Consider the following 72,089-nt stretch of genomic DNA (forward strand, 5'->3'; position numbering starts at 1 on the left):
ATGTTAAATTAATATATTATTTAATTAGTGTTACTAATAAAATATTTAAATAATATATAAATAAATTAGTATTTTATGATAAAGTTTTATTTATGATATTTAATTAATGTAATTCTAAAATATATATTAAATATATTTTTTTAATAAATATATTTATATTATAAATATACTATTAAATAAAATATAATTATTATAAAATTTAATATATATATATATATATATATGTTAATTTATATTATATATATTGACGTATATATAAAAGTATAATATATAATTTAATTTATAGTTTTTATTTTATTTATTATTTTAATAAACTAATTTAAATTTTTAAATGTTTTACAATTTTTTTAATTCAATGAATGAACGGCAATGGACTTAAAAATATTTTGAAATATTTTAATTAAAATTATTTTTTATGAATAATTAAATTAAAAGTATAATTTTTTATAAATGATTAAATTAAAAACAGTTTTTGAAAACGTATAATAATAATTCTTTAACAATGTTAAGTTAATATAATTAAAAAGTTATAATATAATACTTGAAACTTCAAGGAATTAAAGTATAATTTAATTTATATTTTAACATATATAAGATAGATAGTGTAATATTTATATCTCTTGGGAAAGGGAAATGAAATTTACATCAATTTAAGTTAAATAAACTAAATTAAATATTTTAACATATGAGAAGAAGAGTTTAATATTTTTATCACTCAAGGAAGGATAATATGATTTATTCAAAATATTTTGGAGAAGAAAAAAATATAATAAAAAAATATTATTAATGCAGGATGTATATGTACCATGAGTATCAGGAAGACACTTTTTTAGCCCAATAACAAAACAACAACAGTCCAAGTAAAGTTCACACGTTTTTTTTTTTTTTAATATTATTAAGAAAAAGGAGTTACCCTGTGTTATCTGTTGGCTAAACAATGTGTCAGTAGCTTCTCTGGCTTGTGGCTTGGTTTTTTAATTAAATAACTGATGAGATTGAAGATGAGGTTTGTTGTTTGTTCTTGTCGGAATCCGCAGCTTACGTACGTTAGAGAAAATTATGCATGTAGTTTCATGGTAGTTTTTGAGTGATTTTTTTTTGGTTTTTATTCGTAATGATTAAAATGATAAACATGTCACTTATGTTTCCTCTCATTGTTGTGAATGACTTTTTTTTTTCCTTATAAAAAAGAGTGAATTTTTGTTGAAACTCTTTCATGATCTTCAGATAGATTGAGTGTCTAGGGTGAATATCCCAGGATAGTGTTAAATTTTGTGTGTTTCATGCTTTTTAATTTAACTAAGATAAGAGACACCACCAGTGCATAAATTCATTCACTTCACTATCTATAATAATATATAAAGGATATACATCCTTTTTGTGTCTAACTTTTTTAAGATGTCTATACTCGAGTTTTTTTTTTTAATATACTGTTTTTTTTTTATTTATTTAAATGACCCAAAGTGAAACATATTTACGTAAATATACCATTTGATTTTTTAGGTGAGAAATCGGTTACTGGGTAACCGATTTCTCAAAGGGATTTTTCCAAAATTTTGAAAAATCCCTTTGAGAAATCGGTTACTCAGTAACCGATTTCTCAAAGGCCCTTTTTTTTTTTTTTTTTTTTCGTTTTCTATTTTTTTTTCTGATTTTTAAGTTTTTTTTTCTTCAGATTTATAATTTTTTTTTTAGTTTATCAGTTTAAAATATATAGAATTTTAAAAAAAATATATAATGAAATTTAAAATAATTAATTTAGTTATTATTTTGAATTTAGATTATAAGAATGTATTTAAAATTAAATTTAAAGAATAAAATTAAATTTAATTAGAAAATTTAAAAAAGAAAATATTATGATAAATGACAACTTTAGATAAAAACAACATTAATTGAGATGAAGAAGTTGAAATAAAACCAAAATACAACAATAATATAGGAGTTCTAATAAAAAAGAACAACAACAGAATAACAATGCAACAAATTAGAATCCAACTTTAATGATGTTTATGGCCACCCGTTCCACACCTCGGAGGTTGCCGATTCCTTGTTGGGTTTCGACGACCAATGCGTGGTTGTTGTGGTTCAACCTGGTCCTCGTCATGTTGTATATTAACAGTATCAGTGGCTGGATTTGACGAACCACTTCCATGGACCTCAGAGTGATAAGACGAAAATGAAGGGAAATTCATGCTTTGCATGTAATTATATGCACTTTGTGGCGTGTGTATGTCGACGCCAAAAAGATTGCTCATGAAGTCCCCTGTTGGAGTTGTTGTTGATGGTGGTGTGTACATGAATTGTTCATGGTGTGTATGAAATGATGGATAAGATTGAGGATGTTGTTCCACAGTATAAGGTGGGTGATTATCTCCAGCCATTGCGAATGTTGTTGTAGTTGTTGTTGGGAGTTGCGTACTAGAAGTGGATGCATGAGATGAAGAATACTGGCTACAAAGAAATAATTTAGAATTAGCATGAAACCATTGTAAATACTCTGGAGTGTGTAGGAGAGGCCCTTGAAGTGGTTCCCCAAAAATAACATGTTTGCGTCTGTCTTTCCAAATGGAAATCCAGTCAGCATGTTGTTGAGCCCAGTTGGTGTCGCTATGTCCTCTCATGTCTATGTCGTGCAATTTATCAAGATTATGAGCTTCGTTGGGAATTGGTTGGCATAAGCCAAATTGCAATTGGACTCTATCAGTTTGATGCCAGACTACAACTGCAAATGAAGTTAAAGCAGTACAAGCAGTCCATATTCTAGAATCTTGATAAGCACGTGGTGGCAATGAGGACTGAAATTCCCTATATGGCAACCATAGAAACTGTAAAAGAAAAAGGTTAATTATTGTACTTGTTTGATGTAAAAGAGAGTATGTTTGAGAGAAGTTTACATTGTATTACCTCGTTATGGTTCATGTTGTCATATCTTAATCTGTAGCCTAGTAAGTCTCCATGGGGCGTCCCGGTAAATCTTAGCCCTCTTCCTGACCACCTAAAACATTTGTACAATTATAAAATTTTAGATTAAATATTTTACTTGTTTGATGTATTAAAGTGGTATAAAAATTAATCCATACCTCGATGCTAGCGGAAATGTAATATCCCGTTGGACTGTTGGTTGGATGGAGGGCATTCTATACCAAGCCCAAGACTGTAGAAGTAAAGAACATCCACCCATTTTCTTTGAGGATGGATAGATTGCCCTACACAATTCTCTATACAAATGTGCCAAACAAGCAGAACCCCAACTATATCGTCCTGCACGTTCCAAGTCAGCCAATAATGGTAAATACATTAAGTGAATTCTATTACCTGACTTGTCTGGCATAATGACACCACCGATCAACCCTAAGATATATGCTCGACAATGTTGAAGCAATTGTTGTTGAGTGGGTTCATCTGGTAGTGCAATTGCATGGTCTCTTATCCATTTGAGTTTTATGGTTGAGCCAACTAGAGCTTCCCCTTTTGGAGGTACGAAGCCTAATAACTCGTAACATAATTCATCCCAGTCAAACAAAGTTGGTCCTGTTACTGGTTTGCCGTCAATCCTTAAACCCAATTGTAGTGCCACATCTTCCAAAGTCACCGTGCACTCACCAACCGGGAAGTGAAAAGTATGTGTCTCAGGTCTCCACCTCTCCACCAAAGACGTTATCAAACAATCATCGATTTTAAAATGTCTTATTTTTGCAACCTCGGCAAAGCCAGCAACCTCCAACAAATTCTCAATTCTTGGGTCAGGTGCAGGCATGGAATGATAGTAAGATTGAATGATTTGATCACTTGTTGTCTGCGAAAATGGTAGAATTAAAATGTTTGTAAAAGATAATATTAGTTGTCAACATTATGCAATGTATAATAACTTACCATAAGATGAGTATCATTTGACCTATGAAGGTGTTGTTTCCACAACATAGTTGAAGATGAAGAAGACATTATTGAAGAACAATAGCAACGAAATTGAATACTGCAATAGCTGAAGAGAAATGATCTTTGGTTGTGTGTTTAGTGTTGGATTGTATGTAGTGTATATATAGTGGAAAAAATTAATGGTTGATGCAGAGTAATGAATGCTTGGTAACAGAGCGTCAGAAAAGTTATTGCTATGTGCAGGGTGTCATTGATGCAGGGTGTCATTGATGCAAGGTGTCAGTGATGCAGGGTGTCATTGATGCAGTGTCCCAGAGCGTCAGAAAAGTTATTGCTTTGTGCAGAGTAATCAATGCTGTGTCCCAGAGCGTCAGAAAAGTTATTGCTTTGTGCAGGGTGTCATTGATGCAGTGTGTCATTGATGCAGGGTGTCATTGATGCAGTGTCCCAGAGCGTCAGAAAAGTTATTGCTTTGTGCAGGGTGTCATTGATGCAGTGTGTCATTGATGCAGGGTGTCATTGATGCAGTGTCCCAGAGCGTCAGAAAAGTTATTGCTTTGTGCAGGGTGTCATTGATGCAGTGTGTCATTGATGCAGGGTGTCATTGATGCAGTGTGTCATTGATGCAGGGTGTCATTGATGCAGGGTGTCAGTGATGCAGTGTCCCAGAGCGTCAAAAAAGTTATTGCTTTGTGCAGGGTGTCATTGATGCAGTGTGTCATTGATGCAGGGTGTCAGTGATGCAGGGTGTCATTGATGCAGTGTCCCAGAGCGTCAGAAAAGTTATTGCTTTGTGCAGAGTAATGAATGTTTGGTCCCAGAGCGTCAGAAAAGTTATTACGGTTGTTGAATGTAATTGATTGACTCCTAACTCCACCTTCTATTTAAATGATACGAATGTTGGGTTCAAATGCAAAGTCCAATTGAGCTAAGCTTTGTTGTTTCTGTGTGTTAGTCCTTGTCTACAACAATGTCTTCCTCTTCTTTGAATGTGTTAGTCTTTTTCAATGGTGAAATCACTCAAACAACTCAAGGAGATACTTTTGTATCCTCTAACACAATATTTTTATCAATTAGATCACGTATCACACTTGATGCGTTGAAAGCTAAGATCCAAAGAAGAATTTCGTTACCACAACCACATTCAGTTGATCAACTTTACTTTCGGTATCCACAAGTGGTAGGCGAAGGAATGCTTCATTTCCGGGCTGTCAAGCTTACCGACGATGAAGATGTTCATGGTATGATTCAAATGATTCGTTCCCTTAAACATCTAACTTCTGCTGAACTATATGTAGATCTCACACCAATTATTTCTGAAGAACAAAACCAACCTTCTACCTATGAAAACCAGCCTTCTACCTATGAAAACCAGCCTTCTTCCTATCAAAACCAACCTTCTTCCTATCACAACCAACCTTCTTCGTATGAAAACCAACCTTGTTTTTATGAAACCCAACCTTCTTCATATCACAACCAACCTTTTTATCATCAAAACCAACCATCATTAGACGATTTTCATACACATGGATCATTTACCAACCTCCTTACATCTGGAGTCCAACAAGAAGAACAACAGCAAGGAGTCCCTGAAGTTGGAGTTCCTGAAGAAGAAGTTGGTCCTTTCAGTGAGGGGGAAGATGATGCAAGACTCCAACAAGACGATGAACAAGATGAGGAAGATCGTGTTGTACAACAATCTCAGCACGTAAGCACATTCAGTTTTCCTTCACACATGCATAATGTTGATTTGCAAACAGATTTCACCGACCCAGAGTATAGACATGCACTTGACCATGTTGATGTCGAGTACTCTCTTGACAGCCTATTTCAAGGCATGACTTTCAACACAAAGGAGGAAGTCCAACATGTTCTAAATGCATACCATATAAAGAAAGGTTTGTATTACAGGGTGGAGAAATCGTCACCAACGTTAATTGTTGCACGCTGTGTTAACAGTACATGTGATTGGAGGTGCAGAGCGGCTTTTATTACTAAAAGCCAAAAATGGGAGCTTCGTAAGGTATCAGGTGAACATTCTTGTTCATCACCTATTATTACACAAGATCATGTTAACCTTGGCTATGTATATATTAGCAAAAGTATTCTTCCTTTGGTGGAGAGTGATCCATCCATTTCTATTCCAACAATAATAGCACACATCAAAAGTGCTGAAGGGTACACGATCTCATACCGCAAAGCTTGGATGGCAAAGCAAAAGGCAATTGAAGACTTACATGGTAACTGGGAACAATCTTACCATGATTTACCCAAGTTGCTTAGTGCCATGAGTGGATTTCTTAATGGATTTGTTGTTGAGAAGCAAACAAGGCCACTATACAACCAACAAGGTGAGATGGTTCATCATTATGTTCAATTCCATAGAGTATTTTGGACATTTAAACCTTGTATCGATGGGTTCAAATACTGCAAACCCATTGTTCAAGTTGATGGCACATTCTTGTATGGCAAATACAAAGGAACTCTCCTTGTGGCCGTGGCTCAAGACGGTAACAACAAAATCTTTCCAATTGCCTTTGCAATTGTTGAGGGTGAAACAGCAGAGGCATGGTTTTTCTTTCTACATTATCTCAAAAGACATGTTTGCCCTCAAGATGGCCTTTGCTTAATTTCGGACAGGCACGAATCTATCAAAAATGCCTACGCTAGACAAGGCAGTGGTTGGACACCCGAGAATTCAGTGCATGTATTTTGTATTCGCCATATAGTTCAAAACTTCATGAGGCATTTCAAGAATACGGAACGAAAAAAATTAATCATCAACATGGGTAGGTACTTAGCATCATTAATTACTTCAATTTGTTTCACCATATTTCAACATTACTAAATTATTCATTTTTTCCTGATCTGATTTCACAGCTTATGGGATGACTGAGCCAAGATTCAATTACTACTACAATACGCTAAGGAGCGAACCAGAAACCGAAGGTGTAATTGAATGGCTCAACACCATACCAAAAGAACAATGGACTCTTGCATGGGATGGTGGCCGACGATGGGGACACATGACTACCAACTTGGCTGAGGCAATTAACTCCATTCTTAAAAAAACAAGAAATTTGCCAATTTCTGCAATCATCATGTCGACTTATAAGAGATGTAATGCCTTATTCATCCAAAAGGGGAAGGAAGTCGATGCTAAACTTAGGGCTGGCCAAGTTTATACGGATATAATGAATAGGGCCATGAGAGATGCAGAATCAAAGGCTAATAGTCATCATGTCCTCGAATTTGATCGTCACAGTACACGTTTTTTGGTGCAAGAGACCATTAACCCAAGAGAAACACGACCTACTGGAACTTTCACGGTTAGACTACATGACAACTGGTGTGACTGTGGAAAACTCCAAAAGCTACACATGCCATGCTCCCATGTTGTTGCTGCATGTAAGCATGTTCACCATGATTATAAATCTTACATACATCCGGTATACACATTACAATATGTTTCAAATGTGTATAACGAATTATTTGGTGAACTGCCTAATGAATCTTATTGGCCGGATTGTGAAGAACCGCAAATCATACCAAATCCGGAACACATTAGAAATAAAAAAGGTCGTCCAAAGTCATCCAGAATACGCACTGAAATGGATATGGTTGAACCAGGCCAACCAAGAAGGTGTTCTCTCTACAGGAATGTCGGTCACTCAAAGAAGAAATGTCCTTATCGTCAAGGGAGTTCAAGTCACCAAGCTTAAATTGAATTCTTCAACAACCCACCAAATTGGTCATAAACATCATTAAAGTTGGATTCTAATTTGCTGTATTATAATTCTGTTATTGCTCTTTTTTATTAGAACTCCTATATTATTGTTGTATTTTGGTTTTATTTCAACTTCTTCATCTCAATTAATGTTGTTTTTATCTAAAGTTGTCATTTATCATAATATTTTCTTTTTTTAAAATTTTCTAATTAAATTTAATTTGATTCAATTTTATTCTTTAAATTTAATTTTAAATACATTCTTATAATCTGAATTCAAAATAATAACTAAATTAATTATTTTAAATTTCATTATAATTTTTTTTAAATTCTATATATTTTAAACTGAAAAACTAAAAAAGAATTTATAAATCTAGAATAAAAAATTTAAATTAAAAAAAACAAAAAAGAAAACAAAAAAAACGAAAAAAAAAAGGGCCTTTGATTTCTCAAAGGGATTTTTCCAAAATTTTGAAAAATCCCTTTGAGAAATCGGTTACCCAGTAACCGATTTCTCACCTACAAAACTAGGTGGTATATTTAGGTAAATATATTTCACTCTGGGTTATTTAAATAATAATAAAAAAAAAACAGTATATTAAAAAAAAAAACTCTCTATACTCCTCCATTATATTCAATAATTAATTTATTCACTTTTTTTCTTTAACTGAAACATAAAGTGTCTTTAATTGAGAAAAATGTGCATTAAGTACACAAATGCCTATAAGTAGAAAGAAAAACTGCATTTACCATGAAAAAGGGAAGAAGCTATAACATTAAGTCTTGTAATCTAGCTTTTTACTACTACTTTTTTTTGTTATGATACATTAGAGGGTACACATTGATGACTTTGCCAACCCTGTGTTACTGTACAAATAACATGCAGTAACCAGTACAAACAACAAAGAATATTATTATATATATGGCTAATGTGAAATCAGAAGTTGAGGTTCATCCTGAGCTTGTACCACACTCTCTTGCAAGCACCCACAAACATCCATCCTCTCTTAACTAGGAATCTGGTCATTCCAAATCTAATTTCATGTTGCTCCCTCTGTTGAATTGTTGTCCTTGAATCAAGTAAATGATTTTTTGTCATTGAATCTAGCCAATGAAATTAACTAGCAAAGAATTGGGTGAAATCAAATGACTAGAAGGTTCAAACTTCAAAGTCTTAATTAGATGATGATTTCTAGATTATATGAATTAATCTTGCTCTTCGATTTTCTATAGTACCCGTGTGGTTTGCTTATATATGCATATTAACTTTGAGGTTGTTTTGAACTACCATCAAGGTAACAAGATCTTGATCCTTGTCCATTGGTATAGAGAATACTTTGCTTCAACCGTGGGTATTGGCAAGTTAATTATGGATGTTCTAGTCGGTTTGTTGCAACATTACGTACTGTATTTAGTGTGTTATTGTTATAGTCTTCAATTTGTTAATTTTATTGAGTAGTTGAAGTTCTTTAAATTTGGTCAAGATAAGTAAATGACGTGTTCATTTGGTTTGCTATATGTTTATCTAATTCTTAGCTTCCGGATCCCTCCAACAACTAGACTAAAAAGAAGAGAGGATAAATCGGAAAGTTTGTATTTCGAATAAATTTGTAATTTTGTTTCTCGTAAATTTTTTTCTCTATTTTTCACATTTCTAAAATCTATAATTTTTAGTCTCTATAAAATTAAAAAATTTTGATTTTAGTTTCTATAAAATTATTTTTAATTTTTATCTCCTTAAAATTTAAAATTATTATTTTTAATCCCTAATAATCATTTTTAATGTAATATATATTTAGAGAGAGAGACAATTTGTTTATTTTAGAAATAAATTTATTTAGACTTATTATGTTATTAGTAATTCATGTTCTACATCAAATTTTATTATCTAATCGTTGAATTTAAAGTTTTTAATATTTATATCAAGTCTGCAAATTTTTTAAAAAATTAAAAATTATTTGATATTTCATTTTATTAATTTAATTCAATTCAATGTATAAAATACTTTTATGATTATTCATCAATTGAAATTAATGTACAATATATTTTTGTGAATAATCGTTAATTTGAGTTAATGTAAGAAAGTATCAAATAAATTAATATAAAAATTTGTAAAATTGATCTATTAATTAAAAAAAATTAATCCAATAACTGAATCGTTAAAATATAATGTAAAACATGATTTATTAAATGAAATAAGTTAACAGTAAGTAAATTCTTTTTCTTATATATATGTAATATTTATTATAATTTATAATAAAAAAAATTTGTTTCATAAGGAAGCATTAATGCAACTACTCTCTTCAAGCTGAGAATTGATCTTGCCCTTTTCTGGAGCAATTATTGAAGAGTAATCACACTCACTTACACACCACTGCAGTTTGAATCGTAGAAAATGCACATTTGTTTTTTATGGTAAAAACATATTGAATGTTGATAAATGGATTCATTGCCTAAAACTCTTGGACCAAACCCTTTCTATGATCAGAACCTTGAAGAGAAGGTTGTTGCGGATGGGTGAAGTATTGTTGGGATTTTAATTACTTTGTTGTTATACATAACCATAATATTATTTTAAATTTAAATTTAAATTATTAATATAAACACTAACTAATTAAAGTAAATTTCCCTTAAATACCTTTACACTTGATTGATAATTAAAAAGCCCCTCTAGGCTCCAGTCTAATGAATCACCACACGTGTATTTATTTGTTTTGAGAAGATAATAATTGATTAGAATTTTTTACGTATTTGAATTTAAGAAATGATTGGTTTTGGCCTTTTGAGTTTGATAGTTGGTGGTTGCGGAGTGAGAGGGCGAAAAGCAAGGATGTTGGGTTTTAGTTAGGTGTGTAAGTTTTAGGTATAATGTAGAAGCATGAGAATTAAGTAAAGTCAAAGCTTGAATTGGATAAAGTTTTTGTCTGGCACGCACCAAGTGCCATTTCCTTCTCTAACTACCATTCCCACACCAACAAGACGACCCGCAGTTGAAGATCGCACACTTCACTTCACTTCAACATGAGTCTTCTTCATTCACTCCGCACTCTCCTTCTCGCTCTCGCGCTTCCTCTCTCTCTCTCTTTCTCTCTCTACAATGCCGGAGCACCGCTCCACCGCCGCCGCGCCCTCCGCCGCCGCCGATGGAGGAGCCACCTGGAACTTGCGCCATGGCTCCGCCGCCGCTGTTAGGGACGACACCTGCTCCTGCTTCGCCGTCGTCTTCAGCTTTTGGTTATTCGGTGAGGGAATCTTCGATTTGGACTCTCTCATTGATTAGGTTAAGGTTACTTTTGCTTTGTCACTTTGTGTTGTTCAGATTCGTGGTTTTTTTTTTTCTTCTGGAAATTAACTTCCTCTCGTTCGTTAATTCGCCTTTTTATGTTGACTAATTGAAGAATTTGAATCGTTGATGATGAATTGCAGTTAGTTTTAAGTGTTGCGTTTTCGAAACCCAAATTACCGATTGAAAATCGTGCTTAAGAAATTTGACATTGAGGAAGGAATTAACTATTATTATGATCGTTATTAACGCTCTGTTGTCATGATTTTTGGAGTCTTGATGAAAGTCCGGTTCATTGGAAATGTAGAATGAGAAAATAATAAGTGTAATCTATATGATGAAAATGAATGAGAGAGATAAAAAGTAATAAATGAAATGAAAATAAAAAGAGGAAGTTGTCAGACAATTATCATTTTTTTAAATAATTTTTTTAATGCTTTATTGTTGTTGTAGTTTTAACTTTTTATTTATTAAAGACAAAACCTAAAGAGTGATTTTTAAATACTTTTTATGGTATTATTATTATCCTATCATAATTCGAGTTTTATTTTATAATATATGCTGCTTTTTTAATATAAACTTTTATTACTTGAATTAATGAAGTAAAACTTCAATTTTATTAAGGGACAATAAGATGAAAAAAAGAGTTAAATGTAAATATTTTCCATCTATTAATTGGTGTACACTCACAATTTTTCTTTTTAACTTGAAACTACTGTTGCATGGAGGGGACCGTGGTTTGAATGTGTTTCTTTTTTAATTTTTTTTATTAATATTCTGATTTCTGAAATTCATATTGCAAGCTACAGTATCTATGACAATGATGTTGGGGGTTTATGGGTCCATGACCATCGTGCTTGGTCCAAAATCTTCGATTGTTTACCAACCTAACCCTTTTTTCGTGCAATCTGTGAAGGTCAGTTATCATTGCTATTTTATATTTTTATTTATCTGTTTTGGATTTGTAGTTAGTATCTTCGTAAAATGGTTTTTTTTGCATTAGGTAGAAAACTTAGAAGAAAAACCAGGCCCAGGACCCATTCTTTATGGTACATATAAGTATCCGCCACTTGATGTTGTTTCCACTTGGGGAGAAACAAATAATGTGTCTCTTCCCTCTGGCTCACACAAGGCAAGCATACGTACTTTCCATTTCTTTTCCCTTTTAAGTTTTAACCCTCACAGGTTTCTGAATTCACATATTGCAAAAGAAACTGAATCTCATTATTTGTTGCTGAAGTGAAGCCTCACATTCCTGAGGGTGAACTAACAATCTTTTGTCGTGTCTTCCTCAGGAATGGAAATATTATCTTAATAAAGGGTCTGCAATAAATATTTCGTATCACGTGAGCTCTAGGAGCTCTTCTGTTTTCGTTATAATTGCACAAGGTATTCTTTCTTCCCGAGATTTCTGTGGTTTCTCCTTTCATTTTTTTGAATTTAACTACCTGTTAGATATTTAATAGTATAAAACCCTTTTTAACCAAGTAGGAAAAGTAAAAACAAGAAACTCCTTTGGTTTCACCCTCTAATTTCACCAAGTGTGATCCACTCAAATTTATTTTGGTTCTTCTTCCTTAACATTTATTAAGTTTATTTTCGGCTAAGCAAATTATTTCTTTAGAAGTTAGAAATTTCTATGAAGTGTATTTTATTTTGTCCTAATTATAAAAACATAGACTTATTTTCAAATGCATTAATTGTTAAATTTTCTTTATATCATTTATTTATTGTGAAATTCATTTTCATGTAAGCATATGCATTTATCACTCCATTAACAATAAACTTCATCCGTTTTTTTATTGTTTTGACTTTTTTTTTCATTATCACTTTTTTAAAATTAATGACTTATTAATTTTTTTATTATTTTTATTCTTGATAATTAATGTGTGTTTATTCATTTTTCAATGTACTTATTTCTTTTCTAACCATTTAAAGAGTATAATAGAAAAATAAATAATAAATACTTTGAAAAATTAAAATATTAATTATTTTTTTAATTCTTGTGCATAACTTTAAACGTCAAACAAAAAAAAATGGAGGAAGTATAGTATTTCCTTTGCTCTCTATTATAAGAAAAATAAATATACATTTTTTTAAATATAAACAAATTTAACTATTTTTATATTATTTAATAATATTTTTCTTAAAATATTATTCCCTTAATATGTTGTACTACTTCTTTTGACATTTATAACAAGAATAATTTAAGAAGAATCTTATGAAAATAAAAAAATTTAATGTAAATAACCAACTTTTTTTAATATGTGTAAAATCAGTTATTTTTACTTATAATAGAGAATAGAGAGAATAAGTTACTATTGTAGGAAAAATTATTCCTTGAATCACAAGTAGTGTCATTAAACATGTAGTAGGAGATGTGGTCTACCACGATAATCTCTCATCCACTGAGTTGAGAAAATGTGGTAGAATAAAAAATGACTACTACTTCTCACAAAAACAAAAAATATGTCTGTGACTTAAATCATTTAATTCTATAATTATGTCTATAAAAAAATTTAATTTATAATATTATTAATTGAAATTAATTTTTCTTTTAATTAATCTTGATGAATTAATTATTTGTTTAAGGATGAAATATCTTCTTTGGAGTGGAATATGTCCTTTTCTCTTCTTTTTGTTATAGTCTGTTAATCTTATAGTAGGTTCCCTGTTTTAGTATTTCTTGACCTGTTGCTTGCTAAAGAATTACTTACACCAAAAAGAGAAAAAAAAATCATTAGAATTTTTTTATTTGTGTTTTTTTTTCACTTCTTTTTGTTTGGCTTTACTGGAAAATTAATGATAATATTTACTGAGAGATTATTTTTTTGAACTTTGTTGGCAGAAATTTTTCTATATATAGCCGTGTTTGACTTCTTGCTATAACATCCTTCTTTTACAATCCTGTTGTGCCTCTTTTGGGAAATTCTCTAACTAAACAAAATAAAAACAGACAGTTTAATTGGCAGGACTTGTTTCGTTCTTCATATCTTCTTAACATGTAAGCTGTGACTGCCTATTAGCATTCAAAATAGCAGCTCATGAATTACTAGTACAAAGTAGCTATCCTACATTCTACTATATATCTCTTACATGGGAATTTATCCTGTCTCGCAAATTTTACATCACAAGGTCATGTGCATGTTTTGTGTCTCTCTCTACATTAACATTAAAGGAGAAAATATATTTTTAGTTCCTATACATTCGGTCAAATGTGGTCAAGGTCACTTTCATATGTATGAATTTGGTCCTCAAACTAAATGTGGATTTAGTCCCTCCTCTAACAATCCTTCATGTTTTAAAGTTAACAAGACTAAACCCGCATGACCTTTTTTTTTTTTTTTTTTTTTTTTTTTTTTTTTTTTTTAACTTTGATGACCAAATTCATCAATATGAAAGTATAGGGACTTAACCACGCTTAAGTGAAAGTATAGAGACTAAAAGTACATTTTTCCAATATTAAATAAGTGAGACCAACAAGTTGTTGATCTGAGTTTAACTGGATTGGGTCTCTTTAAGTAAGATCTTGTAATTAAGTTTTGTGAATAAAAAAAATATAATTAAAAGTAAAAATTTCATTAAAAGTGATCAAGTTCTTTGACGAAAATTAATTATAAATATAACTTGTGGATATTTTGCACCAATAACTTAATTATCAAAAAAAAATAAAATAAAAATTGAGGTCCTATAAAATTAATAAGAAAAGGAAATAGACACAGAACTTGCGCATAACTTTAAATCCCTAGTTTTAGTTATCATGAATTGAAACTCAAGCATATACATATAGTTATTGTTTTATATCGTACAAAAATTTTCATGCCTATAATAATATATTTAGTGAACTTGTTATTCTGATGCCCTTACTTTCAGGGACCGATAGCCTCACTCGGTGGCTGGAGGACCCAACAGAACCTAATACAACTCTCTCATGGAACGTGGTCCATGGTAAGACACACAAAAAACATTATTTGTATTTTTGTCTATCCTTACTGATGTTGCTTTGTTTCTTTGTAGGAACTGGCATGATTACGCAGGAAATATCCTGGTCGTCGAGCTATTATGTGGCATTGGGTAATTTGGATGAGGATGTGGAGGTATTTCTGTAGTCCTATACCAATACCATACTTGCTCCGGTGGGCATAATAACTATAGGTTCTCTAGAATGACTGAACGGAGGGCATGATGCGTTATTTTTCCTATCAGGATCTTCAAACAAAGTTTATTTTAAAATATTGATAAAACTAGTATTAATTGACAAAATCTCTTGTTAAACAAACTAACAAAACACAATAAGAGCTTATAATATATGAACTGAAACTTAAGTTGTGATGACAGTTTTCTTGGTTACTGTGACTTAGTGGATTTCATCGTCATTTCAACATAGACACGGACTAATTACATGCTTGAAAACCTTTAATATTCGGTTAAACTTGAACATTTCTAACATGGTGCGGAGTTGTCCTTCATACTTCATCTTGCATTTTTCAACATTTGTGTCTCTACGTGTGTTAATTCATTCACTCATAAAAAGCTGGAGCATATGAACTTAATTTTTAAGTATACATATTTCATAAGCAAAATCCAAAAAGGACGATGGCACCTTGACATAGGCATTTCAAACATGAACCTATATATTTTTTTACTTAAATCTATTTTTAGTTCCTATAATTTTGCAAATGGGTAATCGAAGCGTACTATGTATATTCTCCGCATACCGGGTACTCTGAGGTCACGTACCCGTATCCGTTCCACGTACCAAAGCATACTAGGAATTATGTGACTATAGGTCATGAACTGCAAAGCAGACAAATGTGAACTTGAATCTGACAGTATCTTAAACCTGACCTAATCATTAACAGAAATCCCCTTACCCCTCAGACCAGATCCCATTTCCTCCGCTATGGATTCTTCTTGATCTTACCACCACCATCCCTTCCTTAGCCGCAAATGCTACAAGATTCTAATATCATGTCTTAGAGCCCTAAGTTCTTTGCTTGATCGACCAGAAAATAATCACAGATCTCACAAAACTTCAAACAGAGAAGCCAAACTTGAACAGATTAGGTTAGTGTTCTACCCATCATAACATAATGATATCAATTATTCAAAGTTTACTTTCTCTTTCATTCACATATTTTTCCCCCCATAATTTGAACACATTAATTTCAGTTCAATTGAATTAATCGTCAGACCTTTAATTAGTATTGTATTTTTACGTTGTTATTGTTTCAGAAAAAGCCTTGCATTCTATTAAAATGGTGTTTTAGTAATGAAAATTCTGGACCAGAGTGTTCTGAGTGTGGGAAAGGTGGGGTTTGATACAAGTAATCTTATCAGATTTTGCTAGTTAATATTTCTCTCATACATCAGTCAGTTTTTTGTTTTTCTCCTTATTATGATTTCAATGGGCTTATATGTTATTAAGCACTGTAATTATTTATTCAGTAATCAATTTTTGTTACTTTCCTTGGTCTCATGTTCAATAGGTGGCATTAAACCTCAGTGTAAGGGCCTTAATGCATAATACAACAAATGCTTACTACAAATGTGCTCTTACCAATAATCAGTGCAGTTTGAATATTTTCTTTCCCGAGGGAAGCGCAGCTGTCTTGGTTACTCCTGGTCCTCAACAGGCAAGATTACTATCATGTACTTGCTTCAAAGGTCATCCTTACAAAATTTAAATTATAATGGAACATAAAATTATTAATGCTGCAACTTAGCATTTGCATTTTGGTTTATCACTGAAGTCGGAAGCTTGAAAATCCTGTGCCTTTTCCCTCTTGCAAGAAAAATCCAGCTCCCTAATCCCTTGTGAAATTCATATGCTTTATATTCTCAACTGAGGATATGAATATATTTCAGTTCCTTTGCTTTTACTACTATTTATGCTTACTTTTCTTTGGTTCAGAATGCATCCAATGAGTGGCATGTCAAACTGTCCTATGGACCAAGATGGGTGACCTATGTTTTTGGCATTGGTAAAACTCCTTACATAGTCATCCTTTTACTAACTGTGTCAATCTTAACTTGTTTTATATGTTACTATTTATTCTACATCTTCCTGCAGGTGGATTGACCTTGCTTGTGTTTTGGGCCTTCAACATTTTGAACAAGCTTCAGTGTGCCCATGAAGGTAGAGAAGGATTTAGATCCGAGGGTACAGAACCTCAGAGAGCCCCTTTGCTTTCTCAAAAAGATGATGATCTTTCAAGTTGGGGTTCATCATATGATTCCTTGTCACAAGATGAGGAGGATCTTGACTTTCTTCCAGGAGGTCCCATTGATGGGAAGTTTTTGGGTGATGGTGAAACCAGTAATAATACAAAGCGTCTTTGTGCCATTTGCTTTGATGCTCCAAGGGACTGCTTCTTCCTTCCATGTGGGCACTGTGTGGCTTGTTTTGCATGTGGATCTAGGTAATTCATTATAACAACAAAAACTACCGAATTCCTAGAGTAATTTTGTTTACAAATAGGTTCACTACGTATACCTCTTGGGCTTGAGAAGTGAGTTGGGGACTCTAGTTTTCCCCCCCTGATTTTTCCTACAGTATTTCACAACTATAAAGCAGCTAACACATGTCCAAGAATTCCCATTTCGGAAGAAAGATTGAACGAGTATAATTTCTCAAGAAATTGGTTCCCATTTATTTGAGATAATTTTGGACATGCAAAATTTAAACGTGTTGATCCACATTGCAAGTCTATATATCAACCATCTTTATTCTATAGATGACATCTTCAGTGGCATGCATTAGTTAATGTTTATTCTTGTGTGGTGATGTATTTCCAACCTTATCAATGCAGGATAGCCGAGGCAGCTGGTACTTGCCCTGTTTGTCGTAGGAACATGAAGAAGGTTAGGAAGATTTTCACTGTTTGATCAGTGCACTGCCTAGTGTAGAGTCTAAATGAATAGCCACCAGAATTATAGATTACTTTTTATGTACTCAACTACGTACACATTATTTTCTTGCCAATCATTAACGATGGTAAAGCAAATGGTGCCTGCTGGTGAGGGTCGTATTGGCCATTGCAGCACTGCCTAGTGTAGGGGCTAAATGAATAGCCATCAGAATCATAGATTACTTTTTGTGTATTCAACTGCACATTATTGTCTTGCCAATCATTAACAATGATCAAGCTAATGGTGCCCGGCTGGTGAGGGTCGTATTGGCCATTGCAGCAAAAGTTGATAAGGTATGTGGGCATACTTCAAAATTCAAATGCTTTTGCTATCCGTTATTCTTAGGGTGTTTCAACAGAAGGAAGAAGATGGTAGGGAAAGTGATTGCCTTGTTCTGTATGGTTCAAGAAGATGTCGCATTGACCACCCACAAAAACTTTCTTTTGGAGCATTCAACCTGGCTGTTTCACCACTGCACCAACCACAAGTTCCTGATTGACTATTGGGATGTTCATGTTTCTCTCTTCTTCTCTTTCTCACCCTGCCTTGTTGACCTTCTAGATCTAGTTTCTGCGACGTTGGTGACTTAAGGGTTGTTGTTGAAGGGTGCGTTGTGGAAATCGGTAAAAAAAGGGCGCAAAAATTGTTCCTTTTTGTTGAATTGTGATGGTTATTAAGATATTTGTTTGATGTTTCTATTGCTGGATCTGTATTTTGTTTGTTTTTTTTTGCGGTGGTGATAATGTGCGGCGAAAGATATGGACAGAGGTCATGGTGCGTGGCGGAGAAGGAAAAAAGTCGGTGTGTGGAGCGGAGGAAAAGGGTAGAGGAAATAAATTTGACTTGTTTTAAAATGAGAGGGTCAACAACTATTTATAAAACAATTTTATTTCAGATTTTAATTGATTACGTGAAGTTTTTTTTTTTTTTTTTTTTTTTAAGATAAGGGGATAAAACCCTCACAAAGATCAATTAAAAACCACGATGATACACAATTTCAGCAACGTCAGCTCTAATAATAAAAGCAAAAAAAATTTAACAACATCAAAAACATAGAGATTATCCTCAGAATAATCTAATAATAAAAGCAAAAAAAATTTAACAACATCAAAAACATAGAGATTATCCTCAGAATAATCCAAAGCTAATTTATCTGCTACTTGATTACGTGAAGCTTGTAATCCATTAATTCGAGTTTTTAAAACTTCCAAACATGCATTTTTAACTCTTTTAATCCATTAAAATAGGAAGAATTGTTTTTCGAAAATACTGCATAATATTACGCAATTAAAACAGACAAACCATTTTTATAAAAATAAAAATAAAAATCGAGAAAGTGAAGTGTATCAACTTCTTATAATTGATTTAAACACCTTATTTTTAACAGAAAAAGTTTTTTTTTATGATAAGAAAAAGTTTTTTTTTATGATAAGAAAAAGTTTTTTTTAATTGATTATAAATCACTCCTAATCGATTAAAACATGGTGTTTGTATTTTTTTTTTAAAACAAAATTTTTGTGATCGATTACAAACTTTATGTAATCAATTAAAATAGGAATCATCATGTTCTCTAGAAAATCAATTTTAATGTTGTAATTGATTACAACTATCTTTTAATCGATCATTCTATTTGAAAAACTGTACTTTTGTTATATATATATATATATATATATATATATATATATATATATATATATATATATATATATATATATATATATATATATATATTATTTTTAATCTAACTATGTGTTTGGTTCATTTGGACTATTATGCATCATTTTATCACTTGATTACTTACCTTTTATAAAGATAGATACACACTATGCTTAAGGAATCAACCACCCTCAAACTAACATAAAGTAACTTAACTTTTGAAACATGTAAATGATACATGACAAAAGGAAAACAATAATTCTAGAAGGGTCTTGATGTTCTTATCCATGCTTCATCAATACTAACATGACTAATTTCACATACAATGCAAAATTTCTTTTAACCCAAACTTGTTTCCAATTATCTTTGTCGTCTAATTTAAAACTTTATAATTACCACACCAAAATTTGACCTCAATCAATTTACATTATTATTTATTGTTAGGTTTCTTCTTTATTTGTGATAGACTTATATCTCTATATTATTTTTTTTAATATTTTTAATTTTTTTATAATGCACATCATAATCACAATAACTCTGTTCTTTCAAATGTATTTTTGCTTTTTTTTTTTTAAAATATCTTATGCCAATTTGATTATTAGAAAGTTAAATTTATAAATAAATAGTATTTTGGTTTAAATAAAATTAAATTCTAATTAGAATGATTCATTCCTAAAATATTACAATTTTATTATAAAGTTAATTATACAAACAAAATAATAAATTAAAATAAAAAATATATTACACAACGCCACAACATATAAGAGAATATAAGAGAACGATTTTCTTATACAACACAACATATCTCAACTTAATATTGCATATATACATATATATACATCATCATCTTGAATATAAGAGAATCAACAATATATAACATCCTCATAAGTCAACACATTTCATAATGTACATCAACTCAACATCATACGTATCTTTTACCTTAAAATACACCAAACAACTCAAGAGAAACAACATGACACAAACCTCCAAAAATAGGGGTCTTGCTAGGCACTCAAACCTCTTTAGAGCCCCTTGTCTAGTGAAGAAAACATCGTTGAGTGTCCTAAGACCTCTAAATATGCCTCCTCAATGAGTGAACTCAAGCTCGTTGAATGACCTTTGTAACAGCCCAAGCAACCCGCATGTGGATATTGTCCGCTTTGGCCCACGGCCTCACGGTTTTGCTTCTGGCAATGGCACGCATGCCACCCCAAAAGGCCTCCACACAAGGAAGGTATCCACACCCATATATATGGCATGCTTCGTTCTCCTTCCTAATCGATGTGGGACTTCACAACCTTAACCGTTTGTGGTCTTCTTGTTGGGCGACTATATCTCGTTGAGTGACCTTGAACATTTGCCGGTCCTTTCACTAAGCAAGCATAACTCTCTATGGGTCCTCTCGTTAGGTAATCATAGATCATTTAACGTGAAAAACCCTCCAAGTCCTCTTGTTAAGTGAGCTCTAGCTCACTAGGTGAACTCTTCTAACAATCATCCACATATTCATTTTCTCATTGACCGAAACTCTCTCATTAAGCGAGAATACAAATCTAAGTAGATGTTCTTCATATATGCATGCACTCATGTGACACATGGCACATGAGGGTGGATAACATGTGGCATAAATGGATGAGTAATACATAGAGTGGTTGTGTTAGTTGTCAATTTTACTAAATATCATGCATATTTTTGTTTTAAATTGGTTTAACTTAATTCCTTTTTTTCTTAAAAAATTTCCCAAGATAAATCATTTTGTTAATACATTTATACTTATCTAATTTTAATCCAATCCGTTGTAATTATACCACTTTTTTATTACTTGTGATGGGAGTTGTTTTGTAGGAAAAATAGAGAGAAAATGGATAAAGAGAAGTGAAAAAAATTGGAGACTTGAAGCAAATTTGGGGGAAAAAAAAGATAAAAATGGAATTGTGAATTTTCTTGATTGCTTGAGTTTAAATAGCCTTCTAAACATTTATAAATACTTCTAAAACACTATAACAAAATTATTAGCACACACATGTGAACTTTTCTGTACTAAAATTTGAAACTAAAAATTTGTCATTATTAAAACTTATATTTTAGACAAGATTCAACACATTTATGCTTTGGTCATTAGTAAATTGATTTTAGATTTGAAATTCAATTGGAAAATGCTTTCTAAATCAAGGCTTGAAATGAACTGCCTAGCAATCCAAGTTGCTAGGCTTGAAATTCTTTTTTAATTTAAAAGAAGTTTTTCGTAATACAAGTTTCTTTCTTGAATATGCAAGGAATTGGTATTTGAAGGGGAAATATAAGAATCTCTTTATCAAGAAATTGGTATTGGGTGAATTTAATCCTAATCAAAATAATGAAAGAATAATTAACATATATAGTTTCAAGGTCAAGAAGAAGTATAAAATGTGAAATCTAGTCTCAAACATATCATATTAAATTTCTCTAAAAATTACCTGCTTACTTGTAGGGGTGGCAAAGTAGGCCAACCCATCTAAAGTTGGGTGAAACTAGTTGACTCACCAAAGAAATGAGGCATGACAGGTTGGCTCACCAAAGAAAACAGGTTAAAAAATGTAAGTCACCTCATATAGTTGTGGGTTTGCAGGTTGGTTCACTTTAGTAAGTTAGTGGATTAACAAGTCGACTCACCTTCAAACCACCTAAATTTTAATAATAAAAAATCTCAATTGAAATATTTCAATATGCATTAATAGTTCAACCTATAATTCTATTATCACTATTTGTAAAATTTATTAAAGGGAATATATTTTTTCATGCAAAGGGCTAAAGTAACTTGTATTTCTATTAAAAAAGACACTATACACAAAAATGTACTAGTAAAAAACATGTAATTAAAATAATATACTTTTATTTCATATAAAATGAGAATAATTACTTAGAAAGATAAGTTTAGCTATAAAATAAAAATATTACTCCAACATTCACTAGTGCAAAAATTGGATTTAAAATCGGAGTTTTAAGATCGGTTACAAGGTAACCAATCTTAAAAGTGAAGCGGTGACAATTTTGTAAATAATATGAACACTTTTAAGATCGGTTAAAATTTAACCGATCTTAAAAGTACTTTTAAGATCGATTATTTTATGACCGATATTAAAAGGTATGTCTGACACAACTTTTAAGATTGGTTATTTTATGACCGATCTTAAAAGTTGTATCAGACATAACTTTTAAGATCGGTTAAATTTTAATTGATCGTAAAAGTGTTGCTTTTAAAATCGGTTATTTCATAACCGATTTTGTATGTAGTATACAAAATCGGTTCTTAAATAACCGATTTTAAAAGTATCGTCAGAAACCTTTTATGTTTCCCTCCATTCTCATTCTCTTTAATCTTTCCCTCCATTCCTTTTTTTACTCTCTCACGCTCTCATTTTCTAAAGTCTCCAATAAGGTAAATTTCGTTGTCATTTTCATTTTCGTTTTCGTCTTCTCATACTCTTCTTGTGTCTCTTTTCATTTTCTCATGCTCTTCTGTTATCTCTATTTTCGTTGTAGGTTCAATTTGGGGAAATTTCGAATCTAGAACGGGCCGTTCTGTAAGGAGAATGGGCCATTATGCAAGGAGCACGACCCGTTCTTCAAGGAGCACGACCCGTTCTCCTTTCAGAACGGCCCGTTCTCCTTGTAGAACGGGACGTGCTGCAGGGAGAACGACCAGTTCTCCTTGCAGAACGGCCCGTACTGCAAGGAGAACGGGCCGTTCTGGTGTCTGTTCTTCAAGTAGCCTTTTTATGCACCTGCTAAACCCTAAACGGCCCGTTCCAGTTTTGGAATGGCCGTTCCAGTTTAATTTTTTTTTTCCGGATCCAACACTTTTAAGATCGGTTATAAAACCGATCTTAAAAGTAGACTTTTAAAATCAGTTTAACTTTTAAAAATGGCTTTTTTAAAATCGGTTATGAAACCGATTTTAAAAGTTGAAAATAACTGATTTTAAAAGCTTTTTTCCACTAGTGATTAATTCACTACGAATTTATCTTTTAAGAGCATAAAACAAAAAAATGGGTTGGCGGATTGATCCACTAAATTGATGAGTTGAAAGATGGGTAGGTGGATTTATTTATCCAACTCAACTCACAAAAAATAGATGGGTTGATAGATTGGCTCACCAAGTTTAATCCACATTGTTACCCCTATTTGCTTTAAGTTTCATTAATCTAACCTTTCACTACTATTTCTATTATTCAAGCTATGCGAATTTATGAATATTTCATATATGCATTTTTTACTTTTCTAAACTAATTGAAAAACAATCAACTAAATGACCTAGTCCATAAGGGGGTGACACGTGGCATGCATGGATGAATGACAAGTGGCAATCTAGTAAGCTAGACTAGAATGAAAGTTAACTTCTTTACTCTGTTAGGATTTGTGGTGTCAGCACATATGTCATGTTTAATTAAATCTCTAAACTTGAGCATTTATTACCATTTTGGTCTATGAAAGTACATTCAAATTGTCAATAAAGTCTCACTTTACATGAAAATTATTAGCATAGGCATCATCACATTTTCCTTCACTTTCATTCCTTATCCTTTATTTTCTTCACCTTTATGTTGCATACTTTGTAGTTTTTCTTCCCCTTCACCTCCATTGCTTGGATAATAAGGGTTTGTTTCCATAAACTTCCTCGTAAGAAATTCTAGGAGAAGAAAAAATAAGAAAGAAAAATAAAATAAGTTATTATATAAACTAAAATTAGATTATACATAAGTTAATTTATTGAAGCTCTTTCATATTAGCTTCTCCAAAAAATTATTTTTAATTATACATAAGTTACTTTTAGTTAATAGAGAAACTTGTGTAAATTTTACTTCTTGTTTTCTTCTCTTATAAGTACTTATAAAGAAATTTATCGATATAAATCCTAATCTACCACTTAAAATTTTAAAAACATGTAGAGTCAAATGCAAGCCATAAAATGTGCTTTGATTTTCATAAGAGCATAAAACTAGACTTCAAACTTCCTACATATATATTAGTTGTTTGGCCTTATAAGCACAACAAATAATACAATCTCATAAGATTGTTTCAAGTCTATTATGAACATTGTACATGAACAAAACTAGAGACGTTTTTATGCACATAAATTATAAAAATCATTCATAATAGTCATCCTTAAATCTATGATTGCAACCATTAATAATCCCCTTCACATAGTTGATCATATCAACCTTGTGTTTAAAGAGCTTTGACACAATATTTGAAACATTAGGTGACAACATCAAGTAGTTCCTAAGAGTTGATTTGCATGCAATTGGGTTTAGCTTTCATTGATATTGTTATTAGATTAGTTGGGTCAAGGTCACAACAATTTTTTAAAATATAACCAATTTAAGAATTTTCTAGATAGTCATATATCATTCATAGACATGTGTTACATCTCACTCGTTTATGTGTGTCATATGTCATCCATGTATACACTATCAATTACTTCATTGATATATAATGTTTCATATAGATACAAGTATTAACTTTAATGAAACTTTACTAAATATGAAAATAACGTAAGATATTATTTACACTTCCATAAAATATTAAGTTACACATTTGAAGACTAAAATAATATTTTATCCTTAGTAGTAGAGATACATAAGATAAATATATATGGTACAAAATATAATATTAATACTATTTATAAAAAATATCAATTTAATTTTCAAAATTATTAAATAACAATTATTTTAGCCTTTAATATCTTTAAACGATTACCATTCTAATTTTTCAAATCATAAAAGTAAAAAACCAAAATAATTACAGTCATTTAATTTCAAAGACTAAATCAATATTTTTATAATTAAAAAATTAAATGAATCAACCGTCCCAATTTCCTAGACCAAAGTTACCCTTTTATTCAACTGTTAGCTAAGTTAGAAAACTTTAATATAAATATACATTTGGGGTCTAGCACGAGCATCAACATCTATTCCTTCTGGTACCTGAATTGTATTAGAAGGAAAGAACGTGATATCATGATGCTGTTTTTTCTTATAATATAGGGAGAGAAATTGAGTGAAGAACATGAGATAATCCATTTATAATCGATTATCTAGTTTCTGAGAAGTGAAGAAAGAGCAGAGAGAAGGCATGGGCGTGGACTACTACAAGCTCCTTCAGGTTGATAGAAACGCAAAAGATGAGGATCTCAAGAAAGCATATCGTAGGCTAGCCATGAAGTGGCATCCTGATAAGAACCCTAACAACAAGAAAGAGGCTGAAGCTAAATTCAAGCAAATCTCTGAAGCATATGATGTATGTCAAATCAACACACCCTTTTGAAAAAATTGTGATTTTTGAAGTAATTTGAGTCTGTTTTTGGTTTTTTTCCCTTGAAAGTTGTAATTTTTATTAAGGGTTTTGATTTTTTTTTTTGGTGGGGGAAGAGGGTTATTTTACCCTAATTTGAATCCTAAGGAGGTGAGTGTTTATGGACACAATTAGAATTTGATGCTGTTGTCTTGTATCGTACAAAGTTGCAATTTTTGTGAAGGGTTTTCAATTTTGAGTTAGTGGGGTTTTCTAATTTAAAATATAAAAGGTTGAGGTAGATTTTTGGTTTACCACAGATGGTTATTTGATATTCAAAAGCTTATACATTTTCAATTTTTCTAAGTTGTTTTTCCCCCTAATTTGAATTGTGAAACAGGTTTTGAGTGATCCACAGAAGCGAGCAGTGTATGATCAGTATGGTGAGGAGGGGTTGAATGGGGTGCCACCTGGCGCCGGTGGTTTTTCTGGTGGCAGCGACGGTGGGCCAACGACATTCCGGTTCAACCCTAGAAGTGCAGATGATATATTTTCGGAGTTTTTCGGGTTTTCGAGTCCCTTTGGTGGGGGAATGGGGGACATGGGTGGCCGTGCTGGTGGCTCAGGATTTTCCAGGGGTGGCCCATTTGGTGAAGATATTTTTGCTCAATTTAGGAGTGGAGCTGGAGAGGGCTCTGGCCATATGCCAAGGAAAGGTGCAGCAATTGAGAAAACATTGCATTGTAGTTTGGAGGATTTGTATAAAGGGACTACAAAAAAGATGAAGATTTCAAGGGATGTTAGTGACGCCACTGGGTGAGCTGCCTTCTCTTACTTGCATTGCATGCATGCCCATCTTTCTTGTTTCATCAAGGAGACCTGAGTTTGTTTATGTTTTTGTGTTATTGCATGGAGTCAGATTTTGAAATTTTAAGTGATGATCGTTGTTTTGTCTTAATCTGATCAGTTGGGTCAATCACTTTCATAGCTTTATACTGTTAAAGTGGTCGATTCTGATGTTGGATGAGGTGTTTGATGTATCACATTTCTGCTGTCTTGGTACTCCGTGAAAGGCTCTGTAAATTACATGCTTTATGCTGTTTACTTGAACAATTTTCTCATTTTTCTAATGCTAAGATATTGAATGTGGTATTCTGGTGGTGGTTGTAGACCTTTGTTATTCATTGTGCTGATAATTTTGTTCACGAGATTAATTATAAAAGAATTTATTGTTTAAAATTTTTCCTCACTGATTTAATTTACTTGTGGCTTGTGTTGCAATGCTATATCCAATGAGTATGCTATTAAAATTAGATAATACGATTTAACTCTGGGCCTTATTTATTTATTTATTTTCAATGGTTCTTTCACTCTCACAGATGCAGATATTTTTTGTTTGGTATTTTCTGTTCAATGAGCATTAAAGCAGGAAATGTTAGTATGTAACTGAGTATTTCCTTCTTTTTATTGCTTGGTGACCCATGTGTATGGTGTAGGTGTACCCAGTTTGTTAACCTCATTTTCCATCCTTGATAGCACAAAACTTTTGGCACATTTCTCAGCACTAGTTATAGCCATTTGTATTCCATAAGGGCCAAACTTTCAAGAAAAATGGCTGCCCTTAGATGTGAGGCCTATATCTGTGCTTTTATGAAATGACTAATAGGCAGCCAGACAAAGGAGTTTAGAAGAAGGCATTACTGGCTATTACTTTATCTAGCCTCTTCATGTTTTGTGAATATTTTTATGCAGCAGTTGAATCTAAGATTTAAGTATGAATTGGTTGGTTTACCCTGATATTATTTATCTTGACATTCCTATATAAATGACCTTGTTCATCACACTATGCATTTAGTTTTTAAACTGGCTGGCTACACTTGATGACAACTGGACTGTTGATGTCGGGACACATTATGTATTCTATGGAACTGATATTGGACAAGCAAACTACATATTGAGTGACATGAATCTATACCTTTCAACTCTACTGTGCCAATGTATTAGAAGGGATACTACGACCTAGGAGTTACTCATTGGTTTAGTTAAGTGGTGAATCTTTTTGAAGACATCTTAAGACAAGCTTACACTGGAAATATGCCAGAAATATTGTTGTAGAAGGTAGGATGGGTGTGGTTTGCCCAGATGCAAGAGAGTGCTGCTTGGTGGGAAATGTAGGGAAAATAGGGTTTTCCTATTCAACCCCACCTACTCGAAAGAAAAAAAAAAAAACCAAATCATGTTGTTACAGGGGTAAAAATGGGTTTATGAAACTCATTACAGTTGCACTGCTATAGCATGCAAAATGCTGTGATTTTTTTGACGGTCATGAAGGCTGCTATTCAAAACTGCTCTGCTATTTTAATTCAATAGTGGCCTATGGCCACTCCACTTGACTCCACAATGCCGCTATAGCTTGCTATCAACTTCAATGATCAAAACAATAGTTATTGTACAATTGGAAACTTTATGATTTAATAAAGCATCGGAGACATTAGAATCTTAGAAAATGGTTCAATTCTTTATTATTCTTGTCAATATAATTTGCCTTTGTTTTTCAATGTATATGAATGTCAGTATACTGAGTGCAAAACACTCAAGCAACTGGCAAATATCTTGAAATTTATTCTCACTTTCTCAGGTAGTCACTCAACACATGTTGGTTGGTAGTCCATTGTTTAAACATTTCTTTTGGGGATATTGAAAGTTATAGCAACAATTGTTCCTTTACGTGTGTTTGAGTTAGTTTACAGCTTTTGAAAAAAATGAAAGTGGTTATTTTCTGGAGAAAAAAAAAATTCATTCCCAAGCATGTGTATTGGTCGGACTGTAGGATCTTATGTACATTGGAGGACCTTTCATGGTAAAAGGCTTTTCATAGTCAGTTGAGTAGTAATAATGCTGATCTTGTGGTATGATTTTTGAAAACATTCATTTTTGTTATCTTTTTGTATGAGACAGATCAAAGGAAATATTCATACGATTTTTCCTTTAACATGGAAGAATCATCTTGGAGGAGTTTCCTGTGAAATAAGGTTACATAAGATAGATTACGAAGATGTGTTTGACATCTTTTTTGTAATCATTGTTACTTAATCTACTATGTTTTCTTCTTTGTAGAAGACCCACCACAGTAGAGGAAATCCTTACAATTGAGATCAAGCCAGGTTGGAAGAAAGGAACAAAAATAACTTTTCCAGAAAAGGGAAATGAACAGAGAGGAGTTATCCCTGCAGACCTTGTCTTTATTATTGACGAGAAGCCTCATAGCATCTTTAAGAGGGACGGCAATGATCTTGTTGTAACCCAGAAGGTATCCCTCGTAGAGGCCTTGACGGGTTACACAGTGCAGCTGACAACCCTTGATGGGCGTAATCTTACAATCCCCGTCAACTCCATTATTAGTCCGACATATGAAGAAGTTGTCAAAGGAGAGGGTATGCCTATTCCTAAAGAACCTTCCAAAAGGGGGAACTTGAGAATCAAGTTCAACATCAAGTTTCCCTCCAGGCTCACATCAGAACAGAAAAGCGGCCTTAAGCGGTTATTGACATCTCCGTGAGCAATGTTGGTAGCTCTTCCTACCCATTTAGCTAACAGTGTAAGATGTCAGTTGTTTTGTTATTGGTTTCTTTATTTTCAAATGGAAATTCCTGACACTGAACTGGATTTCAATTAGAACAGTTTATTAGAGTATGATATTTGTTGATTGTTTCTTCTTGTCTTTAGCTTTTGGTAGTAAGAAATTTCTTAACCACTTATCTACTTGTTTATGTGAAAAGTGCCTGCCAGAATTGAATTTCTTTGTACTTGCACAATAGCATGTTTCTTACTGTTGTGTTGCTTTTCTTCAACGATTTTCACCTCGAGAGAAGTATTCTTCATTGTATTGCTGATGTGTCAATCATTTCAGAAATCCATGTGCACTTAAGAAAATTATAGTAAGCTTGCAATGAAAATAAATATCCGAAGACTAGGGAAACAAGCTTGCAATGCAAGCTTTACATGAGCAAAATTGAACCAATGTATTCCACACAAACCCTCATGTTATTTTTGGTTTTACAGTGAATCTTGGGAGCTAATAGTTTCAATGGAAATGGCTCTGCAGTTAAGACAATATATATTGACGTCCCCTTAATAATTGACTTGCTCTTTTATAAGTGTTAACATATAAGTCAACAAAGTTGAGATAATGCTGCGCGAAGCAAAGTTTATTTTGGTGATTTTTTTTGTCTAGAAAGGAATTAATATCTGGATGTTCACTAAGGAACCTGAATGCACACCAAAAGTCTGAATTATATTGCTTGCTAGTGGATTGTGCTAAGTATGTTATCTTGAAATGGAACTTATTTTATGTATGCCGAGTTATGGATTCTGTGGTTGCCAGACTCCAAAAACTGTTCCTATTTGCAATCTTATTTACCCTTGTTTGTTTAAGATTATTATTAATTTAATTTAAATGATTAACTACTAATAAGAGGAAAAGGGCAAAGAACTAAAGGTAGAAGTTCAAGCGTACATAGTTATTTAAGGCATCACCTTCATATAAAGCTGTAAGAATTAAATGCTTGGCTAATTGTAGTTTATCTCAAATTGATTTCACACAGCTAGTGCATTTGCTCTAAAGTCAAAAGTTGAGTCAGTTTAATTAATTGGCTGTTATATATTTTACTCTTAATTTTTTTCTTCATTATTTTTTTGATACAATTTTTTTTTAGTTACGTTGCATGAGCTATTCTTAATTTTTTTAGTTACCTTGCGTGAGCTATTCTTATGGCGACATTCATTTCAACCATTGAGTTAAGATGATTGTTTCAATTTTGAAAGTTTTTGCTAGTTCAACTGATTTGATTTTCACATTGATACAAAAATTTAGTATATATCAATATGATATACAGTTCTTTAGAGTTTACGTGCCAATGTTGAGTTTATATGATAATTTCTTAGTGATGTGTTTGGAGGAGGTGAGATAATGGAAAAGAATGGGAGACATTATCAAGGAATTAAAAAACATTATGTGTTTTGGAGATGATTTAAGTGAATTTGTGAGAAAATTATAATGGGACTCATGTGAATTTAATTTTACTCTTTTATGGATGAATTTATGTGAATTTTTTTTTTCTAAAAAAAAATGTTTGGATATAATCTTATACTATTGTCTAAATAGTTAATAAAAGATAAAAATGTAATTGTTTAAATAATATATATTACATAAAAATTTCACTATATAAAATACAATTTTAAAATATCAATTTTTTTAATTTCTAATCTAATTTTATTTTATCAAACAATTATAAAATTTACATTATTATTTTTTACATATTTTTTATTAAATTAATTTTCACCCATTGTTTTTCATTTCCTTTCATTCTTCCCCATCTCAAACAAAGCATAACGATAAGGTTCTCATTAATATAATTTATGAACTATAATTAAGATGTGATGAGTTAATTTGATTGTGAATTGACGATTTCCCAACTCAAATCAATATTTTATCACTTGGAGCAAGTAGGACCCGCTAATCTACGTTTTAAAAATATTATTAAATATTTTTTTAATGTCAAATTCTCTAAAAAGAAAGTTCTAACATTTTGAAATCGGTGACAATTTTGCGACTAACTATCAGTTAAATCATTTATAAGTATTTTTTTCTTCTTGTTTTCTAATATCCGATGCACTAAATGCATTAAAGAAACATTTTTCTTCAATATCTTCAACAAACACCGTATGCACCATGTTCAAGCCAATGATGATTGTGTTTTATGTTTGAATTTTATTGTCGTTGATGAAATTAAGTAACATGCAGAAATTTTTAAGTTTGAATCTTATTATTATTATATTTTATCAATAAAAAAATTTCAACAAATTTTTTTATTTGACTATAGTGAATTTAAAAAAGAATAATATATTTCGCAAGATTTATACACATAATTAAAACTAAGAACAAATAACGAGAAATTTTTTTTATTTTTTATTTTTGTAACTTCTTATCTAAAATCTTTAAATATATATTACCAAATTTTTAGATAAACATAGAAAAATCTCAAACATTGATTTATTTTAAATCCTAGTCTTTTGTTTTCAGAAATATTTTTTTTGTATACATTATCAAAACATATAAAATTTATAATTAAAATAATCAAATAAAGACTTTCTTGATTGTTTTAATTATTTTATTTTTCTAAATTCATATGTTTGTTATATTTTGATATATTGATAATTGAATTGCAATAAAAGAAAAGATTAATGAAAAATTGATGTTTACAAATAACTTAATTTTATTTTGGTATAAAGAACTATTTGTGAAAAGGATAAATTTAAAAAATCAATTAGAATGATTGGTGTGAGGTATGTTATTTAGCCCGACATTTGGAATCAATTAAAATCTAATAGGTGGCAAAACTTATATTTTCTTTGTAAGTGTTATATTGAGACTTGGAAAAGACTTATATTTCCTTTAAGTTTCTCTGTATTAAAAATATTTGTTTATGTTTAATTTTAGTTTATAAGTTAAAGGGCTTTTGACGTGTCTATTTTATTTCGTTACGTTCTTTTAAAATTGAGAGTTTTATTTGAGAAGCATTTTTTATATGTGCACCTTCTATTTGAGGAAGTTCTAGTTTAAATTTATTAGATTTCTTTATTAAAAATTAACTAAAAAAAACATTTTGAAATAAAGGGTATTATGTGACATCCTCTACCCCAACATTAATACACAATAAATGTAAACAATAATTTTTTTTTCTTTTTGAGTAAATAAAACCTTTCATAGTTTGATAACATCTTTCATGGATAAAACAATTGTCTCATAAGGTAGAAGATTCACATTCGTAACTCATAAATCATAAAAAGTTAACATGTAAGTATCAAAACTCAAGAGATCATATAAAGGAAAATATAAATTAATCCAGCAAAGGTGACAGTGTCTCTTAGTTAGGAATTAATTTATAACTTCCAAATCATGTAATAAAAATATGACAAAGATGCACATTTTGGTCTTTTATCAAGAACATTCAAAATTACAAAAGAAAAGAAAACTAAGGCTTTTAAAACAATAACATCCTAAATTAAGCCTAGCTATGCCTGATGTCACATCCTATCAGAGCATGCCCAACTGAAGTCTTAAGCCTCATCACCAACATCCTCATGATGATGATCACCTGCAACATAATTTAAACATATACAAGAACAACAAGGGAGTGAGAAACATTTCACTCAGTTTCAGGTGCAGAAATAAAGGTTAGATAGCACACACAACAACAAATATAAGTCACATGTAAACAATACACATACATAATCAATATCACATATATACTCATTTATCATGCAATGATGTCATGGACCCAACTCATAAATGCATGCATGTGGCGCTATACGAAAGTTTCACATTTCTCATAGCTTGTTACATCACTGGTGACCCTAAGGTACACCTTGTTAGCATGTTACGTCGTGGGTGACCGTACGGTACACCTTGTTAGCATGTTATGTCATGGGTGACCCTAAGGTATATCTTGTTAGCATGTTACATCGTGGGTGACCCTTACACCTAAAATATCTCATTACATCACTGGTATGCATCATAAGCGGCACATATGAAGTTATATGTGCATATGATGCATGTCATACATTCATTATTTCATTGACTCAACATTTGACTTATTACAGAATTTCATTTAGTACATCATGTCATCATTTTTCATATTCTCATAATCAAAGCTTGTCTCAATAGTCCATTCTTATGTCTCATGTCATTTGTGCATATTTCACATAGTCATGTCATAATTGTTCCTCATAAGGTCCGCACAGGAATCCACAGAGAGCATTCTTGTTCATATTAAAACTTATTTATTTTTTTAACATTAATTACATATCCATTTATTACTTCCAACAAGGAACAAAGTAGAGCAAACAAAAAATAAAATAGAACACATTAATACTTTGCATGTTCATAGAAGCATGCAACAGGCAAGGGATTGGGGGCCAATCCGACAATCAGACTATCTAACAATTATTCCCACACCCTAAACGAGATTTCTCACTCCCCCCTTACCTGGATAAGCAGGAGCTGAAACTTGAGTAGGACCTTGCTAATCTCCTTTTCTGGATTCCCTCTTTCTTTCTCTTTCTCTTTCTCTCTCTCTCTCTCTCTCTCTCTCTCTAAGATCTTACCCTTTTCAGGTATAATTTTTTTTACCCCATGCCTCCTATTTAAAGGCATTCAAGGGTACCTGGAATGGCCTGTACTGAATCTGGAACGGCTCGTTCTGGACCCTTCGATTATATGTAAAATTTTCAACCAGAACGGCCCATTCTAAAATAAGAACGACCCGTTTTCAAAAATCAGAACGACCTGTTCTAAAATTAGAACGACCCGTTCTAGGGTTCCTTTTAACACAAATTAACCATAAGTGGAACGACCCGTTTCCAACTAAACTTTTTAGACATTTTTAGAATTTTGGAACGGCCCGTTTCACTTTGGGAACGACTTGTTCTGGAATAACCAAAATTGGCTTATTTACTAATTTGGAACGGCCCGTTCCACTTTTGGAACGACCCATTCTGCTACTTCAAAAATAGTTTTCTTTCATAGTTTGGAACGGCCTGTTCTACTCTTTGGAACAGTCCGTTCTGGCCTAAAAAAATAGAATTTTATATAAAAATTTTCATAAATAATTTAAATTATTACAAACCTTTACAATATTTTATAAAATCCCTTTAATTAACAAAAATAATTATAAGAAAATAATCTTCATAAATATAAAAATAAACAATAATTAATATTGTATTAGTAAAAAATTCGGGATGTTACATATTATGTGATAGGGTAAATTAAGTAGAGTGTAAAAATGACATGTAATATAGAGGACGATGTAACAATATATTTATGTAACTCAGACGATGTGACAATGATGATTGTGTAGCTCATGATTTTTTTAATTAATAGATTATCATTTTTATTTCTAAATATAATTCAATATTATTACTACGTTATTTTATTTTTGAATTTTGGATTGGATTTTTTATATAATATATTTTGATAACAAATTTGAAATTTAGAAACTATAATCAACTTTTACTAATAAATTTTATGTTTAAATACATTTTTGTCTCTTTTAAGTATCGAAATTATATGATTTTAGTCTTTAATTGAATAATTTTAATTTTTTAAGTATTATAGTTATGTAATTTTGATCTTTCAAATTTTAATTAAACAATTTTAATTGTTCAAATATCGTAATTATGTGATTTTAATCGTTCAAGTATTACAATTATAAATTTTTTGACCTACTTAAATTATATAAATTATTAATTTTAATAAAATATATATATATATATATATCATCTAATACATGAGTAAAAATTATAATATATGTAACTTAAATATGTTAAAAATTATATAATTAAGATATTTAAAAAAACTAAAATTATATCATTGAAATATATGAAAGACTTAAATTACTCGATTAAAATTTGGAGAACAAAATCACATAATTTGATACTTGAGACTAAAATTATTCTATTAGAATAATAAAGATCAATATCTCACAATTTTAATATTTGAGGATAAAATTACATCTAAATTCACTACAATAAAATAAACTTTTAGTGACATTTAATGTGACTTTTAGTGGCAATAAAAATTGCTGCAAAATCTTTTATCGGCATTTCACACATTAGCCATTGTATGCAGTGTCGCTAAAACATTTACCGACAATTATTCTATATATATGCTGGTAAAGATCCTCATAATGGTCGGGAAAAGTGTATAACTTTTTGTGTTATTTGTTACTGGCATTTAAAATTGCCGCTAAAAGTTTAAGAAAAGATTTATAATACTATTTAATTATCTTATTTTTAGTCGATGTATGACTTGTAAAATGAGTACAAATACTCTTTAGTTACCTTATTTCTAATTGATGTGGGACTTAGAAGATGAAGGTTATCTTCTAATTATATATTTTTTAATTTTTTTAATTATCTTATCTCCTAAATACCAACTTAGAATAGTAAGTTATAGACCTAACTCAACCTTATAAAACATACTTGTAAGGTGAGAGTTATTATTTACTTATATACTCTTTAAATTATTTTATTTCTAGTTGATATGGAACTTAAATTTTTCTAACAAATAATTGTCGCTAATAATAAATTTGGATGTGATTTAAATACATTTTTAGTGGCCATTATATAATAGTCATTAATATTTTTTTATTAAATAATAAAATAGAGATAATTAATTTATTATCATTAAATAATTGTCGGTAATACTAAATTTTGTTGTAGTGATTTTATATATAAAAAAAAAACTAACATAACGTAACCATACATGTTTGGATTAGAGTCTTTAACTTTTAAGTTTGAATGAAGTTCATTATCCAAGTTGGGTTTGGATAAAAACTTCCTCATTCAAATTAATTTGAAGATAAAAATTAAGGAAAAGAAAAAAAACTCAATTTACATAGTCATTGAACTAAACATATTCATTTCACACCCCTGACACGCACCCTTTCAGTTGAAACCAGGTATGATGCTTTTCGGTTTGTTAGTTCTCATTAGTTAGCTTTTCTGTATTTTCTAGTTTATCTCTCTCTATATATACTGGTAATTTTGTATTTTCTGCATGCGAGTTCTCTTTCTATTTTTCACACTGCAAGTTTCTTTTCTGTATCAGCTTCTCAAAATCCTTTCGCTTACTACATTGGGTCGTGGACATGGCACCCAAAAGTCCCAAACCCCGCACAGTTGAAGAGATCTTCAAAGACTACAGGGCCAGAAGAACCGCTCTTATTCACGCTCTTACTCGTGGTACGTACTAATCTTCTCTTTCCAATGCCTCTCTCTTTTCGATTCTCCAAGTTCTTGACTTTCTTGCCTTTTTCTTTTCTCAGACGCTGATCAAGTTTACGACCTCTGTGATCCAGATAAACGGTAATATGTGATCTTTCTTTTTGCTTTTTGTTACTAGTAAAGGAATTGGGTGTATGTCAGTTGATGTGCATGCATGCATGTCGAAGAAAGCAAGTAAAAAGGTGTATAGTTTTCGTAGCAAAGAATTTGAGGAAACGAAATGGCTGTACATTAGAGAGAGTTCTTGCATGGTTTTTGTTTGTATTCGTTTTGATAATACATTGTTCCATTAAATTTGAAGTGTTTGTTTTCTTTAAGAAAGGGAATGCTTTTGCCTCTATGGACTTTCGGATAAGACTTGGGAAGTAACTGCGCCAGAAGAGCTAGTTCCGACGGAGTTACCTGAGCCAGTTCTTGGAATCAATTTTGGTAAGGAGGGCATGGACCGCACGAAGTGGCTTTATCTTGTTGCCATTCATAGTGATTCGTGGTTGCTTGCTGTGGCCTTTTACAATGGATTTAGTCTTGACTGCGATCAAAGGTACAAGAGGAAATTGATAATTCGACTTCACTGTGGTTTTCTATCGATTAAGTCTTGTAAATTTGCCTTTGGATTTTGTCTTGGATTTCTTTATGGCAGGAAACATTTATTTAATTTGATGAATGATCTTCCCACCGTTGCTGAAGTTGTGGCTGATCACTGGAAACTAGATGATGAGGACAAGTCCACCGAGGATAGTAGAACCAACACTCGAGAAATAACTGATGTTAGTGTTCAAAAGTTTGCTGGTTTTGCATTTCAGAGGTTTCATTTGGTAGAACTTGTGCATATCGAAAGTCGCATAAAAAATAATGACGGAAGTCAACAATCAATGTCATGACATTATATATAAAATATGCTGGTTTTATTTTGTTTGACAGAAAAATCACAGTAAGTCCTAACATGCTTTTTGGGTATATGAATTAATTGATATCTTTATTTTATTTGTCACCTGTTACAATTAATAGGTTATATAAAATTGAAGGGATATTTTTTGGGTTTGTTTATGGGTTATATTTGTCAAGGGGGAAGCATATATATGAATTATTTTGGAGTATCTTTACAACAGTAATATATTGTCTATTTTAGATCTATGCCTTCATAATTTATCTTTTAATTATCACTTAAAAGGTCTCTAATTAATAGAATATGTGCATAGTTTATATAAACTTTTGTTTCTCTTTTTATTCTAAGGATGTAAAACTTAATTTTTATTCCATCAAAACTAAGTATGTTACAATAGGTTATATAAACTAAGTATGTTACAATAGCTTCCAAATTAATTTGATGTCATTGTTGAATTGAGTTTAGACACTTTCACCCTCATTTACCTTTCTTAAGCAATCGGATAGGATAAAGAAAATTGAAAACAAAGAGTAATATACTATAAGCTGTTTTTGCACAATATAGTTAAGGCTTTTTTGGTTTTGGTGCATGCAAAACCATGCTATGGCCACATTGAATATTCCATATATGATGCATTCCTGTACAAGTACATTTATTTGCAGATTGAAGATGAAGAGGATGAAGATGAGGAGGATGAAGATGAAGGGGATGAAAATGAGGGGGACGGAGAGGAGGAGGTTGAAGATGAGGTTTCTTGTGTTGTGCAAGTTGAAAACAACCCAAAGTTTGCAGATGAAGATGATCAGAATGCAACATATCCATTAAGGAAATTGTCCATCATGCAGCCTGAGGATGAAGATAAGCACAATGAAAATGAAATACTTTGTGAAGGCTGGGGTGCAAATTATGATGGGGGACTGTGAGGGTGAGTGTTGTTTAGTGGCTGAAAAGATCACAAGATACTGTAATATTGTTACTACGGAGTCATAGACTGAACTTCACGTGATGGGCATAGTATCAATGTGTAAAGGCAAATTTCTCCCAGATTAAGTTTGTTTTGGTAGTGTATATTACACATTTATAGTACACAATAGAACGTATCACATTTCAATTTGTCGATGTTTGCTTGAATTCACACTTTGTAATGTTAGTGTGGTACTCCATGGAATCTGATTTTCAAATTAATTTCAGGCGAATTAGTTTGATGTTTTCTTATAGTCTGATCAGTTGGGTCAATCACGTTGATAGCTTTGAAGTTGGAGTGTATGTTTGCAGCCTTGTATGCTCTGAGCAATAATCAACTCTATTAAAGTGGTGGATTTTGATGTTGGATGAGATTTTTGAAGTATCACATTAATGCTGTTTTGATACTCCATAAATAACATGCTTTATGCTGTTTCCACAAACATCAATCTTAATTTTCTAATGTGATATTTTGCAGGTAGTTGTAGCCCTCTGATCTTCATTGTGCCAATAATTTTATAGACGAGATTAAAAAAGATTTTATTGTTTATAGTTTACCTCACATGCAATTTACCTTTTACTTGTGTTGGTCTCTGTTACATTATTCTTGGCACCGACGAGTGACACGGGAGTCTTTCGATCTAAGGCGAGTAAATTATATTGAGGAAGGATGCATATTAACATGGTGCGTAAAGATTAATCTATTTATCACTAACACTGATGCACGATCGACTATATGAAAAAAGTTAAGCATAATGCGTGAGAATGTTTTTAAATATATATTTTTTTTTTCTATGCTAGAATTTTTAGTATTTTTTTTTGATTTTTTATTATATTGATTTATAAATTAAATTTTAATATTTTCAAAATAAATTATTAATAACTAAAAATATTCGCATGTCAAAATATAAATTATTTATTAAAAATTCAAAATATAACTTATAAGTTTAAAAAAATTTACTAGTACTAATTTTTTATTTATATATAATTTATAATTAATTATATAAAATAAATATAAATTATATTTAAAATTTGAATAAATTAATATTTTGAAACATATAAATTATATTTAAGTTTGATGATAAACTAGTGAATAAAAAAACCTCATGTCTCTATATATTTTGTATATAAAAGTGATGTCTCTTTATAGAATATTAAGAAAAGTGGTGACTTGTAATTATGAATGATAAAATGGAAAAAAACTAAAAGTCAATTAATTTTTTTTATAGTTAGTGAAAATTTGAAATTAAAAGGATAACATATACTTTATCAAAAAGAGACAAAATAGTCCATATAAAAATATAAATTAAAATAATTATCAAAAGTAATATCTTTTTATATAATGATTAGAGAGATTGAAACACTTTGTGTGTTTCTAATAATTATAAAGACAGTTATAATATATATATATATATATATATATATATATATATATATATATATAATAATGATTTAGATAATTTATATTGAAGCGTGATTTTTTATTTATCAATAATTTATTTTAAAATATTAAAATTTAACTCAAATAATTATAATAAATAAATATTAAAGTAGATAAAAAATCAAAAAATGTCTTTAAAAGCTCTTTTCTCAAAGGACAAAATATCATAAAATCGCTTTCATACAAAAAAAAATAAGGCAAACATATTTAATATATAAAAAATAAAGAATTGATTATTTAAATAAATATTATATTTGAATGTATAAATTATATTTAAAATTCACGTGGATAATGTTTGAACAGTATATTTCTGGCTTACTTTATTTAAAAACACACCTGATCAATATGATTAATTTGATTGAAGATAATTTAGTTTTAAAGAAAGTTGTTATATTAATTTCAATTTTTCAAGATACTGTTTAGATACAAATAACGATATTATTTTTGTTATTTAAGTTTAAATCTTAACGATTTTATTTTAAGATAATATAATGTTTGATACAACATGCTCATAAGATAAAAAGATCTCTTTACAAAATATAAGATACGAAAAACTAACCACCCTACCTTCTCTATATATATAGCATAACATACTAGTCTTTTGCTACCATGCATGCGAATTCTCTCTCTCTTTTTCACACTGCAAGTTTCTTTTCTGTATCAGTAACAGTATCAGCTTCCACAAACCCTTTGGCTTACTAAATTCGGTGGTGGACATGGCTCCCAAACCCCGCACTGTTAAAGAGATCTTCAAAGACTATAGGGGCAGAAGAACTGCTCTTATTAACGCTCTTACTCGCGGTACTACTCTTCTTTTTTCAATGCCTATCTCTCTTTCTTCACTTCTCTGAGTATTCATTTTCCTCTCTTTTTCTTCTCTCAGATGCCGATCAAGTTTACGATCTCTGTGATCCAGGTAAAGGATAATATGTCTTTTTTTCTTGTTTGGATCTTGTTAATCGAAAAAGATTAGGACTTATTTATCTGTAATGTTTTATTTTTCGGATAAAATTAAAATTATTATTTTGCATGGTTTTGTAATACCCTAAAGGGTAACACAAATCAAATAATTTCTCTTATACTTTATTCTTTTCATGCAGATTTATGTTAAAAAGAAAAAAGAAAAATAATTTGTAATACCATTGAAAGTTCTTAAAGAATTGTGTGGAGTCATGAAATATCCATTTAAATATTTCTTTATCCAAAAAGATATGGTTTTGTAATTATTGAATAGTATCATGTTTTGTCCTTCTCCTTTCACTAAAATTTGAGGTTTTGGGTGTGTTTGTTTTCTTCAAGAAAAGGAAAACTTGTGCCTATATGGACATTCGGATGAATCATGGGAAGTATGTTTGCCAGAGGAGCAAGTTCCGACGGATATCCCTGAGCCTGCTCTTGGAATCAATTTTGGTAGGGAAGGCATTAACCGTAGTGATTGGTTTCGTATGGTTGCCATGCATAGTGATTCGTGGTTGGTTTGCGTAGCCTATTACTTTGGATTTAGCCTTAACAGCAATGAAAGGTACAATCTACCTTTCTTGTTAATTAACATATAATTTATGTTCGTTGTGGTTCTCTATCCATTAAGTCTTTTAAATTTTACCTTTCCATGATGATATATATAAATCTTTTATTGATGGCAGGGCCCAATTATTTAATTTGATGAATAATCTTCCCAACATTTCTGAAGTTGTGGCTAACTGGAAACCAGATGGGGACAAGTCTACCAAGAATAGTGGTAACAACTCTCGGGGAAATACCCAGGTTAGTGTTTTCCTTTAGTTTCATAAAAAAAATATGTTGAAAGACAATATGTTCTAATTTTTAAAACAAATTTAATTATGTGTAATTTATTTCTTTGTTAATTTTTAATTAATGTTCTATTTCTATTATTTTATAGTTTTTATTGTAAAGGTAGTGGCGTTTTATTCACATAAATATTTTATTTTTCTTTTCAAATATTCATTGCGGAGATAATTGTATTAACTACTTTCATTTAAATAAATTATATATTGTGAGTAATAATTCATTTTAATTAAGAAATATTTAGAATATAGTTCTGTTTAATGATTAATGTAAATACAAAATTTTATTATAAATTCATAAAAAAAATATTTCAAATGGATATAAAATTGATAATTGACGACATTTAATTTTGTAGTTGGCCTCCTTGTCTTTTAATTATGGCTCTGTCTCTCTGACCTTAGTATTTTTGTCTCTTAAATTTGATTTCATTGTTGAACTAATTAAGTTCCGACCCTTTTAATGTCACATTTACTTTCCTTAAGCAATTGAAAAAAAAAATAAAGAAAATTGAAAACAGAGTAATATACTATAAGTGTTTTAATCTGCATAGCTAGTTCAGGCTTTTGGTGTATGCAGAATCATGGCCACATTACATAATACATATATATACATTCCTCTACATTTATTTGCAGATCTCTAATGTTGTGGAAGATGAAAGGCGTCCCAAAGTTTGCAGACGAGGGTTGTGAGAAGAGGATGAAGATGGGAGGATGAGTTTTTGACAAAGTTCAATACTGTAACATTGTTTTACTACATTACTTATAGTTCATGCAATGGGCATATATAGTATTAATGTCTAACGGCAAAATTAATACTAGCAATTTTTATTTTTTATTTTTACTTCGGAAACCCTTTTGTGACCCGCATGAATTCATTTTGTATTTTTTGAATTATTTTAAAATTTAAATATTATATTATTTAATTTTTTTTATATGATCAAATTTTATTAATTAACAAAATCCAAAAAAAAATTGGACTTGATAGCTTGTTTGATTGGATTAGTTTTTTTTAATTGGATTAGTTATTTAACCGATTTATCCGCTTGTATTCTTTATATATATATATATATATATATATATATATATATATATATATATAAATTTTATAGAGTAAATTAAATTTTTCTTCCTTGAAAGATATTACACTATCATTTTCTCTTATATTAAAAATTACAATTTTTAACAAGTTCTAATATATGACACTTTATCTATTTATTAAAAAATTTTGTTAAAATTTTGTTAACTTACATTTAAAAAAAAAGTTATTATCAAAACACCTTTTTCACTAACATATAATATATGTAAATATTATAACATCCTTCATTCTTATGTTAAAATAAATATTTTTTCCTTTAACAAATTCAAATTTGTAACACTTCATCAAATTATCTTTTAATTTACATATTTAATAATTATTTTAAAAAATATTATAAATTTTTATAAAATTAATTATATATTTTAAAAAATATTTTTAAAGTTACACATAAAAATAATATATATATATATATATATATATATAGTAATTGTGGGATTTTGACATTTGATGTCTCTTTATGTGTTGTTTAGAAATCATAAAAAAATAAAAATCTATAAGTTATACTACATATAAACTCATTATCTCTATTGTAACAACTTTTGTGTAATATATATATATATATATATATATATATATATATATATATTTAATTATACATTATCTTATTATATCTACATGTTGTAATTTTTATTATTTTTACTTTTATTTTATATTATTTTAAACAAAATACAAAATAATATGAAAAGTCTCGGTCTCACTAATAATATATAAAAGAGGTATAGAGTCTTAGTTTTTACTTTCAAATAGCTAAATTTCCCCGGTAATACCATAGTTTTCTATTTTGATTATTCTATTTATTTTACTCTAAAAATGACATTAACTTAAAATTTTAATTTCTACATTCTATTTTTTATTTATTATTTTTGATCATTTCTCATTTATATTTTACTTCAATTATTTTATATCCTATATTTTTGTTTAAATAAAACAAATAGAGGCACAATCCTATACTAGTAAAAATAATAAAGGTTTGCAGAATATAAATCAAGCAAGATAATATATAATTAAAAAGTTTAAAATAATCTTAATTAATATTGGAGATCAAAGGTAGTTATAAAAAAATTATAAAAGGTAGTTATTACTACAAGAAAATTGTCATACAGTGATATACATTCTATAGTGACATTATACATGTTACTAAAAATTACTTTTATCCACATAATAAATATAATATATGTTAATATATTGCTAAAAAAGTGTGAATAAATGCTATAGTGACACACAAAATATATTGTTAAACTTATTCAAAATCAATACTAAAATTGTATTTAATTATATATCAAATAGATATATACCTACATATATTATATCTATAGTGACACTTTTTATATGTCATTATATATAATATTTCTTATAGTGTACGTATTTATACTATATAATATATAAAGGGGATATCTCTCTTTAATTTTTATATTTTTTTAGACATTTATATCCCTTTATTATATTTTTTTCCACATCATATATCTTAAGAATAAAATAGAAGAAAAAACATGTATAAACAATTAATTATGCACTCTTTCAATAAAAATTATCCTCTTATTTTATAACAAACTTTAATCTTCAATTTTACTTAAAATTATTTTACTATTTCGTAATTATATATTGTCTCATGTGACTTACATTCCACAACCTCTATTATTTTTATTTATTATTTTTTATTATCTTTAAACAAAATACATAGAGACATGATTTGTCTTGACTCCACTAGTTATTGATAAAGTGAATAATTAAATTGTAACAGCCCAATTTTCACAAATTGTTTGAGGGTCCAAAGGCCCAATAGGGGTGATTAGTAGCCCAGAACAGGCTGTTCTCAAATTGGAACGGGCCGTTCCAAACTACTAAAATGAGAGTGATTTTGTATCCCAGAACGGGCCGTTCCAAATCACCAAAAATGTCTAAAACCCTAATTGAGAACGGGCCGTTCCATATATGACCGTTGTGGGTTAAGTGCAACCCTAGAACGGGCCGTTCTGGTTTGAGAACAGGTCGTTCTGGATGTGAATTTTACACATGCCGTCAGAGTCCAGAACGGGCCGTTCCAGATTTGAAACGGGTCGTTCCGGCGACGCCCGATGCTTATAAATAGAGCACTTTGGCACTCCCAAAATCGCACTTTTCAGTCTTGACTTCTTTCAATTCTGACTTCTTTCTTCTACATTCTCTTCTTTTCCTTCTACATTCTTTGAAGATCGAGGGGCACTTAGAGGAGGAGACCAAGGAGATCTCTATTTTAGTTTCAACTACTTTTATCCAGGTACGGGGGAAAATGGATTATTTGTATGTAGAGTTACATGAGGAAATTGGGTAGAGGAAGAGTACCTTAAGATTATGAGTAATTTTATAATTATTTCTGTTTGAGAAATTGATAGTCCCATTAAATTATGTATGTGTTGAGAATTAGAAATATATATTTAATTCGTATGAATGATGATCTGGGAGAGAGAACAAAATTGTAGAAAAAGTTCCTGTAAGTTAAGTTTTGGAAAATTGAATTATTTCTGTTTGAGGAATTGATGATCCCATTAGATTTTGTATGCATTGAGGATTAGAAATATGCTAATAATTTGTAAGAATGATGATCTGGGAGAGAGAACGAAATTGTAGAAAAGTACCTGTGAGTTAGGTTTTGGAATAATTGGGGGTTTTACCATTATGTTAAGATTATATTAAATTGGTAATTTCATTGATTATTGTAACACCCCGAATTTTATACTAATACAATGTTGATTTTCATATAGTTATTTTAGTTAATTAAAGGGTTTTTTTATAAAATATTGTACAGGTTTTTAATAATTTAAATTGTTTGTGAAAATTTTTATAACATTCTATTTTTTTTACGCCGGAACGGGCTGTTCCAAACAAAGAAAATATACTATTTTTGAAGTAGTAGAACAAGCCGTTCCAAAGTAGAAAAGAGGCTAAATTTGATTTCTCCAGAACGGGCCGTTCTAAAAGGGGAACAAGTCGTTCCAGATTTCTAAAAATGCCTAAAAGGTTTAGTTAGAAACTGGGCGTTCCAATAATAGTCAATGTGTGTTAACATGGACTCTAGAACGGGCCGTTCTGATTTTAGAACGGGTCGTTCTGCTTTTTGAAAATGGATCGTTCCGATTTTAGAACGGGCCGTTCCAGTTGTACATTTTGTGTATATTCGAAGGCTCCGGAACGGGTCATTCCGAATTCAGTACGGGCCGTTCCGGGTACACCAGGATGCCTATAAATAGGGGCAGGGGGTGAAAAAAAAAATTATAACTGAGTAAGAAGTGAAAATTTTAGAGAGAGAAGAAAGAAAGAAAGAGAGAGAGAGAGAAAGAAAGAGAGGGAAAGAGAAAGAAAGAGAGGGAAAGAAAGAGGGAATCCAGAGGAGGAGGTCCTGCCCAAGTTCTAGCTCCTGCTTATCCAGGTAAGGGGGGAGTGAGAAACCTCGCTCGGGGGTGCGGGGATAATTGTTGGATAGTTTGATTGTCGGATTGGCCCCCAATCCCTTGCTTGTTGTTTTGTTTTACTTTCTGTTTACTCTATTTTGTTCCTTGTTGGAAATAATAAATGAATACGTAATTAATGTTCCTTGTGTATGCTTGCTTAGTATGTCAGAGAGCTAAGGTAGAACACCAAAAACCTTCAGGTCTGATGCAACCTTTAGATGTGCCTGTATGGAAATGGGATAACATCTCTATGGATTTTGTAGTTGGGTTACCTAGAACTGTGAAGAACTTAGATGCTATATGGGTCATTGTGGATAGATTGACTAAGTCTGCCCATTTTATTCCCATTAATATTAGGTATCCTTTGAAGAGGTTAACCAAGTTGTACATTAGTGAGATCGTGAGGTTGCATGGAGTTCCTACTAGTATAGTGTCTGATAGAGATCCTAGGTTCACCTCTAGATTTTGGGAGAGTTTGCATAAGGCTTTATGCATTAAGCTTAGATTGAGTTCAGCCTACCATCCCCAAACAGATGGCCAAACTGAGAGAACCATACAATCTTTGGAAGACTTGTTGAGAGCTTGCATCTTAGAACATGGGGGTAGTTGGGATAGTTTCCTACCTTTGATAGAGTTTACCTACAATAATAGCTACCATTCTAGTATTGGGATGGCACCCTATGAGGCTCTGTATGGTAGGAGATGTAGAACACTTTTATGTTGGGTAGAACCTGGAGAGAATGCCATTTTAGGACCTGAGATAGTTCAACAAACTACTGAACAGGTTAAGATGATCCAAGAGAGGATGAGAGCAACCCAGAGTAGGCAAAAGAGTTATAATGATAAGAGGAGAAAAGACCTTGAGTTTAAAGAAGGTGATCATGTATTCCTTAAAGTCACTCCTTGGACAGGAGTAGGCAGAGCACTGAAATCCCGTAAGCTTACTCCACGTTTCATTGGTCCTTATCAAGTTCTTAAAAGGATCGGTGAAGTAGCCTATCAAATTGCCTTACCTCCATCTCTTTCAAATATCCATAGTGTCTTTCATGTTTCCCAACTCAGAAAGTATGCCCATGATCCTTTCCATATCATTGAGCCTGACAACATTCAGTTGAAGGATAATCTCACCTATGAAAAGGTTCCTTTAAGGATTGATGACACAAGGGTGAAACAACTGAGAGGAAAGGAAATCCCTCTGGTTAAGGTCGTTTGGGGAGGAAATTCTGAAGAAAGTGCTACATGGGAATTAGAAAGCAAGATGCGAGAAGCTTATCCATTTCTGTTTTCAGGTAAATTTCGGGGACGAAATTTCTAAAAGGAGGGGAGAATTGAACACCCCGAATTTTATACTAATACAATGTTGATTTTCATATAGTTATTTTAGTTAATTAAAGGGGTTTTTATAAAATATTGTACAGGTTTTTAATAATTTAATTTTTTTGTGAAATTTTTTATAACATTCTATTTTTTTTTACACCGGAACGGGCTGTTCCAAAAGTGAAACGGGCCGTTCCAAATAAAGAAAATATACTGTTTTTGAAGCAGCAGAACGGGTCGTTCCAAAAGTGGAACGGGCCGTTCCAAAGTAGAAAAGAGGCTAAATTTGATTTCCCCAGAACGGGCCGTTCTAAAAGGGAAACAGGCCGTTCCGAATTTCTAAAAACGCTTAAAAAGTTTAGTTAGAAACTGGGCGTTCCAATAATAGCCAATTTATGTTAACATGGACTCCAGAACGAGCCGTTCTGATTTTAGAATGGGCCGTTCTGCTTTTTGAAAACGGGTCGTGCCAATTTTTGAACGGGCCGTTGTTAGTTGTCATTTTTACTTGAATTTCATGAATATTATTGTGTAAAAATTGGCATGCTTTCATTTTTCCCCTTTTAAATTGCCCAAGGATGTGAATATTATATATAAATATGTAAATTATGTTATAGAAATCCAATCCAATCAAATTATAATAATTTTTTGGTTAATTATGATGGTTTTGCTTTGTAGGTTAAGAGAAGAGAAATCAAGACAGAGAGAAGAAATGAAGTTCACAAAGACTCATGGAAGAAAATATGTTTATCTCTATCAGCTCAACAAGGCTTAAGCTATATCAGTAGGGCTTAAGCCATTCTAGAGACATTAAGATTACAATCTGCCAAAAAAAGGCTTAAGCCATTCCAGAAAGGCTTAAGCTATCTCAATTCCTTCATGGTTAAGTATTTAAAAAAGGGCTTGAGCCGATCAGAAATAGCTTAAGCCAATTTGTGGCAGTAAATGACCCCTTGTTATAAATCATAACATAAAAAATGGGAAGAGAAGAGAAGACGAAGAGAGCTTAGGAAGAAACGACACACCTGAACCATCTCTTTCTCTCTAGCCTCAAAGATCATCCAAGTTGAAGATTTTGGTGGTGATTCCGACGTTTCGGGAACGGAACGATGACAATTTCTACTAGATTCTTCTTCTTCTTCTTTTGTTGGTTGGCTCTCATGTAAATGAGTAGCTAATCTTTTCCTTTTGGGATTGGATGTAACCTCTTGCACCTTAATATAACTCTTGAATTTCACATATATGATTATGATCTCTTCTACTTATTAGTGATTCATTTTCGTTCTTAATGCCTTTACGTTTTGATCACTCGTATTTGGAGCTTTGATTTAGAACTCAATTGGAAAATGTTTTCTAGATCATGATTTAAAATGAATCACCTAATGGTTTAAGTTGCTAGGAGTAGAGCTAAAATCATTAGTCTTTAAAGGATTTTCTTAATGCAGGTTTTCCCTTATTTAAATATGCAAGGAATTGATATTTAAAGGGGAAAACTTAGAATCTCTTTACTAAGGAATTAGTATTGAGTGATTGTAATCCTAGATAATATTGTAGGAGAGGGATTAACATATGTATGCTTATTAAGATTACAAAGAGGTGTAGTAGGTGAAATCCAGTCCCAAGCATCTCATATATGAATTTCTCTAATACTTATTTGAATTTGCATATTTGTCACTTGTTTTAAGTTCTACTACTTTTAACTTTGAGTTTAATGAATCAGTTGTTGAACATGTGTGAATATGTAATATGTATTTATTGTGTTCTTTTCTAAATTAATTGAGAATCAATCAATCTACCTAGTCCCTGAGGAGACGACCTTACTCATCACTGTTACAAGTTGACTCTGGTACACTTGCCACGGGATCAACAAGTTTCTGGCACCGTTGTCGGGGACTAGCATCCCAGATTGATTGTTTTTTAATTTCTTTAGTTAAGTCAATTTGTATATATTTTATTTAGTATAGTAGTTTTTATATCCTTTGCTAACTATTTGTTCTAGTTCTGTTCTTTGTTTATGCGAGGTAAAACTCCAGCTGAGCAGTTACTCTTTGATCCTGAAATAGAGAAAATAGCTAGGAGAAACAATAGCAATACAAGAAGAAAGAAAGAACTGGAAAAGCAAAGAAAGCAACAAGAAGATTGTATTGACTCAGCTTCTTCCGTCGTTCACAGGAGGAAATCATGGGAATCCAGGAAATCATGCCAATAATGGAAACCCAAGAAGAACTTTAGGGGACTATGCTCAACAACAAGGTCCTAGACATTAGTAGCTCCAACTACTTCAAGAGCAATGGAAATGAAGCCTACCTTCCTTAGCTTAGTTAGTGCACATCAATTTGCAAGGATGGACCATGAGGATCCATATGCATATCTATCAAACTTTTATGATCTGTGTGGTACCATGGGAATTCCTGAAGGTGATGAGGAAGCAATTTATCTACGTTTGTTTCCTTTCTCTTTAACAGGTAAGGCCAAGACTTGGTTGCAATCTCATCCTAATCAAAGTCTTATCAGTTGGAGTGATGTGGAGAACAAGTTTGTGAACAGATTTTATCCATCCTCAAAATATATTAGTGCTAAATCAGAAATTGCTACCTTTCGCCAAGGGATGGATGAACCTTTCTGTGAAGCTTGGGAGCGTTTCATATCTCTTCTAAGGAAATGTCCTAACCATGGTTTTGAGGATATTGCTCAACTAAACTTCTTTTGCAATGGAATCAAGCCAAAGGTTAAAATGCTCTTAGATGCAGCTGCAGGAGGTACAATGATGTCAGTTGACCCTGATGAAGCAACAAAAATCATAGAATCTTTGGCTTCTTCTGATCATCAAGCACAACATAGCAGGCATAGTCATCCCAAGAGAGGTGTTCTTGATCTTAATACAAATGATGCAATTTTAGCACAAAACAAATTGCTTTCTCAACAAATTGAAGCTCTCACTAAACAAATGGCAAAACTTCCTCAGCAGCTCCAATCTATTAGTTCAACTCCTCCACCTCATCAAGTTTTGAGTTGTGATTTCTGTGGTGGTGATCATGCTAATGGTTTTTGCACAGGACCTAGTACTAGTCAAGAAGAGGAAGTAAATTACATGGGTCAACAACAACCAAGAGGAGGTAATTTCAATAATTTTTCTAACAATTATATGCAGGGATGGAGGAACAACAACAAAAACAATCAGAAATATGGTTGGAAACAAGATGTAAGACCCTCCAATAGACAACCACCTCAACAACAACACCAAGGCTACTTTTCTTCAATGCAGGAAAAGACAACCAAGTTGGAAGATACCTTGAACCAATTCATGCAAGCTTCCCTTGCTAATCAAAAGAATACAGATGCTTCCATCAAGAATTTGGAGATTCAGGTTGGTCAGATAGCAAAGCAACTTGTTGATCAGCAAGGAGGATCATTTTCAGCCAACACCAAACCTAACCCAAAAGAGCACTGTAAGTCTATCACAACAAGGAGTGGAAAGGAGATTGGGAAGGGGATTAGAGATAATTTGAATGATATTGAGGGTGTTGAGGAGAAAAAATTGAGTGAAAGAGAAAGTGATGAAGAGATCAAGGAGGAAGTTGAGAAAAATAAAGGTGAGGATGTAAATAGAGAAAATGTGAGAAGTAAAGAAAAATTTGAAAAAAAAGATAAAAATGAAAGAAGTGATCAATCAATCAAGAAAGAGAAAGGTGTAGCTATAATCCCATCAGTCAAAGATTTGCCATACCCACATGCACCTTCTAAGAAAGATAGGGAGAGACAATTTGCCCGCTTTCTAGACATTTTTAAAAGGCTGCAGATCAACATTCCATTTTCTGAAGCACTGGAACAGATGCCCACTTATGCAAAATTCATGAAGGAGCTTCTGACTAAGAAGAGAAGATTAACTAATTATGGAATAGTGGAGTTAGAGGCAGGATGCAGTGCAATCATTCAGAAATCCATACCTCAAAAATCTAGAAATCCTGGTAGCTTTACCATTCCAGTCACCATTGGAAGATTACTTGTGGGAAAAGCATTGTTAGATTTAGGGGCAAGCATTAACTTAATGCCCTTATCTATGATGAGAAGGATTAGTGATCTAGAAGCTAGGCCTACTAGGATGACTCTTCAATTGGCAGACAGGTCAGTGAAATATCCTCATGGGATAGTGGAAGATGTGCTGGTGAAAGTAGATAAATTTTTCTTTCCAGTGAATTTTGTGGTGATGGATATGGAAGAAGATAGAGAAGTGCCATTGATTTTGGGTAGACCGTTCATGAAGACTGCAAAAGTAATAATTGATGTAGATGATGGTAATTTGAAGGTGCGAGTGCAAGATGATGAAGTAAATTTTAATGTTTTTGAGGCTATGAAGTATCCATGTGAGCAAGATGAGTGTATGAGAGTGGATGTGATTGATGATTTAATTCATTCCACTAGGAAGCAGTTGCATAGTTCTAGTCCTTTGGAGAAAGCACTCATGGATGCCTTGGAAGATTTGAATGAGAAGGAGGAAAAAGAAATTGAAGAGTGTTTGAGGGATCTTGATTTTGCAAAAGAGATTCTTCCAAAAAAGTGAAGATTGAAGAATTAGAGAAAAATGCAAACATGGAAGTGCTAAAACCAGAATTGAAGATGTTGCCACCACAACTTAAATATGTATTTTTGGAAGATGGTGGAAATAAACCAGTTATCATTAGCAATTCTTTGACTCCCTCTGAAGAAGAACAATTAGTTAATGTGTTGAAGAAAAATCAAGAAGCTATAGGTTGGACTTTAGCAGACTTAAAGGGTATTAGTCCTTCCTACTGCATGCACAAAATTCATATGGAGCAGAACTATAAACATGTGGCTCAACCTCAAAGGCGTTTAAATCCAACAATGAAGGAAGTGGTGAAAAAAGAGGTTTTAAAGCTTTTAGAAGCAAGAATAATCTATCCTATTTCAGATAGTACTTGGGTAAGTCCTGTTCAGGTTGTACCAAAGAAAGGAAGGATGACAGTGATTCAGAATGAGAAGAATGAATTGATTCTGACAAGGACTGTCACTGGTTGGAGAATGTGTATAGATTATAGAAAACTCAATCAAGCAACCCGAAAAGATCACTTTCCACTACCGTTCATGGATCAGATGCTTGAGAGGTTAGCTGGACAAGCATACTATTGTTTCTTGGATGGATACTCTGGTTACAATCAGATTGCAGTGGACCCAGAAGATCAAGAGAAGACAACTTTCACATGTCCATTTGGTGTCTTTGCTTATAGAAAAATGCCTTTTGGTCTATGCAATGCACCAACTACATTCTAGAGATGCATGTTTGCCATCTTTTCTGACTTAGTTGAGAAATGTATAGAAGTCTTCATGGATGACTTTTCTGTATTTGGTTCTTCTTTTCTAATTGTTTGGAGAATCTTGACATCGTACTGAAGCGGTGTATTCAGACTAATCTTGTGCTTAATTGGGAGAAATGTCACTTTATGGTAACAGAGGGAATTGTGTTGGGCCATAAAATTTCTTCTAGAGGTATTGAAGTTGATAAGGCCAAAGTAGAGATCATTGAAAAGCTTCCTCCACCAACAAATGTCAAAGGAATCTGGAGTTTCCTTGGTCATGCTGGATTTTATAGACGGTTCATCCAGGACTTTTCAAAGATTGCAAAGCCATTAAGCAACTTACTCAATAAGGACACTCAATTTAATTTTGATGCATCTTGTTTGAATGCTTTTGAATTATTAAAACAAAAATTGATTTCAGCTCCTATCATTGTTGCCCCTGATTGGAATTTAAATTTTGAACTAATGTGTGATGCTAGTGACTATGCAATTGGGGCAGTCCTAGGTCAAAGAAAATCAAAGATTTTCCATGCTATACATTATGCTAGTAAAGTTTTAAATGAAACTCAAGTTAATTATGCAACTACTGAAAAAGAATTACTAGCTATTGTATATGTATTGGAAAAGTTTAGATCATACTTGATTAGTTCAAAAGTGATAGTTTTTACAGATCATGCTGCAATAAAATATCTTCTGACTAAGTCTGATTCTAAACCTAGATTGATTAGATGGATTTTGTTATTACAGGAGTTTGACTTAGAGATCAAAGATAAAAAAGGAAGTGAAAATCATGTAGCTGATCATTTGTCTAGATTGGTTAATAGTGAGGTGACTGCACTGGAACCAGAAGTGGTAGAGGAATTTCCTGATGAGAAGCTTCTAGCAATTCAAGCAAGGCCATGGTTTGCTGACATGGCTAACTTCAAGGCTGCTGGAGTTATTCCTAAGGATTTAAATTGGCATCAAAGAAAGAAGTTTTTCAGGGATGCTAAGTACTATGTGTGGGATGATCCTCATCTGTTTATGATTGGAGCTGATAATCTTTTAAGGAGATGTGTGACCAAGGAAGAAGCTGGTAACATTCTTTGGCACTGCCATAACTCACCATATGGAGGTCATTTCAATGGAGAGAGAACTGCTATAAAGGTTCTCCAATCTGGATTCTTTTGGCCAACTCTATTTAGAGATGCTCATAAACATGTACAAAGATGTGATAATTGTGAAAGGACAGGAAGTATCTCTAAAAGACATGAAAGGCCCCTGCAAAACATTCAAGAAGTTGAGGTATTTGACTGTTGGGGAAATGACTTCATTGGCCCACTGCCTTTATCCTTTTCCAATGAGTACATTTTGCTAGCTGTTGAGTATGTATCTAGATGGGTGGAAGCAATCCCGACTCAAAAGGCAGATGCTAAAACTGTAGTGAAATTTCTCAAGAAGAACATTTTTACCTGGTTTGGCACTCCTAGAGTGTTGATAAGTGATGGAGGTTCTCATTTTTGTAATCTCCAACTTCAAAAAGTTTTGGAACACTATGGTGTAAGGCACAAGGTAGCAATAGCTTACCATCCTCAAACAAATGGTCAGGCAGAGGTATCTAATAGAGAGATTACGAAAATTCTTGAGAAGACTGTTACTTCTTCAAGAAAGGATTGGTCAATCAAATTAGAAGATGCCTTGTGGGCTTACAGAACAGCTTTTAAAACTCCTATAGGTCTATCACCATTTCAGTTGATATATGGGAAAGCTTGTCACCTTCCTGTTGAGCTTGAACATAAGGCATTTTGGGCCTTAAAATTTTTGAATTTGGATGCTAAAGCAGCTGGAGAACACAGGAAGTTACAACTTCTTGAACTTGAAGAAATGAGGTTGAATGCTTATGAGTTTTCTAAGCAATACAAGGAGAGAATCAAAGCATATCATGATAAGAATATTTTAAAAAGGAACTTCAAACCTGGCCAATCAGTTTTGTTGTTCAATTCTAGGATGAGATTATTTCCTGGAAAGCTTAAGTCTAAGTGGTCAGGGCCATTTTGCATCAAGGAAGTCAAATCTTATGGTGCAATTGAAATAGAAGAGCCTTCATCGAAACGAAGTTGGGTAGTGAATGGGCAAAGATTAAAACCTTACATAGGTGGTGATTTTGAAAGAGTCATTGATGTGTTTACATTGGAAGATCATTGAAGATATTGGCTATGTCAAGCTAGTGACGTTAAAAGAGCGCTTACTGGGAGGCAACCCAACAATTTCTCACTCTTTTCCTTTGATTTAAGTTTTATATATTGGTGTGTTTAATTCCTGCTTTTTATGTTTTGTTATCAATGTGTGAAGTTGGGTTTAGTACATTTTGATCTTGTTGTGTGTGGTTTTTAGCATGTGTTGTTGTGTTTTTTTTTTAATTTTATTTTATTTAAGTTTTAGGATGTTTTCAAATATGAAAGTAAGGTGTTTTGGGCAGAGAGCAGAATTTGGTTGTTTGAGGATTAGAGTAGATATGTGAAATAAGAATCAATGCTTAAGTTTGTAATTGTCACTTTTGTTAAGTTGTTTGAAGATCATGTGATTTGATTCTTAGTGATGTCGCCACCCGCCGAAACGGACCTTGGCATTCGCGACGATGGTTGGACTCGTTTTAATAGTTTGAAAAGTGGTGGATTGTTAGAACGACTTATTCTCAAACTGAGACCTCATCGAACTAACAATTTTATTAAATGATTCACCAATCCATGTTAATCCCAAGCGGGACCCTCCATGGATTAGTGGTTTTCACAAAAAGAAGGGTTCTTGGAGTCGCCACCAATGTTTTACTCAAAACATTGGAAAAAGATTTAAGGCAATTGATTTTATAAATCAACCTTGGCCATTACAACCAGAGTTGGGTAAGGGAGTCGGTTACGTGCGGGGAAGGTGTTAGCACCCCACAACGCCCCATTAGGGTTCCCTATGACGGATTATTTTATAAATAACAGTGTAAAATTACTAAATTACCCCTATTTATTAGAAACGATTATAAATTAAATATCTACATGATGACAATATTAAATATGCAACAATCAGAAAGCAGTAAAAGAAGGGATTTTAGAAAAGAAACCTTTGAAGCGTGCTTTTATATATTTCAATGAAGTCTAGGAGGCTTTTTGGCGCTCCCTCCCTCTACACGCTCGCTCGCTCCTTCCCTAAAAATTAATCTTTACTATGGAAATCAAAAAGATTTCCCTTCGACTAGTTCGAATTCTCAAGCTAAATGCTCAGAACTCAAGAACTTCGTCGGATCGGCTCTCGGAGAGATTCCTAGGGCAGAACACTGCTCAAAAACCCCAGAATACTCAAGGAGAGAGTCCAAGAAGTGTCCAAAAGTGTAGAATGACGTCCAAATGACGTCTTATTTATAGGGGTGAGGTGCAGTACGGCCCCTGGTGTCAATACGGCCCGTATTGAAGTTTTGAACTTCAATACGGCCGTATTGAATTCAATACGGCCGTATTGAGTTTCAAAAACATCAATACGGCCGTATTGGTTTCAGTACGGCCGTATTGCAGTTCAAAAATGCAATACGGGCCGTACTGAGCTCCAAAGAGGCCGTATTGAGCTCCACTCCTCTCACTTTCTTATTTTTAGCTACTCTAAGACCTCTAAACCTACAGATAGTCATCCTATGGTCTTCTAGGATTCCTTCTGGCTGACTTCCCTTCGATCTTTGAGAGTCTTCGAGTCTTATTTCCGACCCGGACAATTTTAGGGGTCTACAGCTGCCCCCCCTTTACTTAGTCAAACGGCTTTTTGGTGTACCGGTTGACAAGTAAAGGAGTTGACCCAATTGTCCGGGGAACAGGCCACCCTTCCGACTTGTAGTGTCTTCAGGTGGGAAAACTGTTGAGTAGCCTCTCCAGGTTGAGTATTAGTCGTCGCCTCTCCAAGCTCGTTGCATACCTCGGTGTTTCTGACAACCTCGGTAGCGTGAGTTTGCCCTCTCCAGGGTCTGCATGCCTTCATGTTTCTGACGATGTTGGCAGCTACATACCTCCGTGTTTCTGACGACGGGGTAGCTGAGTACCGCCTCTCCAGGCTCGTGCATACTGTCGCCACCGGCCCGAAACGGGCTTTCGGCATTCGCGAAGGATGGTTGGACTCTTTTATTTGTTTAAAAATATGGATTGCTAGAATGACTTATTCTCAAACTGAGACCTTGTCAAACGAGCAATTTTATTAAAAGGCTCACCAATCCATGTTAATCCCAAGCGGGACCCTCCATGGATTAGCGGTTTTCATAAAAAGGAAGGGTTCATAGAGTCGCCACCAATGTTTTACTCAAAACATTGGAAAAAGAAGTTTAAGGCAATCGATTCAAAAATCGACCTCGGCCATGACAACCAGAGTCGGGTAAGGGAGTCGGTTACGCGTGGGGAAGGTGTTAGCACCCCACAGCGCCCCTTTCGGGTTCCCTATGACAGATTATTTCTAAAAATAATAGTGCGAAATTACTAAATTACCCCTATTTATTCTAAACAATTATAACTTAACTATCTACATGATGACAGTTAAATATACACACAGAAAGCAGTAAAAGGAAGGTCTTAAGAAGAAACCTTTGAAGCGTGCTTTTATATTCAAGTAAAACTGGGAAGCTTTTTGGCGTTCCCTCGCTCTACAAGCCCGCTCGCTCCCTCCTAGAAAATTTTAACTATGGAAATCCGGAGGATTTCCCTTCGACTCAGTTCGAGACTCAAGCAAAAAAGCTCAGAACTCGAGAACTTTGTCGGATCAACTCTCCGAGTGATTTCTAGGCAGAGCACTGCTCAAAAAAACCCAGAATACTCAAGAAGAGGGTTAAAACTCAGTGTAAAAGTGTAGAATGACGTCCAAATGACGTCTTATTTATAGGGAACAGGCGCAATACGGGCCCTGGAGTCAATACGGCCCGTATTGAAGTTTTGAACTACAATACGGCCGTATTGAATTCAGTACGGCCGTATTGAAGTTCAAAAAAACTCAATACGGCCGTATTGAGTTCAGTGCGGCCGTAGTGAAGTTCAGAAACTTCAATCCGGCCGTATTGAGTTCAGTGCGGGCGTATTGTAGTTCAAAATGTTCAATACGGCCGTACTGAACTTTTGGAAGGCCGTATTGGGCTTCATTCCCTCCACTTCCTTATTTTGAGCTATTACAAGACCTCTAGACCTACAGAGAATCCTCCTAGGGCCTTCCATGAGTCCTTCTGGCTGACTTTCCTTCAGTCCTCAAGAGTCTTCAAGCTTTATTTCCGACCCGGACAATTTTAGGGGTCTACAGCTGCCCCCCCTTTACTTAGTCGGACGGCCTTTTGGTGTACCGGCTGACAAGTAAAGGAGTTGACCCAATTGTCTGGGTGATGTGCCAACCTTCTGACTTGTAGCATCTTCCGGTGGAAAATTGTTGAGTAGCCTCTCCAGGTTGTTGCATACCTCGGCGCTTCTGACAACCTCGGTAGCTAAGTTTACCCTCTCCAGGGTCAACTTCACTCGACGCCCGAGCCGGAAGTTGAACACCAACGTGCCTCTGACGACGCTGATGGTTGAGTACTGTCTCTCCAGACCTTGAGTACCGTCTCTCCAGACTTTGAGTACCGTCTCTCCAGACCTTGAGTACCGTCTCTCCAGACTCTGAGTACCGTCTCTCCAGACTCTGAGTACCGTCTCTCCAGACTCTGAGTACCGTCTCTCCAGACTCTGAGTACCGTCTCTCCAGACTTTGAGTATCGTCTCTCCAGACTTTGAGTACCGTCTCTCCAGACTCTGAGTACCGTCTCTCCAGACTCTGAGTACCGTCTCTCCAGACTCTGAGTACCGTCTCTCCAGACTCTGAGTACCGTCTCTCCAGACTCTGAGTACCGTCTCTCCAGACTCTGAGTACCGTCTCTCCAGACTCTGAGTACCGTCTCTCCAGACTCTGAGTACCGTCTCTCCAGACTCTGAGTACCGTCTCTCCAGACTCTGAGTACCGTCTCTCCAGACTCTGAGTACCGTCTCTCCAGACTCTGAGTACCGTCTCTCCAGACTTTGAGTACCGTCTCTCCAGACTTTGAGTACCGTCTCTCCAGACTTTGAGTACCGTCTCTCCAGACTTTGCTTCGGTTGTCTCTGACGACCTAGGCAACTGAGTTTGCCCTCTCCAGGGTCTGCGTCCGTGTCTTCTGATCACTTCGGCAATGCGAGTTTACCCTCTCCAGGGATCTGAGATGATTTTTTGTCTCCACAGTCCACTATGCTGCTTCGATGGTTTTTCTGATTTTGTGCCACTGAGGGCTGGATAACGCAGGGATCCGTCTAGGGGATGTGCAGTCATTCATAGGTTCTTGTGCCCCAACTTGCATTTGCATAGTTGGTACCCATGGGGAATTTCTGACTCCTTGGGGTGTAGACACAGATGCTCTTCTTGAATTGAGCGATGCCTTATGTTTGGCTGACGTCCTTTGACGTTGGTGGAGTATCCCGGTTATCCTTATTCGGGTATCTCTTTTGGATTTTCTGATTTTTGCTGCCTCTGTGTAGGCTGTTATCCGCTGGGGATTCTGGATGTTGATTTTGATTGGCCTCTTCTGTTAGGTAGATCATCTTGATGCTTGACGTTTGGCTGAGAGCCGAATTCCACTTGGGGAATGGTTTATTGATCTTTTGTGATTTTGCTTTTTTGAAAGGGTGTCTCTTGGTAGGCGACAAGGGATTTGAAGTTGTTATGTATCCCAGAGTATTATTTAGAAAGCCTCTTCAGGCTTAGCTTCACTGCTTGAGTTGGAAAGCTATCTCCCACTGAGGAAGTTTAAATCCTTTCGACTTGGATATTCTGTTTGGATGATCAGACCTCCTTTGGGGAATTTTGCTGATCGTATTCTGATAGCTTTCACTGGGGAATTTGGCCCGTGAGTGCAAGCTTGAAATATCTCTGGGGAGTATTATTTCGGCGAGCCTCTCCAGGCTCAATTATTTTGATGAGGGGGTATTATTTCGGCAAGCCTCTCCAGGCTCAGTTATTCTGAGAGAGTATTATTTCGGCAAGCCTCTCCAGGCTCAATTATTCTGTGGGAGTATTATTTCGGCAAGCCTCTCCAGGCTCATTTATTCTGATGAGTATTATTTCGGCAAGCCTCTCCAGGCTCGGTTATTCTGTACACTTTTGTTGGATTTTTGCCTTTTTATTGATTTCGGCTTTTTCTATATTTTTGCCTTTTTTGTTTTTTTGGCTTTTTCGGTTGGCTGCCGTCATACACAAGCAATTTTCCTATTTTTCTATTTTATGCGGTTGCCTCATGATAAGGTCTTTAAATGTGCAATTAATATGTGTGATGCATGCAATACAATTTTTTTTATTTTTGTTCATTTATTTAGAAAAGTGAGTGGCTCTCCCTATCCTCTTCTTCTTGGAGGACTTTCTGTCATTGACGCGAGGGAATATTTTGTGAGCCTTTTATCCAGGAGATTATGGATTTTATAGGAACCCCTCCAATTTTCTTTATTGACTGATTATTAAAGGAATTTCGTACAATTTTTATGAAATATCAATTTTAGAGGCATAATCACATGGTCAAGAGAGAAGAGAAAATGAATAGATATTTTATTGATATTCACAAGTGTTTTTTTTTTTTTTTTTTTTTTTTTTTTCAGAAAGATATACAGAAGGAAATTTCTGAAGAATGGCTGGCCAGGGTAAGCTATATACATTGGGCTTAACAATTATATCTGTAATTGTTGACGTTCCCCTAGTTGCTTCGGGTGAGATGCCTGAGCCAGGAGTGTAGATACTGCAAGACGCTTGCTTCTAGAAGATAATCACTTGAGCCGCCTTTCGGTTTTCGATTCAAGTGATCGTTGCTTGCGTTGTTTTTGTATCTTATTCTTTTGCCCCTAACTTTTGCCTAGGACGTATCCTAGCGGGGATAGATTCGCCTTTGTTTTGCCTAGTACCCTTGTACTGGCGGGCTTTTATTTTTCCCTAATTTTTGCCTAGGACGCCCTTTTCGGGTTTTCATCCTAGCGGGCTTATGCAAGCAACGTCTTCAAGCATAATACTTCTTTACCACGTCAGCATTGACTGGGTATCGAAGTTCTTCTCCATCCATGTCTGTGAGGGTTAATGCTCCTCCTGAGAAGGCTCGTTTTATCACTTATGGTCCTTAGTAATTTGGGGCCCACTTTCCGATTTTGTCCTTTTGAGCTGGTAGCAATTTCTTCATTACCAGCTCTCCCTCATGGTAGACTCGAGGGTGGACTTTCTTGTCAAAAGCCTTTTTGATCTTCCTCTAATAGGCTTGACCATGGCATATGGCGTTCAGCCGTTTTTCTTCGATGAGGTTCAATTGATCATATCGGCTTTGAACCCACTCTGCCTCGGAAAGTTTTGCTTCCATAATTACCCTTAGAGAAGGTATCTTGACTTCGACGGGTAGAACTGCCTCCATCCCATAGACGAGGGAGAATGGAGTAGCTCCTGTAGATGTGCGTACTGAAGTCCTATAACCATAAAGAGCGAAGGGTAACATCTCGTGCCAGTCTTTAAATGAGGCAACCATCATTTGCCCTATTTTCTTGATGTTCTTATTGGTTGCCTCGACTGCCCCATTCATCTTTGGCCGATATGGGGAAGAGTTGCGGTGTTGGATCTTGAATTCTTGGCACAGTTCTTCCACCATTTTATTATTCAGATTAGATCCATTTTCAGTGATGATTTATTTCTCCATGCTTCCACTAGATTATTCTAAAATCTTTTGGGACAAGAGAGAAGAGAAAGGAAAGATATTTTTGTTCTGAAGTTTGTGTTTTAGAGAGGATTTATTTTTCAAAAATGGTTTTTGTAAGAATGGATGGCCAAGGTAGGCTTATGTGTTTAGGCTTGTTTGATTAAACACTTATGAAGTTAAAAAGTCGTGTTGTGATTCGACAACTTGGATAGCTTCCCTTGAACCTTTCTTGAATTCGGCTCGTGGTACCATCATGGATTTCTTTTGTTTTTTTTTTGATTGTCCTTATTTTTGCCTGAAACACCCTTTTGTGGTGTTTTAGCGGACTTTTGTTTTTTGTTTATTTTGCAACCCTAATTTTTGCCTAGGTCACCCTTTCGTGGGATTCCTAGCGGGTTCTTTGCTCTTATTTTTGCACATCCCCCTTTTTGGGTTTTCTGCCGAGCTTCTTTTATTTTAAAGGATTTATTTTTATTCATGATGGCACTTGTCGAGGCCAAGCGAAGGTGCTCCAAGTTGTCACACACACTTCCACATAAAAAATGATGCGGGTTTATTATTATTAAGATGATCTTAACCTCATTCATGTTTATTCAAACAGGGTTAAAAATAATGTGGTTTAGAATTTTATTATAAGCAAGAAAAGAAGCAATGAAGAATGATTTTATTATAATCATAGCGGAAACATGTGTCCTTATTTCATCACTGATATGGGTCCCAATGTTGACCTCTTATATCTCTCGGCCATGCCCCAAATTCACAGTCTCCAATTTCTCTTGACGAGCTTCTTGATCTAGCAATCTTTGCAGATCCGGAGAAATGGTCTCCTCATCACTGTCCAACTCAACCCATTTATCCTCAACTTTCGGATCCCGGTCAGAGCGAACAATTACAGACATAATTATTTTATTGGTTCTGTTTAGGTTTAGAATTATTAATGTTAATGAGGAAAGAGAGAAAAGAACAAAAGAGAGAGTAATGTGTGAAAAATGCCTCTTTATTGATATGTATTAAAACTGTACAAAAACCCTTATTTACATGAAAAGGTTCTCATGATCTCGGGTACTGATCATGAGTCCCTAAAAGAGAAATATGAAGGGGCCCTATCGTGGCTTGTTCTTCTCTCTACTCCTGCTTTGGCAGAGGATTCTTGCTCACGTCGGGCGCTGTCGAATCGAAGGTGACCCACCCGGCATCAATAAGGTTTTGGACCTTGTATTTGAGAGCTAGGCAGTTCTCTGTTGAATGCCCTGGTGCCCCCGAATGGTATAAACATTTGTCTTGTGGCTTGTACCAATCGGGGTAAGGTGGGTCGATCTTCCTTGGTGGAACATAAGCTATAAGTTTGGCTTCTACTAGCTTCGGCAGGAGATCGCTATAAGTGGTCGGAAGTTTATCAAACTTCTTCACAGGGGTGAATTGCGATCTTCCCGACTTCGAAGTGGAAGTAGCCGAAGGTATGGTTATAGCATTGACTCCTCCCTCTTTCTTCTTCCCGAAGGCCTTCTTAGCTTCATATGATTGGGAAGGCTTAGCCAGCTTCCCACTTTTAAGTCCTTGTTCCCTCACCAAGCACATGTCGGCGGCATCTTTGATGTCAAAATCATGCCCCTCCATAGCCCTTAGCCGATCCTCAAGAGCATGGAATTGTTCCTTTGAAACCTCGGGCTCTTTAATCATGATCCCCGCCCCAAGGGGTACAGCTCGTGGAGGTTCTTCCTCATGTTCCTCCTCCTCATGATGATGGGACTCATGGTCACTGTGGTGAGACCCATGTACATTATGGTGACGCATGAGTTCCATCATTTGCGCCATTTGTTCTTTGAGCTGTGAGAGCTCGGCTGTAAGCTTCTTATTTTGGTCCTCCAGCGCTTCCATCTTCTTGATTTTCTGCACGCGTGTGAGGACAGAGAGATGACCAGCCACTTTCTAAAAATGAATATTTAATCTAATTAATTTATGGAATGAATACGCTCTTGACATGAGCTTGATAACCCTCCATTTTTAAGGCGCTGCCTTTTTAAAACAGAGTGTTACTACCCTCCTTGACTTATGATCTCTCCTCAACGGAGAATCTCGATAATTATGGGTCTCTTTTACTCATGTTAAGAGGTATTGGTGAACCTAAAATGCATGGTTTATGAGGATGCATGATGTCTTATTGGTAATGATGCACATGCTCCTCACTTTTATTATATTTTCGCACATGGTCTTTCCTCTCATGTCATGGTTTTTTCATGCATGGGGATTATTCTTTAGACCTTATCACGAGGTTTTATTAATGCACAAACAATATCACATAAACCTATACACAAACAATTCACTCATCCACGAACAGTCACGAGCGAATCACGAGGTAGGGGTATCCTGCAGAAAAGTGCATATTCAAGGTGGTTCTAACTGTTCTCACCGGTCTGAGGCCCCCAAGGTGCCCCCATTATAGGGACCCAATTCCTCTCGTCGTAAGTCGATGGAAAGCTCCAACGCACTATCGGACTTGAGTTCATGGTTATCACCTTGAGTGATGCTTTCCGACAACGGTCTACGGGCACCTATAGACCCATTCGACAACCGGCCGTACTAACATCCACTCCCTATGGCTTACCACTCATGCCCCCGGGTATAGAGGGAACTGTTGTGTGCAAAGGTTCGTGTGCAGTTTGTATTTCAAACCATTGCGGAAAATTAAACAAACAACAGTTATTAAAGCCAAATAAATAAAGCATGTTATCATACAAACAAGGGGTAATGAAGTAATTTTAACTATTATTTGTTAAAAATAATCTGTCACTAAATGGGACTGACTCTCGAGGCTTCCCCAGTGGAGTCGCCATCTGTCGCCACCGGCCCGAAACGGGCTTTCGGCATTCGCGAAGGATGGTTGGACTCTTTTATTTGTTTAAAAATATGGATTGCTAGAATGACTTATTCTCAAACTGAGACCTTGTCAAACGAGCAATTTTATTAAAAGGCTCACCAATCCATGTTAATCCCAAGCGGGACCCTCCATGGATTAGCGGTTTTCATAAAAAGGAAGGGTTCATGGAGTCGCCACCAATGTTTTACTCAAAACATTGGAAAAAGAAGTTTAAGGCAATCGATTCAAAAATCGACCTCGGCCATGACAACCAGAGTCGGGTAAGGGAGTCGGTTACGCGTGGGGAAGGTGTTAGCACCCCACAGCGCCCCTTTCGGGTTCCCTATGACAGATTATTTCTAAAAATAATAGTGCGAAATTACTAAATTACCCCTATTTATTCTAAACAATTATAACTTAACTATCTACATGATGACAGTTAAATATACACACAGAAAGCAGTAAAAGGAAGGTCTTAAGAAGAAACCTTTGAAGCGTGCTTTTATATTCAAGTAAAACTGGGAAGCTTTTTGGCGTTCCCTCGCTCTACAAGCCCGCTCGCTCCCTCCTAGAAAATTTTAACTATGGAAATCCGGAGGATTTCCCTTCGACTCAGTTCGAGACTCAAGCAAAAAAGCTCAGAACTCGAGAACTTTGTCGGATCAACTCTCCGAGTGATTTCTAGGCAGAGCACTGCTCAGAAAAACCCAGAATACTCAAGAAGAGGGTTAAAACTCAGTGTAAAAGTGTAGAATGACGTCCAAATGACGTCTTATTTATAGGGAACAGGCGCAATACGGGCCCTGGAGTCAATACGACCCGTATTGAAGTTTTGAACTACAATACGGCCGTATTGAATTCAGTACGGCCGTATTGAAGTTCAAAAAAACTCAATACGGCCGTATTGAGTTCAGTGCGGCCGTAGTGAAGTTCAGAAACTTCAATCCGGCCGTATTGAGTTCAGTGCGGCCGTATTGTAGTTCAAAATGTTCAATACGGCTGTACTGAACTTTTGGAAGGCCGTATTGGGCTTCATTCCCTCCACTTCCTTATTTTGAGCTATTACAAGACCTCTAGACCTACAGAGAATCCTCCTAGGGCCTTCCATGAGTCCTTCTGGCTGACTTTCCTTCAGTCCTCAAGAGTTTTCAAGCTTTATTTCCGACCCGGACAATTTTAGGGGTCTACACATACCTCGGTGTTTTTGACAACCTCGGTAGCTGCATACCTCCGTGTTTCTGACAAGGGGTAGCTGAGTATTAGTCGTCGCCTCTCCAGGCTCGTGCATACCTCGGTGTTTCTGACAACCTTGGTAGCTGCATACCTCCGTGTTTCTGACGACGGGGTAGCTGAGTACCGCCTCTCCAGGCTCGTGCATACCTCGGTGTTTCTGACAACCTCGGTAGCTGCATACCTCCGTGTTTCTGACGACGGGGTAGCTGAGTACCGCCTCTCCAGGCTCGTGCATACCTCGGTGTTTCTGACAACCTCGGTAGCTGCATACCTCCGTGTTTCTGACGACGGGGTAGCTGAGTATTAGTCGTCGCCTCTCCAGGCTCGTTGCATACCTCGGTGTTTCTGACAACCTCGGTAGCATGAGTTTGCCCTCTCCAGGGTCTGCCTCCGTGTTCTTGACGACGTTGGCAATGTGAGTTTGCCCTCTCCAGGGATCTGTGATGGTTTTGTCTCCACAGTCCACGATGCTGCTTCGACGATTTGTTTTTGATTTTGGTGCCGCTGAGGGCTGGATAACGCAGGGATCCGTCTAGGGGATGTGCAGTTACTCATAGGTTCTTGTGTCCCAATTTTGCATTGCGTAATTGGTGCCCATTGAGGAATTTCTGTTTCCTTGGGTTGTAGACACGAAGATGCTCTTTCTGAGATGAGCGGTGCCTTATGATTGGCTGACATCTTTTCGACGTTGGTGGAGTATCCCGATTATCCTTATTCAGGTGACTCTTTTTGTTTTTCTGGTTTTGTTGCCTCTGTATAGGCTATTATCCGCTGGGGGATTTTGTCATTGATTAGCCTCTTCTGTTAGGCGGATCATCTTGACGCTTGATGTTTGGTTGAAAGCCGATTTCCACTTGGGGAATGGTTTATTGATGTTTTTTGATTTTTTGCTTTTTGAAGGAGTGCCTCTGAGTAGGCGAATGATCTTGATGTTCCGAGTGTCGGATTCCGCTTGGGGAATGATTATTAATCTTTTTGATTTTTCCTCTTTTTGAAGGGGTGCCTCTGAGTAGGCGAATGATCTTGATGTTCGGTGTTCGGCTGAGTGCCGGATTCCGTTTGGGGAATGGTTATTGATGTTTTTGATTTTTTGCTTTTTGAAGGGGTGCCTCTGAGTAGGCGAATGGGGATTGAAGATCTTATGTATCCCAGAGTATTATTTAGAAAGCCTCTTCAGGCTTAGCTTCACTCATTGCTTGAGTTGGAAAGCTATTCTCCACTGAGGAAGTATGAGTCCTTTCGACTTGGATATTCTGTTTGGATGATCAAGCCTTCCTTGGGGAATCTTGCTGATCTTGGTTTGATAGCTCTCACTGGGGAATTTGGCCCGTGAGTGGAAGCTGAGATATCTCTGGGGAGTATTATTTCGGCAAGCCTCTCCAGGCTCAATTATTCTGATGAGGGAGTATTGTTTCGGCAAGCCTCTCCAGGCTCAGTTATTCTTATGAGGGAGTATTATTTCGGCAAGCCTCTCCAGGCTCAGTTATTGGGGAGTATTATTTCGGCAAGCCTCTCCAGGCTCAGTTATTTTGTACAATTTGTTGGGTTTTCTGTATTTTGCCTTTTTTTGTTGATTTTTGGCTTTTTCTGTATTTTTGCCTTTTTTGTCGATTTTTCGGCTTTTTCTGTTGGAGGGATCTCAAACACACTCACAGATGAAGTATGCAGAGGAATGAAGATGTTGTGATGAATGAGAATGGGCCAATACGGGCCGTATTGAATTCAATACGCCCGTATTGGTGTGGACGTTATGGCCAATGCTGCCGTATTCATTTCGGTACGCCCGTATTGAGTTGAAAATTTGTTCATAACCCTGATTTTAGTACGGGTGTACTGAACATGGCACGGGCGCATTGTTTTTTCTGAAGTTTATATTTTTTGTTTTTTTGTTTTTTTGTTTTTTTGTTTTTTTTTTGTTTTTTTGTTTGTTTTTTCAATAAACAGAGAATAAGTGATCTTCCAGTACACCTATCATCTGTATGCATGTATGCGGTATGATGCACCTAATTCTATTTGATTTATTTTTTCAAAAGAATTAACCGATGCGTTTCTTTGTTTGGATCTTGCCATTCCTCTAGACGGGCTGTGCGCTGCCGATTTCTGTAACCGAGGAATGATGCGTGTTATGGGCGTCATCAACCAAGTGATTCTTCCCTTCCTTTAGAAGACATGTCAACCCTCCTATTGACCACTATATCTCCATGTTTCCACTAGATTATTCCAAAATTGTTTGGGACAAGAGAGAAAAGAAAGGAAAGATATATTTTGTTCAGAAGTTTGTGTTTTAGAGGGGATTATTTTTTTGAAAATGGTTTTTGTAAGAATGGTTGGCCAAGGTAGGCTTATGTGTTTAGGCTTGTTTGATTAAACACTTATGAAGTTAAGAAAATCTTGTTATTGACGTTGTGATTTGACAACTTAGATAGCTTCCCTTGAACCTTTTTTTGAATTCGGCTCATGGTACCATCATGGATTTCTTTTCGCTTTTTGATTGTCCTTATTTTTGCCTAAAACACCTTTTTGTGGCGTTTTAGCGGACTTTTGTTTTTGTTCATTTTTGCAACCCTAACTTTTGCCTAGATCACCCTTTCGTGGGATTCCTAGCGGGTCTTTTGCTCTTATTTTTGCGCAGCCCCCTTTTTGGGTTTCCTGCCGAGCTTCTTTTATTTTAAAGGATTTCTTTTTATCCATGATGGCACTTGTCGAGGCCAAGGGAAGGTGCTCCAAGTTGTCACGCACACTTCCACATAAAAATGATGCGGGATTATTATTAAGATGATTTTAACCTCATTCATGTTTATTCAAACAGGGTTAAATAATGCGGTCTAGAGATTTATTGCAAGCAAGAAAAGAAGCAGTAAGAATTAATGAAGAATGATTTTATTATAATTATAGTAGAAACATGTGCCCTATCGAGGCTCGGGGGTCGGGCTGTCCCCGAGGAGTAATCTCTAATAGTCATCAGGTCTATACATCCCTATCGGAAGGAGAAGAGCACTTGATGACGACGACCGGCCTTGACGCTTGTGAACCGGCCTTCCTAAAGATCTGGCTTAAAGAACGTCGAGGAGGATCTTGGTTCCTCTTCGTCCTTTGATCTTTAATAGGGTTGTATCCTAACCCTTGTTTCCCCGGATTATCCTTGATAACGGGTAGCTCGGGAATTCCTTGGGAATCCTTGCCAAGTCCTTGTCCTGGCAAGTATCCGTTCTTGGTGAGCATGGAGGCTACCTTCTTCATTTCTCAGGGAAACGTTTCAACATTGGCGATTTCCAATGCTTGGAAGGCGGTTTCTAAAGCTTCCTCCGCTGTATCCACATAAGGTATGGTAGATGGCTTGCTGATGAGTATGTCATCTTCAGCTTGTACGGTCACCAGCTTGTCACCCACTATGAACTTGATTTTCTGATGGAGCGTAGAAGGAACAGCTTTTGCATCATGAATCCAAGGTCGGCCAAGGAGACAGCTGTATGCGGGAGTAATGTCCATCACTTGAAATTCGACGTTGAAGATGGTGGGCCCAATTTGGATTGGGAGATTGACTTCTCCCACCACTTCTCTTTTAGAACCGTCGAAAGCTCGGACGATCATGTTGCTTGGGCGCATTTGGACTCCCTTGATTGCCACTTGATCAAGCGTTCTTTTTGGCATCACATTCAAGGAAGATCCATTGTCTACCAAGACTTTAGCGATGTGATACTCCTTGCACTTTACAGAGATGTGCAAGGGCTTGTTGTGGTTCGGTCCCTCAGCGGGGATCTCTTCATCGGTGAAAGTGAGGTGATCGTTAGCCGTGATGTGACTAACAATCCCCTCAAACTTGTCTTGGGAGATGGTGTGCGACACATATGCCTCGTTCAAGACTTTCAACAGAGCTTGCCGATGCGGTTCGGAGCATAGGATCAACGACAACAGAGTAATCTTTGCTGGCGTCTTATGAAGTTGATCCATGATGGAGTACTCGCTCTGTCGGATATACTTTAACAGCTCGTCTGTCTCCTCCTCGGATTCTTTATTTTCCTCGGTTTTTTCTTTTTCTTTTCCTTTATTCTTGGGAGCTTTGTCATGAAGATCTTCGGGAGTGTAGATCCTGCCACTCCTAGTCATGCCCCCAAGTCCAGCGATGTTAGAGATATCGCTGTCGGCAGAAGAATGGATGTCGTATATCCATGGCACAGCCTTATTCGATTCGTAGGGGAAAGGTCTTGGAGCAGTGATCCTTAACGGTGTCGGACCTTCCCCTTTATTCGTCTTGATTACCAACAACGGAGTTGATGTGCGTTCGGTTGGCGCGGTTGTTGGCTTACACTTAATAACAAATGGCGTGCGATCCATTCTTTGAACATACGCATCGCTTAATCCTTTCTTTTTATTACTATTATTAATGAATTACTAGGAGGGATGTATGAAATGTAAACCTAGATCCCTCCATGATCTTTGATAAGAATGCATGATATGAGATGATGACGTTGAATATGCATGCATTGTGTTTATTCAACTAAGCATTATCATGTTTTCGGGATGCTCCTGAGATGATGCATGATATTGCTTGGTTTTGGATAAATATCATTTTTCTTTATTTTTTTTCTTTGGGTATTTTGTATTTATTATTTTTTGTATTTTTGGGTGAAAAGGGAAACTACCTATATGAATGTGATGAAGGTAGATGTTAACACCATGTAATGGAAGATTCTTATTCCTATTTATTTTTATTTTAAAAGGGAATGTTGTATATTTAAAGAATGCAATGTATGCTCAAACAATGTCACATAAACAATGCACAAACAATTCACTCATCCACGAACAGTCACGAGCGAATCACGAGGTAGGGGTATCCTGCAGAAAAGTGCATATTCAAGGAGGTTCTAACTGTTCTCACTGGTCTGAGGCCCCCAAGGTGCCCCCATTATAGGGACCCAATTCCTCTCGTCGTAAGTCGATGGAAAGTTCCAACGCACTGTCGGACTTGAGTTCATGGTTATCACCTTGAGTGATGTTTTCCGACAACGGTCTACGGGCACCTATAGACCCATTCGACAACCGGCCGTACTAACATCCACTCCCTATGGCTTTCCACTCATGCCCCCGGGTATAGAGGGAACTGTTGTGTGCAAAGGTTTGTGTGCAGTTTTTATTTCAAACAATTGCGAGAATTTAAACATACAACAGTTATTTAAAGCCAAATAGATAAAGCATGTTATCATACAAGTGAGGGGTAATAAAGTAATTTTAAACTATTATTTTGGAAATAATCCATCACTAAATGGGATTGACTCTCGAGGCTTCCCCAGTGGAGTCGCCATCTGTTGCCACCCGCCGAAACGGACCTTGGCATTCGCGACGATGGTTGGACTCGTTTTAATAGTTTGAAAAGTGGTGGATTGTTAGAACGACTTATTCTCAAACTGAGACCTCATCGAACTAACAATTTTATTAAATGATTCACCAATCCATGTTAATCCCAAGCGGGACCCTCCATGGATTAGTGGTTTTCACAAAAAGAAGGGTTCTTGGAGTCGCCACCAATGTTTTACTCAAAACATTGGAAAAAGATTTAAGGCAATTGATTTTATAAATCAACCTTGGCCATTACAACCAGAGTTGGGTAAGGGAGTCGGTTACGTGCGGGGAAGGTGTTAGCACCCCACAACGCCCCATTAGGGTTCCCTATGACGGATTATTTTATAAATAACAGTCTAAAATTACTAAATTACCCCTATTTATTAGAAACGATTATAAATTAAATATCTACATGATGACAATATTAAATATGCAACAATCAGAAAGCAGTAAAAGAAGGGATTTTAGAAAAGAAACCTTTGAAGCGTGCTTTTATATATTTCAATGAAGTCTAGGAGGCTTTTTGGCGCTCCCTCCCTCTACACGCTCGCTCGCTCCTTCCCTAAAAATTAATCTTTACTATGGAAATCAAAAAGATTTCCCTTCGACTAGTTCGAATTCTCAAGCTAAATGCTCAGAACTCAAGAACTTCGTCGGATCGGCTCTCGGAGAGATTCCTAGGGCAGAACACTGCTCAAAAACCCCAGAATACTCAAGGAGAGAGTCCAAGAAGTGTCCAAAAGTGTAGAATGACGTCCAAATGACGTCTTATTTATAGGGGTGAGGCGCAGTACGGCCCCTAGTGTCAATACGGCCCGTATTGAAGTTTTGAACTTCAATACGGCCGTATTGAATTCAATACGGCCGTATTGAGTTTCAAAAACATCAATACGGCCGTATTGGTTTCAGTACGGCCGTATTGCAGTTCAAAAATGCAATACGGGCCGTACTGAGCTCCAAAGAGGCCGTATTGAGCTCCACTCCTCTCACTTTCTTATTTTTAGCTACTCTAAGACCTCTAAACCTACAGATAGTCATCCTATGGTCTTCTAGGAGTCCTTCTGGCTGACTTCCCTTCGATCTTTGAGAGTCTTCGAGTCTTATTTCCGACCCGGACAATTTTAGG

At 34.4% G+C, this 72,089-nt stretch overlaps 5 protein-coding genes and 1 non-coding gene across 8 annotated transcripts; 5 read left to right on the forward strand and 1 right to left on the reverse strand.

Annotated features, from left to right (window-relative positions):
• Positions 1–10,431: 10,431 nt before the first annotated feature.
• LOC109792628 (E3 ubiquitin-protein ligase APD2) lies at positions 10,432–18,496 on the forward strand. 2 transcript variants are annotated; one of them, XM_020352046.3, is made up of 10 exons: positions 10,432–10,845; positions 11,696–11,802; positions 11,890–12,018; positions 12,182–12,275; positions 14,760–14,834; positions 14,904–14,983; positions 16,376–16,522; positions 16,801–16,870; positions 16,960–17,308; positions 17,699–18,496. In XM_020352046.3, the coding sequence occupies exons 1-10, from the start codon at positions 10,701–10,703 to the stop codon at positions 17,772–17,774; spliced, it is 1,272 nt and encodes a 423-aa protein (XP_020207635.1). In that variant the 5' UTR covers positions 10,432–10,700; the 3' UTR covers positions 17,775–18,496. The 2 variants fall into 2 exon arrangements, with proteins under 2 accessions (XP_020207635.1, XP_082928947.1); XM_083072821.1 differs by having other exon boundaries at positions 10,769–10,883.
• A 6,881-nt stretch (positions 18,497–25,377) lies between these two features.
• Positions 25,378–29,485, forward strand: LOC109792630 (uncharacterized). The gene is made up of 3 exons (XM_020352049.3): positions 25,378–25,733; positions 26,128–26,543; positions 28,845–29,485. The coding sequence occupies exons 1-3, from the start codon at positions 25,569–25,571 to the stop codon at positions 29,284–29,286; spliced, it is 1,023 nt and encodes a 340-aa protein (XP_020207638.1). The 5' UTR covers positions 25,378–25,568; the 3' UTR covers positions 29,287–29,485.
• Positions 29,486–36,053: 6,568 nt separating this feature from the next.
• On the forward strand, positions 36,054–38,673 carry LOC109792629 (PHD finger protein ALFIN-LIKE 3). 2 transcript variants are annotated; one of them, XM_083072822.1, is made up of 6 exons: positions 36,054–36,247; positions 36,397–36,530; positions 36,614–36,653; positions 36,895–37,113; positions 37,213–37,339; positions 38,106–38,673. In XM_083072822.1, exons 2-6 carry the CDS (start codon positions 36,437–36,439, stop codon positions 38,379–38,381), a joined length of 756 nt encoding a protein of 251 aa, XP_082928948.1. In that variant the 5' UTR covers positions 36,054–36,247; positions 36,397–36,436; the 3' UTR covers positions 38,382–38,673. The 2 variants fall into 2 exon arrangements, with proteins under 2 accessions (XP_082928948.1, XP_082928949.1); XM_083072823.1 differs by lacking the exon at positions 36,054–36,247 and having other exon boundaries at positions 36,333–36,530; positions 38,121–38,673.
• Positions 38,674–40,454: 1,781 nt separating this feature from the next.
• On the forward strand, positions 40,455–42,599 carry LOC145956920 (PHD finger protein ALFIN-LIKE 2-like). Its single transcript, XM_083072825.1, has 5 exons — positions 40,455–40,663; positions 40,746–40,778; positions 41,162–41,384; positions 41,506–41,626; positions 42,301–42,599. Exons 1-5 carry the CDS (start codon positions 40,579–40,581, stop codon positions 42,355–42,357), a joined length of 519 nt encoding a protein of 172 aa, XP_082928951.1. The 5' UTR covers positions 40,455–40,578; the 3' UTR covers positions 42,358–42,599.
• Positions 42,600–49,798: 7,199 nt separating this feature from the next.
• LOC145957462 (uncharacterized) lies at positions 49,799–52,069 on the forward strand. The gene has a single exon (XM_083073724.1). It carries the CDS (start codon positions 49,799–49,801, stop codon positions 52,067–52,069), a length of 2,271 nt encoding a protein of 756 aa, XP_082929850.1.
• Positions 50,081–50,187, reverse strand: LOC114915429 (small nucleolar RNA R71). The gene has a single exon (XR_003803425.1). It is a non-coding gene; the product is annotated as a small nucleolar RNA R71 (small nucleolar RNA).
• Positions 52,070–72,089: the final 20,020 nt, after the last annotated feature.

This window comes from Cajanus cajan, chromosome 4 (assembly GCF_000230855.2).
Source record: "Cajanus cajan strain Asha chromosome 4, NIPB_CcT2T_4, whole genome shotgun sequence".
Taxonomy (NCBI): Eukaryota; Viridiplantae; Streptophyta; class Magnoliopsida; order Fabales; family Fabaceae; genus Cajanus; species Cajanus cajan.

Bases quoted from the DNA above. Each gene is read 5' to 3' on its own strand.
- LOC109792628 (XM_020352046.3), top strand. From the start codon at position 10,701: ATGCCGGAGCACCGCTCCACCGCCGCCGCGCCCTCCGCCGCCGCCGAT. The intron at 12,019-12,181 runs GCAAGCATACGT...TGTCTTCCTCAG, and splicing joins TTCCCTCTGGCTCACACAAG to GAATGGAAATATTATCTTAA. The intron at 14,835-14,903 runs GTAAGACACACA...GTTTCTTTGTAG, and splicing joins CTCATGGAACGTGGTCCATG to GAACTGGCATGATTACGCAG.
- LOC109792630 (XM_020352049.3), top strand. From the start codon at position 25,569: ATGGGCGTGGACTACTACAAGCTCCTTCAGGTTGATAGAAACGCAAAA. The intron at 25,734-26,127 runs GTATGTCAAATC...ATTGTGAAACAG, and splicing joins AAATCTCTGAAGCATATGAT to GTTTTGAGTGATCCACAGAA. The intron at 26,544-28,844 runs GTGAGCTGCCTT...TCTTCTTTGTAG, and splicing joins GATGTTAGTGACGCCACTGG to AAGACCCACCACAGTAGAGG.
- LOC109792629 (XM_083072822.1), top strand. From the start codon at position 36,437: ATGGCACCCAAAAGTCCCAAACCCCGCACAGTTGAAGAGATCTTCAAA. The intron at 36,531-36,613 runs GTACGTACTAAT...TTCTTTTCTCAG, and splicing joins TATTCACGCTCTTACTCGTG to ACGCTGATCAAGTTTACGAC. The intron at 36,654-36,894 runs GTAATATGTGAT...TCTTTAAGAAAG, and splicing joins CTCTGTGATCCAGATAAACG to GGAATGCTTTTGCCTCTATG.
- LOC145956920 (XM_083072825.1), top strand. From the start codon at position 40,579: ATGGCTCCCAAACCCCGCACTGTTAAAGAGATCTTCAAAGACTATAGG. The intron at 40,664-40,745 runs GTACTACTCTTC...TTCTTCTCTCAG, and splicing joins TATTAACGCTCTTACTCGCG to ATGCCGATCAAGTTTACGAT. The intron at 40,779-41,161 runs GTAAAGGATAAT...GTTTTCTTCAAG, and splicing joins TTACGATCTCTGTGATCCAG to AAAAGGAAAACTTGTGCCTA.
- LOC145957462 (XM_083073724.1), top strand. From the start codon at position 49,799: ATGGAAATGAAGCCTACCTTCCTTAGCTTAGTTAGTGCACATCAATTT.